Source organism: Bos javanicus, chromosome 26 (assembly GCF_032452875.1).
Source record: "Bos javanicus breed banteng chromosome 26, ARS-OSU_banteng_1.0, whole genome shotgun sequence".
Classification (NCBI taxonomy): Eukaryota; Metazoa; Chordata; class Mammalia; order Artiodactyla; family Bovidae; genus Bos; species Bos javanicus.
In genome coordinates, this window is record NC_083893.1 from 21,720,275 (window position 1) to 21,776,386 (window position 56,112).

Here is a 56,112-nt window from a genome sequence, read left to right on the forward strand (position 1 = left end):
TGAGCAGCCCCAACCTCAGAGGTGTGTGTGAGGAAGGGCTGGGTCTGTTTTGGTGAAATCCGAGCCTTCTTAGTCTGCTTCCCAGGGGTTTTCCCTGTGTCTGGGGAGTGGGCTGAGAGTGGACCAGGCTGGGCTCCCTACAGACCAGAGGATGGTGGCAGTAAAGCCCTATAGCCAACTTGGTTAGGGCAGCCAGGTAGCTTAGCTTAGCTGTGGCGCCACTGGCCCCTTCCTAGATCAAAAGCCGGTTCCAGAAGCTGCGAAGTCAGAAGTCCGAGGGGCAGTCTTGGGCCACCATCGCGACACTACTTGGCAGGGTACCAGATCTGCTGCTGAGGGGGTGCTGGGCAGACCACTCCCCTGCCTTGGTCGGGGGCGCGGCCTCAGCCGCCCCGCCCCCTCCACCAAGCCCGGGCGAGCGCGCTGGGGAGCCGGCGGATCTGCGGCCAGGACGTGCCGGCCCTGGGTCAGGAGCCCGGCGGGAGCTGGAACGGCGGTTCAGGTAGCGCTGGGTGAGTGAGTGGGGGCGCCGCGGCGGTGTAGGAACTCTCGCCTCCTGCACACCCCCGCCCCGGAGTGAACTTTCCCGATCCCGGGAAGCGGGGGATTGGGGTGAAGAGACAGGCCCCGCAGTCCAGGGGCCGCGGGCGAAGAGTCTGAACAGGGAACCTACACGAAAACTCACACCGACGGGCGCACACACGCGTGTACATAGACCCACGCGCGTGCTGGAGACACCCGAAAACACGTGCACTGCGGGGCGGACGCGCCTAGTGAGTTTCGCTTGCTGTCGGCGGATGAGCCCGGCTGGCCCGCGCGGACCCCCAGCGGGCAGTGTGTGCTGCCGTCGCGTACTTGACGAGGGTGGGAGAAAAGGGCCTCCCAGTGACCGCGGACGGGGGCGGGCCAGATGGGACGCCTCCGGAGGTTCCGGCTTCCCTGCTGCCCGCAGGTGAAGACTAAGACGTAAACAGGCGTTGAGCACGTGATCGCTTCGCAGACCCGTGGGCTGTACCGGGGGAGCCTCGCGGCGGGAACCTCCCTCCCCAGTACTAAGCGAGTTTGAAAGATACCTTGCCGGGCTGTATTCCATTCTCCACCTGGAGGGGATAAGCCCTTCCCCAGGAATGGGAGCACAACGCCCCCTGGAGTTGGCGTAGCGCAGGAGGACAAGAGACTGTTGGGCTGGTTACCTGGGCTCCTCACCTTCCTTCCCCGGAACATGTTGCCCCCATTCCTGAAGATACCCGAGGGGAGCGCAATTCTGGCAGTGTACAGCAGCCTCCTCCGGGACCTCCAGCCCCGGGGAGCAGCTGCGCGAGCGCCTGTGGGTCCCCTTTCTTACTACACTCCTCCTTGCGGAACTGGGAGCTCCTCCCCTCAAAGTAGGAGCAGAAAGCCCACTCATGCAAGAGTAGGAGTCCCCCTTCCCCAGAGAATGCATGACCGTACACATCCTCTCTATACCAGAGTGGGCCTATCTCCCTCTGATAGAAGGGAGCACGGCCCCCTCCCCTCAGCGAATGAGAGTGGGCAGCGGCCCTCGGCCTCCTTCTCCCCCCCTACCCCTCACCCCGCCCCCCCTACACACACGCTGAGCCCAGCTGCTGCCTGAGCTTCTGGGCAGGCTGCCAGAAAGGGGAGGAGGCTCCTGGTGCCCCAGGAGGCTGGGATCAGGGCAAGGCCAGAAGAGGGGGTCTCTATGGGGGTGGGGCTCAGTGTGTATTTGTGAGGCAAGAGGGTCTAGGGTGAGCCTGAGGGTGGCTGGGCTATGTTTCCCTTTCCAGGGAAAAAGAAAGAAAACAACTCTTTCCATGGAGCTAAAAATAGAACTGAGAGCCGGCCAGGCTGTGGCCTGGAAGGGTGGGGGTGCGGGGGGAATGCTCCTTCCTGGGGCAGAGGAGCTCTGGCAGGCCTTAGTTCTGGGGGGCGGGGTTAGGGGGCAGGAGGCTGTGCTTGCCCAGGGATGCGGGCGTCAGCTGACCTGGTTAGGTCACAGAGACCCCTATGGGAAAGTCTGTGTGATAAAATGTTTGTGAAATACGACGTGTATGTTTAAGAAGTTGTCTTTGTGACTGTGAAAAAGACTGTCATAGTGTGAAAAATGCTTGGGAGACAAGTATAGTCAAGATTGTGACTGGGTACAAAGGAACTTAAGCTGTGAAAGCTTGTGCACAACTAGCCGTGATACCGAGTGTATCTCTGTGAGTTGGCCTGATTATGGCAAGAAGGGACATGGAACCTTCTGATGGACCAGACAGACTGAGTGATTGTGTCTGAGACTGAGTGTGGGAAAGGTCGTGTGGGTGTTTAGATTGTGTTGTTTGCCAGAGGGTGAGAGTATCCCTGACCCTGAGAAGACTGGAACGTTGTCTGCTGTGAGGCTGGCGTAAGCTTGGCCTGTGGGTTTGGACCAGCTCACCCACTGGGGTGACTTTTGGGGGCCAGCGGACGTCTCTCTCTGAGCATTGACCTCTTAGCAAAGGAAGGTTTGGCGCAAAGGAGCCTGAAGGAAGGTTGGGGAGAAAAAAACCGCGCTCGAGGAAGGCCTGGGCTCTCCGGAGAGGGAGTACCGCACTGGGGAGACAAGGTTGGGGGTAGCTGGGTGTGTTCTCCGAACGGGCCGCCAGGTGGCGTCGCCTCCGCAAATCCTAGTGTGCCTTCTGCAAGCCGCTGGGGGTGGGGCAAGCACCCACCAAGCGTCGGCCCCTGACTTGTTCCGGGACGCAGGGCCCAGAGTTGGGGGTTAGGTTACCCCCAACCTCCCTCTCTGTACTCTGAAGCCGGAGAGTGTGCCTGGGGGTGAGGCATCGACTAGAGGAGCGGAGGGGGAAGGGCGGCTGCCGCGGCGCCTGTCCCTTTGTGCTCGAACAATGACCAGCTGCTGCTGGCCCCGCGGCCCAAGTAAGGGTAGAGGGTGACCCGCCGCCGCCTAGTCTTGAGCCGGCCGAGCCCCAGACATACAGCCATCGCGCCTCGGAGGGAGGGAATCTGAGCCCCGCTGCGTCGCTCCAGCGTGCGCCCCGCCGGACACGCGTGACGCCGGGTGCCTGCGCGTGTCCGCGCCCCGGGGGCGGGGTCACCCCTCGGACCCTCCCCCGCGCTGCACCGCCCACTTGGGCCGGGCGGGGGCCAGGCCGGGCCGGGGGCGCCGCGGAGGCGGGGCCGGGTCGTACCGGGCCGCTCCGAGTGGCCGCGCGCGGCAGGCTGGAGCCGGGCGGCGCGCCTGTGGAGCGCTGGGGGCGGCCCGGGGCTGAGCATGGAGCGGCGCGGTGGAGGTGAGGGGGGGTCGGGGCTGGGAGGCGACCTGGGGGCGCCCCCAACTTCTGCGCGGCGGAGGTCCCGTGGGGAGGCGGCATTCCACAGCTGCCCCCACTTTCTGGAAGAGGCGGAAGGAGGGGGGTGAACTCCGGAGGGCGGATTGGGGGCTCCGGCTTCCTGTCTCGTAATGGAAACTCGTGATCTCAGACTTGATCCCGCTGGATGGTCCTGGAGTTTGGTGAGGGGGAGACTTTCCCGAACTCTTCTGCCCCCAAAACAGGTCTGTGGGAAACTCGGACCTCGGCCAGACCTCCCTCGGGCCCCGGCTGCATCCAGCCCTCAACCGCCCCCGGCCCACCGAGCAGGGCAGTGTGTGCTGTACCGGAGCGGTTTCTCAAGGATGTTGGGGAGTGCGAGGGGTTCCCTTCCCACAGCCACAAACGCATTTCTCAAAATGGAGCCTCCACTTGCCCCTCCTTCTCTCGGGCTCCAAGAGCGGGAGCCAGGCTGGCTGGGCCTGGCTTTCCAGGCGCCTGGCTTTGGCTCCGTGGGTGTCTGGCGCTCAGGGCCCAGCTCAGCGTCTCTTGGTTTAGCGGCCCCTGGCTTCGCGGGGACCCCGGCTCACTGGGTCCGCCTGGCCCTGGAGCCGCTCTTCGTCTTTGTCTCCCGTCCTTTGGGCCCCTGTCTGAATCTCTCTGTCTCCTCCCCTCAGTTTCCACTTTCTCTGTGCTCACTGAAGTGGGGAAACACACCGAGATGCCAGCCTTCTTGGCGCCTTAGGGGAAGCCCCTTCCCGGCGGTTTCCTGCATGCCCTGGATGGTCTGGGAGAGGGCAGAGGAGGGGGTGTTCTATCGGCTTTGCTCAGGACTGGCACTTGTGGGGTGGACTCAATCCCCACCCCTGCTCCGAGGGCACCAGTCACCCCCACCCCTGGCTCCCAGCTCCTCCTCCCTCAGTCTGGACACCTCCAGATCTTTTGACTTGAGCGGGGAAGTGGGGGAGGGTGGACTTAATGGAACACAAGCAAGAATGAAGGAGAGCAGATCAAGCAAAGATAATGTGTCTCTCCTCTCCACACACTCCAGTGAGTGACAAAAACCGGGCTCCCACTCACCCATTTGGCCCTGCGTGCCACCCAGACTCTCACCCTCTCACATACACACACAACACTCTTTACACACTTGTGCACTATTTCCCATTCACACACTTGTGTCGGATACAGAAACTCATGTATATATGAATGGACATCAAACCATTCTCTGACATAGTCACACTCATACATCAAAGATTCACTGATGTATGCATTTATAATTTTCACATACTTTCTGAGAGCTGCACAGATTTTTGTAAGGTATGCCCATATGATTTCATGTATACATGCATGTATATATCTGAATGTATTGATATATCTATCCAAGCATACGTGTACTCACATACACTCATGTTTTCACACACAGTGCTCATGTTCTTGTGCACAGTTTCACACGCACAAATAAGTAAAATGCATACACTCCTACTCCTACGCAGTTCTCTGTCCACTTCTTGGCCCCCGCTCTGCATGATGACTTCAGCAGATGCCTGAGCCCTGGTCTTCATCCTCAGGACTAGGGAGGGAGTTCCGGGTGGAGGCTTGCTATCCCCTTCCAGGAAGGAGCAGGGCCTGGGGAGGTGGAGCCCTCTTCCCTGGAGCAGCTGCCAGAGGTGATGGTAGAGCCTCTATTCTCATCCCTTTGGAGTTACTCTGGGGAATGTCAAAAGCTAAAAGGTTTCATAGAGGTTGGCAGTGGGCCTGTAGAGGCTTCTTTAGGCCTGACTGATTGGGTGCTGTGAGGCTAGGAATTGTCATGGAAATAGGCATGAGCCTGCATCCACCTCTGGGAGGCAGGAGACCCCAGAGGGCACCTGTGGGCTTCCTAAGAGCTCTGGTTCTTGTTTGACCAGCTCCACCCTTGCCACCTCTCTGTCTGGGAGAAACTGAGGCCCAGCTGGGTGAGGCTGGGCACTGCCTGGCCTTAGCTCTTTGTTCCCTAATTACCATTTGAGTTGCTGCTGCACCCCTGAGTTTGCCCAGACTGCATCTAATGAGTCCACCTGTCCCAGGGAAACAGGGACCAGTGCCAGGAGCTGGTACAGAGGGCTCCCTCCCTGATTCCTGGCCTCTGTGGGACCCCCATCCCCTCATCATCCCTACTTGATAGATTCTGTCCTCAGCCCTATTCAGACCAGAATTGGGCAGTGGTCTGGGGCCCAGGGAGGATGGAAGTTCTTGCCAAGATGCAAGAGAGGGTGTGTTAGGGGGAGGATATCAGTGTTTTTCACTGATGTTGGGTGGACTGTTTGACCTGAGACTAAGGACCAGGAGGGACTCAGGACTTCATACAGGGAGGGAGCTCAAGATGGGGAGACTCTGATGCCACTTCCCTGCTCACAGGTTTCCCTGGAGGCCCTTGGCCAGGCCTGAGCCTCTGCTGCCATGGCCATTGTGCAGACACTGCCAGTGCCCCTGGAACCCGCTCCTGAGGCCGCTACTGCCCAACAAGCTCCAGCCATGGGCAGCGTGAGCAGCCTCATCTCAGGCCGGCCCTGCCCTGGGGGGCCGGCTCCTCCTCGCCACCATGGTCCCCCTGGACCCACCTTCTTCCGCCAGCAGGATGGGCTGCTGCGGGGTGGCTACGAGGCACAGGAGCCACTGTGCCCAGCTGTGCCCCCCAGGAAGGCTGTCCCTGGTACCAACTTTACCTACATCAACGAGGACTTCCGGACAGAGTCACCCCCCAGCCCAAGCAGTGACCTTGAAGATGCCCGAGAGCAGCGGGCACGCAATGCCCACCTCCGTGGTCCCCCACCAAAGCTCATCCCTGTCTCTGGAAAGCTAGAGAAGGTGAGGACCAGCCCTTCCTTTGAGGGTCTGGGTGGAACCAGAGGTCCCCTGGAGAAGCTGAAATTTGGAGATCTATTTATAGGAAGGAGTATGGGCTCCAGATTCACCAGACTTGGGTTCTCACCCCAGCTCTACCTCACTCAGGGAAGTCATTTAACCTTTCTGAGCCTCAGCTTCTGTGTTTGTAAAATGGAGGTAACAGGTCAACTCTCATAGGATTGTTGTGAGAATTAAATCTAATAATATGTGTAAAGTGTTTAGCCTAGTACCTGGCACATAATAGGTACTCAATAAATGTTAGCTTCTTAGAAATACTGTTTTATATAGCTGCTATGTGTTTGCATTGGAGCAAGGCCTGTAACTCCCTCAGCCTCCATTTCCTCATCTCTGTATGCAATACTGATAATATTTTGCTTGCATGGATTTTGTAATGACCTGAGAAGTACATTTTAAGTTGCCTGACGTAAGTAAAGCTGACACAGGAGGCCCTCAGCCAGTGGTAGCAATTGTTATTACTATATGGGGATTGGGGGCCCCAGATGGGAGGGCAGGGAGTGTGATAAGGGCTTTGAGAGATTGGGCGGCTCATCCCTATTGTCAAATGGCACCTCATTTCAGAACATGGAGAAAATTGTGATCCGCCCAACAGCCTTCAAGCCAGTGCTGCCCAAACCTCGAGGGGTACCATCCCTACCTAGCTTCCTGGGTCCTCGGGCCACCGGACCGTCGGGGAGCCAAGGCAGCCTAACGCAGCTGTTTGGGGGCCCGGCCTCCTCCTCCTCTTCCTCCTCCTCCTCGGCTGCTGACAAACCCCTGATACTGAGTGGCTGGGCCAGCGGCTGCCCGTCGGGGACTCTGTCTGACTCCGGCCGAAATTCATTGTCCAGCTTGCCCACTTACAGCACCGGGGGTGCCGAGCCGGCTACCAACTCCCCAGGCGGGCACCTGCCCTCCCACGGCCCTGGGCGGGGCGCCCTGCCGGGGCCAGCCCGAGGAGCTCCCACCGGGCCCTCCCACTCAGACAGCGGCCGATCTTCTTCCAGCAAGAGCACAGGCTCCCTGGGTGGTCGCTTGGCTGGGGGGCTCTTGGGCAGCGGTCCCCGGGCCTCCCCTGACAGCAGCTCTTGTGGGGAACGCTCCCCACCACCGCCCCCACCCCCTCCACCCCCTTCGGACGAGGCCCTGCTGCACTGTGTCCTGGAAGGAAAGCTCCGAGACCGGGAGGCAGAGCTGCAGCAGCTGCGGGACAGTCTGGACGAGAGTGAGGTGACCATGTGCCAGGTGTGGTCAGTGGCAGTGATGGGGGTGGCATGGCAGGACATCCACAGGTGCTGGGCATACAAGATGCATTTCTGTCTGCTAAGAGGCAGGTGTTGGGCTGGTGACCCCCATCCCCACCCAGCTGTCTGGCTTAAACTGTAGAGTGGTTGACACGGCACCACCATATACTGTCTTTCAGCCTTGATTGAGCACGTTACTCAGTTGTACTGAGCCTCAGTTTACTCACCATAAATGGGGATATTCCTGGCCTGAGGGTTATCATTGAGGATTAAGCAGGGTGAAGGGTGTAAAGTGCTTAGATCAATGCCTGGCACCTGGGAAGTGCCACACACATGCTTGCTATTGTTGTTGTCTTTCTTTTCATAAAAGTAGTTGTTGGTATCCTAATTATTGTCACTGTTGAATCCATCTTCCCTGAGCCCAGGACAGTGGGCCACCAGGGCAGTTGGTGACTGGGGCGCTGGGGGTGGCCAGGGTTCGAGGTGTGGGGAAGCCTCCAGGACCCAGGCCTGCCCTCTCGCCCACAGGTGTACGAGGAGCGGCAGCGGCACTGGCCCCGTGAGCGAGAGGCTCTGCGAGAGGATGGCGTGGCCCGGGCCCAGCGGGCCCAACAGCTGCTGCAGCTTCAGGTGTTCCAGCTGCAGCAGGAGAAGCGGCAGCTACAGGACGACTTTGCGCAGCTGCTGCAGGAACGTGAGCAGCTGGAGCGGCGCTGCGCGGCCTTCGAGCGGGAACAACGGGAGCTCGGGCCACGGCTAGAGGAGACCAAGTGGGAGGTGAGCTGTACCAGGAGGGGCAGGGAGCAGGGCCTTCAGTGAAGGGTAAGCCTTGAAAGGAGGGGCCCAGCCACATCCCCTCACCTGCCATCCCCAGAGGGCCTCTCCTTCCTCACCTTTGTGAGATGAGGCTCCCCACTCTGACCTCCCTTTCTGGGTATGGGTCTCCTTGGGGGCCTTCACATTTGGTCTCCTCATGGCTCTGCTCTAAGTGCTCAGGTAGCTAGTGACATTCCCATCCACTGCCTTCCCACCAGTAGTAAGAATGAGAATGTAGTGCTTACTCCTTGACAGGTACTGCTACTCAAGCAAGTAACATAGAGTATCATCTAATCCTTGTAATAACCCTGTGAGTTGGGTGCTGTTCACACCCTCATTTCATCGGTGAGGAAAATGAGACCCAGAAGGGATGGAGCCTGAGATCACACTCCACACACAGTGGCGGAGCTGAGATCTGAACCCAGGCAGTCTGGCTCCAGTGTCTATGCTTTTCATCAAGATACTGTAGTGCCTCCCAACTGGAAATGCAGGCACTGCCCTTTGCTGCTTCCACTCCTGCCAAACCTGCATGAAGCTGCTGCTTCATGATGGTTTAAAGACCCCAGCTTTGAAACCAGAAGATCTGGGTCTATATTCCACCTTAGCCAATGAATAGCTGCCTCAGTGTCTTCATCTGTAAAATAGGTACAGTGATCATACTGCCTCTCCCCAAATGCCCAGCTTGATGTCAGGGCCTGGCCACCTGGGAGAACCTTCTCACCGTCTTTTCCAACTGTCTCCTACCCCTAGGTGTGCCAGAAGTCAGGTGAGATCTCCCTGCTGAAGCAGCAACTGAAGGAATCTCAGTCAGAGCTGGTACAGAAGGGCAGCGAGCTGGTGGCCCTGCGAGTGGCACTGCGGGAGGCCCGGGCAGCGCTTCGGGTCAGTGAGGGCCGGGCACGGGGCCTCCAGGAGGCGGCCCGGACACGGGAGCTGGAGCTGGAGGCCTGTTCCCAGGAGCTGCAGCGGCACCGTCAAGAGGCTGAGCGGCTGCGGGAGAAAGCTGGGCAGTTGGACAGTGAGGCTGCCGGACTCCGGGAACCCCCTGTGCCACCTGCCACTGCTGACCCATTCCTCCTGGCAGAGAGTGATGAGGCCAAGGCACAGCGGGCCGCCGCCGGGGTCGGGGGCAGCCTGCGGGCCCAGGTGGAGCGGCTCCGGGCGGAGCTACAGCGGGAGCGGCGGCGAGGTGAGGAGCAGCGGGACAGCTTCGAGGGGGAGCGGCTGGCCTGGCAGGCAGAGAAGGAGCAGGTGATCCGCTACCAGAAGCAGCTGCAGCACAACTACATCCAGATGTACCGACGTAACCGGCAGCTGGAGCAGGAGCTGCAGCAGCTCAGTCTGGAGCTGGAGGCCCGGGAACTCGCGGACCTGGGCCTGGCAGAGCCAGCACCCTGCATCTGCCTGGAGGAGATCACTGCCACCGAAATCTAGGGCCTTAGCACCCCCTTCTGCACGGAGGTCTCCTGAAAGCAGGCAGTAGCCTCAGATCCACTGAGGGCCTCAAAGTCTGAGGGCCCAAGGGCCTTAGTCCCTGGGATACAGGTCTCTGGGCCTCTGCCAAGGACTCAAGGCTGCCCGATGACTTGGATCAGATTCCCTGAAGGTTCCTGTGTTCACTGTCACCCAAAGGCTCCTACTCACTTGACCTATTTCATTCACTCCCCAAATACTGCCATTGCTACTTTGCCAACCCCACACACCCCCAGCGCTCCCAGCCCACTCAGCCAGGGGTCTCGGAAAAGGAAGGGGCTCCCTCATCTCCACGTTCTCCCCACCATCCCAAAGCCAGAGCGAGCCAGATAGCGCCAGCTGCTCCAGATGTGCCTGCCCCCCAACCCTGCCCATTTTGGGGGACAGGGCTGGGACTGGGGTCTGATCTCCAGGTCCCAGCTCTGCACCCCCTCTCCTGGGGAGAGGGGGCTGTAGTCAGACCAAAGGAAGAACTCAGAAATGTTTATTTGTGTTTGTGACCAAGTGGCCCCTCCCCACACCCAGGTTTTTGGCCTCGTTTTTCACTTGTATATTTTTCACATTGTAAATTTCTTGTACAAACCCAAAGAAAAAAATTAAAAATTTTTTGTTTTTAAAAAAAGATGAGTGTGGTGGATAAAGATTAGGGGAACTTGCTTGACCTCCGTGCCCTTTTATTTGATGGCTATCCCCATACCCCTCACAGAGATCTTCGGTAGGGAAAGGGTGATGGGGAAGGGCAAATCCAGTAGAAAATCTGAGGTCCTAGTGGACTAAAACATGAAATGGGCTCTCAGGGTTTGAGAAACGAGAAAAGACCTTCCTCTCCCTTGAACAGAACACTGCTTGGGGCTGGGGGCTGGATGTGGTGACCCCGTGGAGGGCCATCTCTGAAAGTCCCTGTCCCTCACTGCTTCGGGGAATCATGAGAAAGTGCATACCAATCCCCAACTCCAGACCCTGGGTGTCCCCTTCCTGTCTTGGGAAGTTGGGGGCAGTGAGCTGGTGACACGACTACCCAGTAGCACCTTGTCCTTGACACTGAGTTTATCTGGAACAGGTAGAGCCTTAGTGACAACTGGGGAGGGAGACGCGAGGGAGGGGATCTGAGCCACCGGTGTGGAGAAAGCAAGGCAGGCAGGAGTGGGAGGTTCCTGAAGCCTAAAGAGATTAGTAGGTAAGGTCTGGGGGATGGCAGGAGGATTCTCCGAGGTCAGTGGGAAGAGTTACGGGATAACTGAAGAGAACCTGGGATTAGTATCAGGAGGCAGGAGGCTTGGAGAGAGGCCTGGGCTTGGGGTCAGCTGGAGAAGCCCGGCGTCAGCAGGAGGGGTCTGGGTTTGGGTGGGAAGGGCATTAATGGGAAGTTCTGGGAGGCAGCTGGAGTGCCATCAAGGGGTCAGTGGGCAGGGGAATGGTCAGCAGGAAGCCGCTGTTCATTGAGGGCTGACGAGTCAGAGGGCAAGGGCAGTGGGCCAGGCTTGGGGACCCTGACCACAAGCTCCATGGGCTCCCGAGCCTTGTTTCGATAAGCCCGGCGGATGGTATCTACTGCCCGCTGGTGCGTCACCTGCTCCAGGCTCTCTCCATCCACGGCCACAAGCTCGAAGCCAGCCTGGGATGGGGGTGGGAGAATCACAGACCTCCCTCCTCAGGTCAACCCCACCCCACCCCCAACCTCTCACCTCCACCAGCTGGGACACTCCTCCCCAACTGGGCGGAGGGGATGGACAATGGGACTTTTGTGCCCGGAGCCCGATGGGGGCAGGGTGGGGCACAGACAATGGCCTTTTGTCCCTTGGGGCTAGGGGTGGAACAGGATGGGCCACCCTCAGGCCCAGGCTGGCATAAGGGCACAGATTTTCCCCTAGGTCTGCTCAACCTGCAGGTTAACCCCCTGCTCCAAGCCTCCTCCCACGACCTAGTCTACACATGTCTGGCTGGAAGATGAGCATGCACTGGTCCTGCCCCCTGCCAGAATTCAGATCTGGGCCTAAAGAGTGGGTCTGGGTGCCCTTCACCCACCTGAAGGGCCCCACTGAGGAAGGCGGCGCCCCCGGGGAAGATCTTTTCTATCTTCACCATGGGCTGTACCTTGGACTCAATGCCCCCAGAAATGCTGATGCCTAGTGAGAGGGAGAAATGCTGGGTGACAGTGCAGCCACATGCCTAAAGCCTAGAGCTCCCTGGAGAACCCAGGACCCATCCCCAAATAGAGAGCCCCCCAAGCCAACCCCCAGATTCTACTACTACTCCATCCTCAACTCACTCTAACCCCAAGCCTCCCAAATTTAGACCTTCCCAACTATACCCTGATTCTTTCCCTTGTCCCAGGTCCCCAAGTCACACCCCAAAACCAAGCCCACCAACCTCACCCACACCTGAGCCCCCACTCCCCACCAGGCCCAGTCCTGCCGGGACTCACCCAAGGACTGTTTCATCTTGGACAGCGTGACCGTCCTCAGCTCCCCACTAGCGACCTTCGTGGCTGTCTCCTCAGCTGTCCTGCCAGTTCCATTCTCAGAGGGCCCTTGACCGCCCCCTGCCTTGGCCACCTGCCCATCCATAGGTCGTGGCAGAGGGGGCCTGGCTTTCCGAGGCTTGTGGTAATGCCCATTGGCTGTGCTGGGAGTGGGGATGGGTGCCGGGGATGGCGAACGCCTGCGGCCGGGGGACTTGCCTCGGCCCCGGCTGCGGCTCTGGGCTGGGCCCTGGCTCCGGCTCTGCCGAGGGTCCTCTAGGGTCAACGGTTCGGTCAGCAGCCAGTTAGGCCTTGGGGGCCGGGGAGCCACGGGAGGTGGCTGAGGAGGGGGTGTGCAGGCACCTCGGCATGGGGTAAAGGCATCTACTGGCACGTCTTGGAGAGGGGGGATCCCTTTATGAGGGTGGCAGGGGACAGAGGCACCCAGGGAGACCTGGAGGCCCCCCAGCCGCTCCCTCAGCTCCCCATCATCTTCCTCTTCTGAGAAGCCGTTCACAGGAAGCAGGTAGAAGCCACCACGACTGTCTGGGGAAGAGGGCCAAGGTCAGGCCGCCCTCTCCTCAACAGCCCAAACTGCCTGGCCAGAGCCCAGTCCTCACTGTGTGGGGGTAGGGAGACCTGGGGGTGCTCTTACAGCAGTGTTACAACACTGCCCCAGCTCTATTGCAAAAGTATTTTAATACTTTCTATTGGAATAGTTACAGTTTTATCTTATCATGTCTGAGTAAAAATATGACTCCCACACCAAGCTGGTAACTTCTCAGAGATTATTGCATAGAATGAGATGATTTAACAAGTGAGTGGGTTTTAAAACCAATTAGTAAGTAAATAATAGTACAGATGGTTAGTGGACGTGATAAAAATGGTCCTGGCAGACGAGGGATTCCCTTCAGGGAACCACACCACACGTATCTCTGAAGCCACGAAGTCCTATGTGGGAACAGGGATGGAACGCCCATTTTCCCTCCCCGAGTCCCCCTGGGGTGTGCCCCTCCCTGTGCTCTGGGACTCTGACTGACCAGGCACGGGGGTGATGAGGTGACGCTTGGGTCGTGTGTCTTGTCGGGTGGGTCTCAAGGCAGGAGGCCGAACTGGTTGGAGAGGAGAGCAGGTTAGGAACGAGGCTCCCTGAGGGACACAGCTGAAAGGGCCCAGGCATCTCTGCCCCTCTCCCCTGGGAGGCCCCCCACCCCCAGCCCCACTTGGGGCTCAGGAGCCTCAGTCCTGCCCCCTGGCTGCTGACCTGCCTGACTCTTGAGGGCCTCAAAAGCCTCCAGCTCCACAGGCATCACCATGCTGTCGAAGCGACCCAGGTCTGTGGGGGCCACCACACTCCTGGGGGAGGGTAAGAGATGAGGTGTGGGCAGGGCTCAGTTCCAGGGGGGTCTGGAGGGGCTTCCACCCTGGAGAGGTTAGGGTAGATATCGGGGGTCCCCTCCCTGCCCCCAAGCCCTCCCCACCTGATGTCCCTCAGCAGCAGCAGCTTTGCCGGCCTGTCCAGAATGGCCAGCAGGGGCCTCACTAGGTCCTCCACGCCGCCCTCATGCACGTACTGCAGAGAGAGGCACCACAGGTCAGGTAGCAGCAGGGACCTCCAGAGCCCGGTAAGGGGGCATGCCTGGACATGCGGGGGTCCCCATGTTTAGGAAAGGTTCTCCCCCAGACCTGGGCTGTCCACAGGATGGTCTTACTCGGTGACTGGGCGGAACGTGCAATAATAATGACAGAGCGGTAACAGCAACACCAGTAACAGCTTTAGGCCTTTTTCTAGGCCTTTTACACATGGTCTCCCACTTTGAGAGGTGACATCAGTTATTCCTGTTTTACAGATGAGGGAACTGAGGCTCAGAGAGGACTTTGCCCCAGGCCACACAGATGAGGAAGTGTGAAGAGAAATTGAAAATTGAGAAATGTGGCTCCTACCTACTACTGTACCGGAAAAGGATATGCAGGGAGTGGACTCTCCTCCCCACCCCCACCTCCCTGGCTGAAGGAAGGAATTTGAGCCAAAGGCTAGGCTGTGTGCCTGGCTGTCCCAGCTTGTGTCTGCATACAGACCGACAAATTAGGCTTTGTTCAAGGCTGGAATGGGGAGTTTGGGGAAGGAGTGGCCCTATAGAAAGTCTCTCCAGTCTTTAGCCAGGGCAGTGGAGGCATTTCTGCCTGGCACTGCCCGGATGCCTCCAGCCACACCCCGCCGTCGCAAACTGACAATCTGAATACTGGGAGTCACCCAACTTGGATAGCACACCGCCCCCTAGTGCCACGACGGACACACACAGAGCATCCCTGGCAAGCACAGGACACTGGGAAACAGCACACCCTGGTGGCCAGAGCAAGACATTCATAAATAGCTGGAAATTAACCACACACAAAGTTGCAGGGACTCACACATACACATACCGACAGTACACCCCCTTTTGTCTGGAGAGAGATGCAGGTAATGGCAAAGAACCAATGACATATGTGCACACACTTCAAGTCCACAATCCTGCATTCAGCATCCACTAAGTGCCGGGTCCTGTACCGGGCAGTAGGGGCACAAGGACAAAGAGCCACCAACCCCAGTAAAATACAAACCCCTGGCGACGGCACAGAGGGAGTCTCCGAGGGGGGTGGGAAGATCAGAGTAAGCTTCACGGAGGTGGTGGCATTTACACTGACTCTTACAGATAAATGAAAGAAATACAAGAAAGTTGAGAAGAAAGGGTGGTGTGGAGTAATGGGTTCATAGAAGTTTAACAGGGCTTCCCCTATGGCTCAGTGGGTAAAAAATCCGCCTGCAATGCAGAAAACGCAGGACAGAGGACACACACACACATGCACACAGGGTACATGAAGGGGCCTCCATATAGGCTGTGCGGGTTGGGACTACAGTGCAGGTGGTGCTCGTAGAGTTGCGCAGTCGTAACCTGTATAAATCATGTTACATGTTATACCCGGGGAAGATGATATGGTGACCATGGGAAAGCAGAGGTCAGTGAGCTGGGGAGTCAAATCAGGGAGCGCCTTGAATGTGAGGATAAGGAACTTGTACTCTATTCTGCCAAAGACAAGAGGCTGCAAGGGGGTTTGGGGAGTTTGTAAAGTGATCAGAGAGGTAGTTTATAATGCCTGGTCAGGAGATGGGGAGATGGCTCAGAGTGGGAGATAGAAGGGAGGCTTGGGGTTCAGGACCACACATTTAAGGGAGCTTTACTAATCATTCCAGCCAGGACACTACCCCAAAGGTCTGATCTCTTGGTATGGGTGGGGCTTGGGTCAGACTTGGGTGGTGGGCATTGCTCCCTAGGTGCTGCGGGGCTCTGGGAGAGGTCTTCCTGGTCTGGGCACGGTGGGAGGAGCAGAGGGATGGGGGAACAGCATCCAAAGAAACTGACACAGAGCTCCACCTGGTGGCCTGAGCCCAGAGTCACAGGCTTACAAAGACTTGGTACACTCCGCCCCACTTGGCAGTCTAAGCTGAGCATGACACTCAAGTGAATTTAGCCCAGAGGCCTTTAGCTGCCCCCAACATGCATTTCCATATGTAGCTCTGCTGTAAACCAAGCATTGGGAAAAGGATGAATGAATTACTGTGAATCAGTCTCTAGGTGACATGCACACAGATACGATCATACAGTGCTGTTGTTTAGTCCCTAAAGTCTCGACTCTGCGACCCCATGGATTGTAGCCCGCCATGCTCCTCTGTCCTGGGGATTTCCCAGCAAGAACACTGCAGTGGGTTGCCATTTCCTTCTCCAGGGGATCTTCCTGACCCAGGGATGGAACCTGTGTCTCCTGCATTGGCAGCTGGGTTCTTCACCACTGAGCCAACAGGGAAGCCCAAATTATGTAGTTAAGTCAACACAAACCCAGATAAACAAAAGTACACATCACACAGACATAACACAGCCCCACCCCGACCAAGGTGAGGGAGTGGGGGGGAACCACAAACAATTTCCTGAAACTCTTCCGTTTGCCCTGGTACAGAGGATCACGCATGCACTGATGCAGATGCAGATAAGGGAACCCATCACAGGAAACCTGGGGCTTCTTGAGACAGAAGGATAGGAGAGGGACTTCCAGTTCTCCTGGAGGGGGTGACCTGTGCCTCCTACAGTCTCCCCAACATTCAGGCTACAAAGACTCCCTCAAATCTACCCTTGACCCTACGGTGGGAACTTCTGCTTCTGTCTGAAGTGGAAAGGAACAGTGAGAAACAGTGTAGATATTGAGGGAGGCTTGGGGTATGTTGGGAGAAGAAAAGATTACTTATTTGGGTAACAGGGGAGAGGCCAGGCCTGATGGCTGACCCAGAAGTGGAAGGAGCCATGAGCTGGGGAAGGCTGAGGTTTCGAAGAGAACAGAAAACAAAGCAGGTGACTGCAGGGACTGAGGTCCCAAACTCATCACCTGTCTGGTCTGGCTTCTTCTCTCCTCAGCTTAAATATTACCTCCTCTGGGAGGCCCTCCCAGACCACACCGTCTAGTTTGTGCCTCAGGTTATTTTCTCATGTCCTTTTCCTTCATAATACTTCACATGATTTGTCTCTATGGGTGCTTAGGTTCTAGTTACTATCTATCTTTCCTTCCTGACCGTGAACTCAGTGTGTGTGTCCATGTGTCTGTGTGCACTCCTGAGCAACCATGTCACAGGGGTGACTTCTGCTTTACTTACCACTGGGCTCACAGTGTTAAACCCAGATACTGGCCAGCAGATAGTGGCCTGAATGAGTGAGGGGTTGGGTGACTGAGTGACCAAGTACTGGGGCTGAGAGTGGGCTGGTGGCTCACCCGGGAGCAGTGGCGGGTGACAGCCAGCACCTCATCATCGGTCAGCAATCGCCGCGCCAGGTCCTGAATCAGGGGCCGACGGCTCTCCCAGGCCTGCACCCGCTCATCCACATTGGGCAGGTGGCTGGAGGGGCTCCCAGACCTGGCAGAGAGCAGAGCCCGACCCCTCTCCCGGTCTGCAGGGCGGGAGCAAAAGGATACAATGAAGGAGACAGGAGCCATCAGAAGCCAAGGCAGGGACTCCCCTCAGTGGGGTCAGACTCCAGAATAGACTGGCTAAGGGTCCCAGGTTCCCCAGGTGGAATCCCAGCCTAACCCGGATGTTCCCCACCATGGTCTCCCACAGCAATCTGCCCATCACTGGAGTTCCAATTCAGGCCTTTCAGCCCCCATCCTAGACCCCTAGCCCAGTATGCTCCTTAGTTGAGCCCTGGCCCAGAGCCCCTGGGCCCCCTGAATATGTACTGTCATACTAGTCTGTCCCCATTGGAGTTCTAGAAAGGCCCCCTCCCTCATCTCCCCAAAAATCTGTCTTTGGGAGTCCCAGCTTAAGCTCCAAGTCCTCAAAAAATGCACCCTAATATCTATGTGTAACCCTATATTTCTAGAAAGCATAGTCCAATTGTTTTAGTTGCCCCTAATGTGCACCTCTCAATCTGTCTGATACCCCATGCTTAACCATGAGTTTAGCCCAAAGTCCCTTGGCACCCCCAACATGCACCCCATCTGCAGCTCTATTGTAGACCAGGCTCAGAGGGGGGAAGCAAGCATTACCACGTCTCAGCCTCCAGGTGACAAACTTCTGCACGGGCCCCACTCCCCCTGCTAAGAAGAAGAAAGAGGCTCAGTTGTAGCCCTGGTCTCCCATCTGAAAATGGGGGTTGGGGACTCAGAACTGGCTGGATCGTGGGCTGGAATGGAGAGTTCAAGGCTGCAATGTGGTATGACTGGGAAGCAAGAGGCCAGGCTATTGAGGTGGGTCCTGAAGGCCAAGGTCAGGCCAGGAGCTTCATTCACAGGCAGTGGGGAGTTAGTAAAGGCTTTGGATCAAGAGGGGGCACAGTGTGTGCCCTGCTCGTAGAGGTCCATTGGAAAGCATATGAATGGATGGAAGAACCCCAAGGGCAAATCACCTACCTTCAGGGCACAGAGAGAAAAAGAGGAGCCTCTGAAGGAGGGAGAGGAGTAGCCAGAGAACTGGGAAGAGAACCAGGAGAGAGAAGGGCCTTGGGGGCTGTGAAGAGAGAGATGAGTTTAGGGAGGGGGTTAGACTGCCGATTTGAAGGGATTGTCTCTCTCATGAGACCCAGGCAGGGGCAGGGCCCAGCCCCTTTTTGCCTACCCAACATTCACTCTCCCTTCTAGAAAAAGCACCCTGATTTCACCAGGGGATCCATCCCATCCCCCACCCCCAGCATTCTCAGTCCCTGTACTCCAGGGTGGACATATGACCCAGGCTGGCCAATGAAAGCACCCTCTCTCTCTCCCAGGTCACAAGTGATGTGTTGGGCATGTGATCCCAGCTGGGCCAACCAGAGCCTGGGACATCATCTGGAACTATTTAAGGAGAGGCTCTTTCCCCCGGGTTGCTAAGCGACAGTGGCCTTCTTACCTTCAAATGGCAAAGCCAGCAAGATGATGAAGACAAACCAGGGGAAAGAGGAACCAAAGGATGAAGAGTGCAGGTGGCTGAGGAGACTGTTTAAACCTTTAGACCCAGTTTACATCCATAGCTGAACCAAGAAGTGCTTTTTAAAGCTAGCTTCGATTAAGTTTTTCTCACAGACAACCCCAAGAGTCTCAACTTATTCACTTTTGGTCCAGCCTTTGAATCTCACCAGAGAGAAGAGATTCTTTCTGGAAGAGTCCTCAGGAAGCCTTTAACATGAGTGAAGCCTGTCTAGGCCCTCCTGCCTGGGCCTTGATTTAGAAATGGCCTTGCTCTAACTGGCTAAAGCCAGTTCAGGTTCGATCCATGATACAGGGTACTCGGGGCTGGTGCACTGGGATGACCCAGAGGGATGGGATGGGAAGGGAGGTGGGAGGGGGTTCAGGATGGGGAACACATGTACACCCATGGCAGATTCACGTCAATGTATGGCAAAACCAATACAATATTGTAAAGTAAAATAAATAAATAAAAATAAAATAAAAAAATAGAACTGGCTAGAGCCTGTGGAGCTCTGGCCAGGGGAGATGAAGCCAAATGCCCTAGGAAAGGAGTGCCCTGACTCCCAAGAGCACCAAGAGCATGGGCATCTGACCCAAGGTCTTCTTGTCTGTGCTGACTCTTATCAGTTTTCCCGTCTGAAAATGGGAAGATGAGGCAGTACAACAAAGACCACTACATATTCTGAGCACCTACTGTATGTCAGACCATGTACTAAGTGATTAACATACACTGATTCACTGATTCATCATTATTCCTAAAGAAATAGTATTGCGTGTGTGTATGCTAAGTTGCTTCAGTCGTGTCAGATTCTTTGCAACCCTGTGGACCGTAGACCACCAGGCTCCTCTGTCAATGGGATTTCCCAGGCAAGAATACTGGAGTGGGTTGCCATTTTCTTTCCCAGGGGATCTTCCCGACCCAGGGATCTAACCCATATCTCCTGCATTGGCAGGCAGGTTCTTTACCACTAGCACCAACAGGTATTATTACTCCTATTTTACTATTGTGGCTTGCAGGGCAAGGTGGTGGCTCACAGCTAGGATGAGGCAGTGTGGGATTTAGACTCAGAGCTGTGGAATAGCAAGTCGACTTTTCCTCTGTCCTCCCATCTGACCCGTGTACCTACCTTTCTCCAGGTCCAGGCGAGGGCGGGGCTTGGCTGGGCTCCTGCTGTCCAGCGTCCAGGCCTCTCTGTGCCCATCCCCTGCCAGCCGCCCCTGCCGCCCTCCCTTGAAGAAGAGGTTCATCAGGGTCTTGGAGCGCTGCAGGGCCCCCTTCTCCCCAGGGGACCCTGACTTCTCCTTCCTCCGCTGCTTCTTCTCCTCTACAGACAGGAGGGAGGGGTGGGCAGAAGGGAAGGACTAGGGGCAGGGGTGTGGAGAGGGGCAGAGAGAAGGGAGAGTCGGGGGCAGACAGGATCTGCAGCCGTGTGGGGAGGTGGGGATGAAGATGGGGATGGGGTTCCTCTTCCAACTTCCCACCCCTTCCCCACCCACAGCTCCAACTATGTGAGGACTGTGTGTGTGTGTGTGTGTGTGTGTGTGGACAGGTCTGGGAACCTAAGAATGGAGGGTCTGGGTTAGGGCTGGTTTGGGTCCCAAGACTAGTTTAAAATGGAACCCAAAGCAGGATCTAAGTGTGTTCTGGAGCTGTGGCTGGGCAAAGCCTGGTGCAAAGGAAAGTTTGGGGCCCAGGACAGGGTGCAAGACAGATTTTGGACCCAGAGCTTTTGGGGGGAGCAGCAGCAACCTGTCCCCCACGTACCCCACAAGGTCAGGTGGCTCTGGGAGCGGGTGATGGGGGGCCGGGGTCGGCTGAGGGCCAGCAACAGAGCAGTCTTGGGGGACTCAGAGAGTGCAGAGTCAAGGTGGCGGGTGGGTGGCGGGTCGTCGGAACGGATGGCGGTGTCCCTGAGGATGACTGTGGGCCGCACGCTGCACCAGGTCTCCACGAGGCTCCCCGCATCGGGCTCCGTCTGCATGGCTGTGTCCGCCCGCCCCCAGCCCGGGCCCCAGCTGCCGGGCTCCTCAGGCCCCAGGCAGACATCCATGCGGTCCGAGGGCAGGGAGCCCTCGGCCGAGCTGTAGGGGGCACTGGAGGTGAAGGAGGAGACGCTGGAGCTGCTCTCCGAGGTGGGGGACAGCTGCTGCAGCACCCCGTTGCTCACTGCAGGCAGTGGGGAGGGCAGGGACATCTCAGAGGTCTGGCCGGGTGGCTTTGAGGCCCTGCTGGGGCTGCAGACTACTCGTGGGCTTGGAGTGGAAGTGCTGGGCAGCAGCAAGGTTGTGAGCATGGGGTCTCGGGAACCAGCCACTACTCAGCAGTCCTGCTAACTGGTTGCGGGACCTTAGGCAAGGCACTTCTCCAACCACCCCGGACTTGCCCCCAGGAGAGCCTGGATCAGAACCTGCAACTTCTTAGAGAGGAGCCCAGAGACAGGAGTCCTGAGGAGATTTTGGTGCCCCTCCCACTTATTCTTCAGAGAACCCAGTTCCACTTTAGGGCCCTTTCCCTCCAACCTAGGGGAGCTGGTCACTTACGTCGGTCCAGCCAACAGTACTCAGAGACCATCTCCTTGTACGCAGGGTACCGGCCGGTCTCCTGGGGAGGGTATGGTGAGGATAGGAGGGCAGAGGGGAGTGAGTGAGCAGGGAGTGGGAAGGGAGGGTAAGAACACGGGAGCAATAGGATAGGAGTCAACTTTTCAACCCAATTACTCTGCTCTGAGCTTATCATACTCCAGCGACACCACCCGCTTCATTTCTGAATGTGCCAACTTCCTCTACACTTAAGGGCTTTGCACGTGCTGTGTCTTCTGCCTGAATTCTCTTCCTTCAGCTCATCTTATGGCCAGCTCTTCAGGTGTCTCCTCCTTAGATCCCCCTGGCTAAAAGGGCCTTCCCAGATTAACCCATCCCACCTCTCCATCAATTTCCTTACAACAGCCGTCACAATCCACGTGTATCTAGTCTGTCTGTTTCCCTCCAGCAGCAGAGACCTTGTCTATCTTTTTCACTGTTGTCACCCAGTACCTGGCATAATGGCTGTCATATAGTAGGTGCTCAAAAGTATTGAGTGAATGAATGAGGGCAGAGTGGGAGAAGGGGAATGTTTGGGATAATTTGAGAGGAAGGAAGGGGACAAATGGGATGTAGGCGAGGTGGGAAATAGAGGTGGTGGGGGGATGGCAGAGGAGGCACTGAATGGTGAGAAGGATGAAGGCTCAGAAAGGAGAGGACCAGGGCAGGGGCCAGGGTTGGGGCCTGGGGAGAGGAAGACATCACCTCCTGTGGGAGCCAGGGTGAGAAGGACTTGATCCTTAGGCAAGTGTGAGACCCACATGAATAATGAATTCAGGTACCTCCCCTGAAATCCAATCTCTGTCCTGCCCTGTGCCCTAGGACACCCACCATCCAGGTCCTGGTCCTACCACGTCACCTTCTGGGCAGGATATTTTCTCCTTACCCTCCAAGACCGCCACTCATACAAAAGGGCACTGGCCACTGCACCTGGGGTGGGGGGGGGGCAGGCTGAAACCAGGTCCTGCTACTGATCAGCTGTGTAAATGACTGATTCCTGAGTTTCTTTGCCTTTCTGAGCCTCAGTTCCTTCTTCTGTGAAGAGAGATGAGGACAATGTCTGCCTTGCCTCTCAGGAGGCTGTGGAAATTCACAAGTTGCACAGCAATGGGTAGCATTAAGTGCTAGACTGGTCTGGGAAGTCCTTCCTAGAGTCTGTCCTCTCCCTGACTCCCACAGTCCTGCCCACCTTGACGGTCAGCATGATGTGTGTCTGACCCTTCAGCACCTCCACGGCCTGGCTGTGGCTGATGTCGTCGAACCTGACACCGTTGGCCGCCAGGACCTGGTCTCCCACCTTGATGCCGTTCTCCTCGGCCAGTCCACCGTGGTCCACTCTGGGGTCAGGAAAGAGGTAATCTGATGCCTTCCTTCATTCCCCGTTCCAGACTCTTCACTTGAACACAGGGATGACCTGGTCAAACTCCTTGACCCTCCTCCTGGGGAGCCCCGGCCCCTCTCCAGATCCTATCCCTAACCTAGGTCACCGGGACATGTCTTTGGCCAGGATCCACTTGCTGATGCACCCCCAGGTCCCAGCCTGACTCCGTTTCATCCCCTGCCCCAGTCTCACTTGGACACATAGATGCCCAGGCCAAACTCCTTGCCCCCACGGATGTTGAAGCCCAGGCAGAAGTCATCGGAGGTTGTATAGAGGTGGACGATGCGCCGTGCACCGTCCTCTGAGCTGCTTTCGGAGGGTGTTGAGCTGCACTTTTCTACCACCAGTCGCCGATTGACCACATCCACCCTGGACAATCACAGGGGGCCCTCAGCCTGGGCCCTCATCTACCACCACCCACCCCTCTCCTCCCAGCAGCCAAGACAATTACACAGGAAAGGAGGAACTGCTTTGGGGGGCCTGAGATCTTCACTGGGACATAGATTTCATCAAATTAGGGAAACCATGGAAATCTTTCTTTATTGAGCAGTTCTAACTGCCAAGCCCCATTTTAAATCCTCCCCAGGCCCAGGAGGGAGGACACTATATTTTCCTCAGGCCCAAGGCAGCAACAGCTTGGGCTTCCCAGGTGGCACTTGTGGTAAAGAACCCGCCTGCCAATGCAGAAGATGTAAGAGATGCAGGTTTGAACCCTGGATCGGGAAGATCCCCTGGAGGAGGGCATGGCAACCCACTCCAGTATTCTTGCCTGGAGAATCCCATGGACAGAGAAGCCTGGCAAGCTGTGGTCCATGGGGTGGCAAAGAGTCAGACACCACTGAAGTGACTTAGCAGGCACACACGAAACTGCCAGGCTCCATTTTAAATCCTCTCTGGGCCGGGGAGAGAGATACTGCCCTGTCTCCAGGTCTGCGGCAGCTACAGCATAGAGGGGCAGGGTCACTGGGGTCTGAGACAGTAGCGTTGGGAGGAGGGCTGGGGGAAAGACACAGCCTTTTCTCATTTCAAGGTCAGACCATTAGATCCCTGTGTTTCCAGTACCAGGGGATGGGAAGAGCAGAAGCCCTGGACTCTAGGTCTCTCCCACCATGGCTCTGGGTGGTGGTGCTGGGCTGGGGGTTGAGGCCAGGCCTGCTCACCATGTGGTCTTCTCCTTGGAGAACTTGATGCCCGGCACTCGGCCCATGCGTCTCACCATCATGTGCAGGCGGCTGCTGCCAGTCAGCACCTTCACAGCGCTGCCCATTGTGGTGCTCTCCAGGCTCAGCCCATTCACCTCGGTGATCTTGTCTCCCACGCACAAGCCAGCCCGCTCTGTATCAGGGGAGGGGGTGGTGGGCAGGGGCCCCTGGGGAGAAGTCCCCCGGGTTGAGGCTGAGCCTCTCCCATCCCTGAAGCTCCCTGGGATACAGTTTCTTCGATGAGATTGGGATCCCTAGGTAGGGTCTGAGTATTAGCCCATCGGACCAAGGACCTATTCATTAGCCCCTTTCATCTCCCCACTGGATCAGCCCCTCCAAAACTGAGGGTCCTCTCCTCTCATCCCTGCCAACAGCTCCGCATACCACCAAAGTGGGGGGGTCACATCCTAAGCCAGGATTTCACCCATGGGGTCCCGCTCACCTGCACTGCTCCCCTCCTCCACTTTGCTGACGAAGATGCCCAGGCCGTGCTCAGAGCCGCCCCGCACACTGAACCCCAGTCTCCCAGCTGGACTCTTCTCCACTCGAACTGCATGGATGATGTCACTTTCATCGCTGTTGGCTGATGGCGGTGGGGACACAGGCATGACTCCCCTGCCCATTCTGGGCACAGAGGGTCCCTGAGTACCCTAACTTGGGGCCTGCAAAGGCTGGGTTGCTGGGCACAGCCACCCAGGACCCTAAATGTGGGCTGCTGCTGCTCCTAAGTCGCGTCAGTCGTGTCCAACTCTGTGCGACCCCATAGATGGCAGCCCACCAGGCTCCCCTGTTCCTGGGATTCTCCAGGCAAGAACACTGGAGTGGGTTGCCATTTCCTTCTCCAATGCATGAAAGTGAAAAGTGAAAGTGAAGTCGCTCAGTCGTGTCCAACTCTTAGCGGCCCCATGGACTGTAGCCTACCAGGCTCCTCCGTCCATGGGATTTCCCAGGCAAGAGTACTGGAGTGGGGTGCCATTAGGCAGCTAATTTCTGAGTCCTCTCTGGGTGATTTTGAGATCATGGCAGGAAGGCTGTGGGAGCAGGCAGAACAGAACTCCATGCTAGAAGACACTGTTTTCTTTCCTTTATAATGTAGGGTGTGTGTGTGTGTGTGTGTGTGTGTGATCCTTACTAAGTTTCCCATACTCTCTGGGACAGGCCAAATTCTAAAAAACCCTGCCACTCAGAGTCAGATGGATGAAAAAGATTCCATTCTATGAGGCACAGTCGAGGGAATCTGGGCTCTCTGGCTTACAGCAGAGACAAGCCTATCTTCAAATAGTTGAAGAACTATTCTATAAAAGGCATTAGATATTTTTGTCTGTGTAACCCCTAGGGCAGAACCAAGCCCACACACTGGAGTTATACGGAGGAGATTTAATAAGGGAAAACTTTCTTTAAAACCTTTAGCTGGCAGACAATGGAATGAATTTTCCATGAAAGATAGTGAATTCCTCATTATTTGGAGGCATAGAAGCTGATAGTAAATCCCTGTCTGGGATGTTGTGGAAGGATCCCTGAGGCTCCTTTTACCTTGTAGACTCTGTGATTCTCGAGGTGAGGGTACTAGGAGCTCTTTGGCTACATGAGGAGAGAAACCCAAAACACCACCATGCGCCTAGAGCACAGAAGTGGTTCTCTCCATCAGTGACAGGGAAAGTCAGAGGAGGGGAACTTTAGGGACCAGAACTATTGGGGAAGGCTTCTTGGAAGGTGGGATTTGGGTGGGTGGAGGGGAAGGGAAAGGCACTGATGAAGGGATGGAGTGAGCAAAGGCTCAGAGGTGGTCTTCTGGTTAGAGAAGAGTGAGGGGACTGGAGGGGTAACTTGGGTCCCAGGTGGGAAGGTGAGAGTTCTTGGGTGAGGCTTACTCAGAGGTGTTTGAGAGGGGAAATCACACACACACACACACACACACACACACACACACACACACACTCGATCTAAGAGAAATCAAGTTACAGTGCATGAGCAGAGTGTCTCTGGAAGAAATCCCCAAGGGCAGCCTGCAGTCAGGGACAGTGCAGGACAGAGGCATGAGAGGCACTGGGGCTTCCTAGCTGATTCTATCTGCACAGGTCCCAGGACCTTCTCAGCCCAGACAAGGAGACTTTTGCTCTCCTGCCCTCCGATTCTCTTTCTCCTCATTCCCTCCCGGAGAGCCAGCTTCCTGGGCCAGGGGGATGTCAAAATCTGGGTTTCGAGCCTAGGAGCTTGGGGCCCCTGAGGAGGGAAGTTTCTCTACCTCCAGTGCCCTAGCCCTGCCACCAGGCATCTCTCCAGATACCCAGCAGCCTCACTATCTCCTCACTTTCACCTCTGTCTCCTTTAATCCATTCTATACACAGTCATGCCTTTGCCCTGATTAAAAACCTCAATGCCTGCCCCTGCTTCTAGAAGGAGCTGCACATTCCTTCCATGCCCAATAAGGCCCTCCCTGGTTTCCTTCTGCCCACCTCTCAACACTCACCCCTGGCCACCCTCCCTGGCCTCATGACCTTGGGCCACACTGACCTCCTCCCTGTTCCTCTCACCAGCCAGTCCTTTCTGTGTGCCCTCTGCCTGGGGTGCTCTTGCCCAGGCCTTCGTAAAGCCACCTCCTATTTCCAGTTCTCCTGGCTTGGGTGCCACTTTCTGAGAGAAGACTTCCTGGGCAATCCTGCTGAAGAACGGCCCCTCCCCCTCCTCCCAGGGAGTCTCAAAATTGGTCTCAAAGCGAGCTCTCCAGATCAGCATCAGCAGCCCCTGGAAAATTATCACACATGTGAATTTGGAGTTTTACCACAAACCCACTGAATCAGATGCTCTGAGTGCAGGATCCAGTAATCTTTTCACGAGCCCCCAGGCAATTCTGATGTATTCTGAAGTTTGATAACCACTACTCTATCCTATCATCCAAATTAATACCTTTAAGATTATTACCATCCTTTCTCATTATTTGTTCATTTGTAATATTATTTATTCTCACTCTCTTTTCACTGGACTATAAGCTCAATTATGGTAAAGTGAAAAACTGAAGTCTCTCAGTCATGTCCTACTCTTTGCGACCTCATGGACTGTAGCCTAAGATGCTCCTCTGTCCATGGGATTTTCCAGGCAAGAGTGCTGGAGTGGATTGCCATTTCCTTCTCCAGAGGATATTCCCGACTCAGGGATTGAACCCGGGTCCCCTGCATTGTAGGCAGACACTTTACCATCTGAGCCACGAGGGAAGTCAATCATGGTAGGGACTTAGTAATTCTTTCCACCAAGGTATTCCCCGTATGTTGCACAGTGCTTCATATTTGCTAAGTCTTTAAAAAAAAATTTTTTTTTGGCCACACTGCACAGCATGTAGGATCTTATTTCCTCAACTAGGGGTCAAACCCGTGCCCTCTGCAGTGGCAACATGGAGTCTTAACCACTGGATCTCCAGAGAAGTCCCTGCTAAGTCTTTTTTTTGATGAATGAAATAATAACCAGAATAATGAATAAATGAATGAGTTAGGAGAGCAAGAAGAAGGGGCTGGTTGGGATTAAAGACAATGCCATTTCTCTGGGACCCAGCGAGTTTGAGGAGCTGGTGGGAACTCTCGAGGACAATGTGGGTAGCAGTGTTCCCCTTTCTACTGTGTCTCCCTCATCAGTTATGTTAGGCCTCTGGAAGGGTCTAAAGAATAACATATAAAATAACATGGGAGAGGGGCTCCAGCCTGTGGTGAGTTGGGGGATGTTTGTGCTCAGGTAGAGGGGACAATTCTGAGCTCACATGCTCCCAACCCAGACAGACCAATTGGTTGGACTGATGCCCTAGTCCTTCCATCATTGCTAAGGGAGGCTGCTCTCCTGACTGCACTGGGGCATGGGGTGAGGGAGAGAGCACTCATGGAACTGCTGGAAAAGGCTCTTCAGAGGGACAGTGTGCATCATAGTCGAGCATGGAGTGTGCGGGGGGAGGTACAGGTGTATAGGTTTAGGTGTAATTCTAATACGATGGGATTTGCAGGAGCTGTACTGCAGTGCCTCCCTTCTGCTCCTCCGTGTCTCCTAGTTCATCTGGGGACTCCAGCTCCATGTCCAGAATGACATACTGCCTTGCTGCTCACCTGAAAGTGAGGCCAGAGTGGCGGACGACGGGGGTGAGTGTGCTGGGCCACTGGCGTGGGAAAGCCTGCTCTCTGAGCAGCATATTCCACTCCTGCCCTTGTGGCCGGGCAGGGGACAGAGGGGCCCAGTGAGGTCAGAGGGAACAGCAGGGTCTGAAAGGTCCAGTCTGAGAGCCAGCCAGGGGAACTCTGCTGGCTGAGAGAGGAGGGCAGCTGGAGATACTTATCTGGTTCTGCCCAGGGAGGCCCCCTCCCCTGCTGGTAGGCAAGGTCCTGCCTGGTTCACCGGCTTTTTGTCGCCTCACATCTGTCACTGCACCACGCTGTCTCCTAAGTGCCCACCTGCCATATTCCACACTTTTCATTTCAACCTTGCCTGTGATATCTCTACCCCACTACCAGCTGCTACCATGGCTCCATCTCCAAGCCCTGCTACACTGGAAATTTCTGGAAGGTGAAAATTGAGACTTAGTTCCCTGTAAGTTCCCCTCAGGACCTAATGAGAGCTGGTATAAGATAGGTGTGCCATGAAACGGCACTAAGCAACTGCATAAGATTAGGTGTCCCTCTCCCTCGGGGCCCAGACCTGGGACTCCGTGCTGACCCTCGACCCCTCCCCGTTCTTGCTAAGGGAGCATCTTCCAGTCTACCTTTGTCTCCATCCTCTGCACCTGAAGCCTTTAATTCTGTCTGTCCATCTGGACACTGACTCCCACAGCCCAGCAGAGAGCTGGGCACACAAAGGGCGGGTTGATGAAGAATGTCTTTCTCCATGCTGTCCCATCCCCCAAAAGTCATACTCAGATGAGCCTGGAGAAAGGAAGAATCCACAGGAGGGAGGGGGCCAATTTAATATTTGGCCTTGCTTACTTGGGGGCTAGCATACCACACACCCCTTCTTCGGCTCCATGCCCAGACCTCCCAGCTCTGACCTCTCCACTATCTTGCAACACTGAAAAACCGGTCTGAAGATGAGAAAAGGATAGACGAGGAAGAATCTATGGGTTACCAGAGGCCCTCTCTCTCCCTGCATCCCTAGGACTCCCCACCCACGCTGGCTCTCCCTTCACCTACTTAAGCCTGCTGTCCCCTACCCACCCTGGTAGTTCCCAGCCCTGCCCCCACCTTCGATAGGGGAGTTGATGAGGATGACTCGGCCCATGGGCGATGAGGCTCGGATTCCACGGTGGGGCCCATTCAGCAGCCGTTGCTTTCTCAGCAGATATCGTGTTGCGGAGCCCGACTCGCTGCCCAGGTGGCCTCGGGAGGAGAGGGAGCTCAGAGAGCTGGAGCTTAGGTCTCCAAGACCCAGCGGGTTGAAGCCCACTGCAAAACCATGTGCCATGCTGGCTAGATTGGAGTGGTGCCCTGCAGGTCCGGAAGGAACCTGCTGACCCTCGAGAGGAGGGCCCCCCACGCCTGGGGCTCCATGAGCCTTCTGTGCCAACCGGGGTCTCAAGGACTGGGAGCCCCCAACCTCTGCTTCTCCTCAGGAGTGTGTGCTCCAGGCCTGCACAGGAAGAGCAGGGATTGGGAAAGGGGTGTAAATGCTGCCCCTGCTGCCCCCCAGGACCTCCACCCCCTCTCCCCATGGCTTGAGCATCCTGCTCAACCCTTAGGTCTCTCACCTCTCCCACCCCTGGATAGAGAACTGCCCATTTCAGGCACCATTGTGGACTTTGAAGCCATTTATACAACAAGGTGGGTGAGAACCTCTTTTACCCCTAGTTCCTGCTCTCAGCTGAGTCATCTACTCAGGTAGGTCTCCAGTCCTCAGTAGAGGGTGAGAGAGTGGGGATGGGATTATTGCCGGCCCTAGGGCTGCAAGCACTGTGAGAGATTTGGGCCAGGACAGTTCACTGCACCACCTCTCCTGTGTATGTGGGCTGGGGGCCAGTCCCAGGGGCTGAGGCCCCCAGGGACTTCAGAACCTGGGACAGCTGCAGCCAAGGGCCCCAGAGATCTCCAAGCCCCAGGCTGCAGTCTCCTCTGTCCCCCCTTCTCTTGGGTCTAAAGAGGTGCATGAACCTCTCCCAGACTTGGGGACGGGACCTGCTGCTGAGAATCCCACCCACAACACCCCACGCAAAACCTCGGGCCAAATCCCGCAGAGCAGTTCCAGAATCCAGAATGCAGCAGCCCACCCTCGGGCTCCATCCTTCCCGTCCCCCCTCACCTTCTCGCGCTTGCGGCAGCCGCCGGCCTCGCCCGCCTGCAGGCGCGAAAAGACAGCAGCGGCCCGGGAATCCCCGCCCACGCCCCGCCAAGTCTGCAGGAATAGGGCTGGCCCGCTCAGCCTCGGGCTTCCATTGGCTGGGAAGGCCGCCAGTCACTCCCTCCCACCACCTCTCCTGGGTGCCTGGGGCTGCCGTCTGTAAACTGGGCTGGGGCCGGTGGTTTCTACCCGCTCCAGTTCGAGTTCTGATACCCCATCTTGCACTATGAACTTAAAGCCTGGATCTCGGCTCACCCGGCTCCCGCTACCGGTTCGGTGCAGGCGAGCCTAGAACCACGTCGTTTCCAGGCCGAACCAGCTACTTACTAGGGCTCATGGAATTGCCACCTCTCTGCGGTCACCCCTGAGGCTTCAGCGAGGGAATGTCACCTGGGCAGAGAGAGGCGTGAACGTGCAGTGGGCAGGAGCTCGAGCTGGAGCCTCAGTTTGCGGCATGGATGTTCTGTATGATGACTGAGGGGTGTGTGTGTGTGTGTGTGTGTGTGTGTGTGTGTGTGTTTGAACGTTGCCTTCACATGCATCCTCCTTCTATGTCAGAAAGTGTCTCTCTGGCCTTCCAGTTCTGGAAAGGACGCATAGCAGGGAAGCTGGTTTCGGGCCACCAGAAGTAGGAAGAATGTCTGATCCACTTGCTTGATGCAGACAGAGGTATCTTGAGCTCTCTGCCCCTTCACCTCCGGGACAGGGCCAGGGGCCAGGGTCTGTGATGCAGGGATAGGGACTGGAGTCATAAGGAAACTGGGGACCCAGCGGAGCTAGAGGTTACAGAGGGGAGGATAGAAGATACAGAGGAGGAAAGGTGCGGGCACTGAAAGGACACAGGCGCGAGCAGAACTGATCTGTGAGGGGATAAGAATGTCTAGATGCTGCGAGAGGACCTCATGGGAACCGGGGTAGGAGCCCAGAGGACCAAGTAGGCAAAGGCCTCGGCCAAGGTAGCCATCATGTAAACAAGCCTGGAGGTAACACGAGTCCCTCTGGGCGCACCGTCAGAGGATGCCCCTCCGCGTCTCCTGCCTTCTCGGGGGGCACCTAGACCCCTTGGGCAGAGGCCGGGTGCCTCCCGAGGCCAGCCAAGGGAATGCAAGTAAACGGGGCAGCTCCTCCCCTCCTCTCTCGCGCTGGGGACGCGGCCAGAACTGATTCCCGAGCCCTGATTGGCTCTGGGAGGCTGTGGAGGGCTGGGTCTCGGTAGCCAGGGCCGGGGGCGTCGCCTTTAATGACACTCATCGCCCCCAGGCCCTGCCAATCCCTGGCCTCGTCGGGCGGAGCCCCCGCCTCGCAAGCCCGTGAGCGTCACGCGTGACGTTTCGCGTGATGGATGTGAAGGCGGGGGCGGGGAGGCGGGGGAAGCGCGGAGAGGAAGGCGAGTTTGAGGGCTGCAGAACCGCGGAGCCCAGGAGCCTAGGAAAGCGTGAGTGCTCGCTGTGCCGGGTGGGGCTTGGGGGTCAGGGGAGTAGAGGGTTGAGGGCTGGGAGTCAGAAAGGGAAGCTGCCCCTGTCCTATAGGATTCAGTATCTTCGGCTCACGGGGCACAGGGGAGTTGGTTAGGGAGGGAATGTTAGGGTGGGGCTCTGTGTGGTCACACATTCAAGTGTCTGCAGCTGATGGATGTAGGCTGTGCATGTGTGTGTATGTAAGTAAGTAAGTAACGGTCTTGGTGTGCAGGGTGTGTCCACCCTGTCTCCAGGTCTGTGTAGGGCGAGTATGCTGGTGTCTCTGTGTGTGGGTATGTGAATGTGAGTGTGCGAGAGGGGAGGGTGTGCCTGCCTGTGAGGAAGTGTGGTTGGAGAGGATTAGTCATTTTGTAGGATTTTGCCCAACGTGGCCAGATGGCTGCTTCAGGCTTTCCTCTCTATGCCGAGTGAAGGGGTCACTTACTGAATCCTGCTCCTTTAGAGGCAGGTGGCTCAGGAAGAGGTGAGTGGGTGTCTCTGCCAGCCCTGCCCACCTGGGGAACAAGGAGAACTTTGGGCAATTCAGTGTGGGTTGGGCAGTTCAGTGTGGTTGAGGGAGATGGGTCTGGAGAGGCAACTTGTGGATGCCTGCGAGCACACTGGCTGGCTGGCATCAGTCCCCTGTTTGAGACCGGAATAGGTAAGCCCTGGAGCTGTTGAGCCCTTGCTCTCCTCCATTTAGGGCCTGGAGTGTGGTACAGCTTATGCCATTTTTCCAAACAGCCTCGGGTGTTTGCATGTAGATCTCAAAGCAACTGGGGCCTAAAGCTGACATGAATGTGGATGTGTGATGCATATAATCTGCATTTTTGTGCATACAGAGCACAAGAGTAGCTGCATGGGATTAGTTGCCGCTCATGCGTCAACCACACACATGTAAATCCTCACTCATGAAAATCTGCAGCAGGCCAGAGCACAAGGACATCTGCTTTCCTGGCCCTGTTCTCTCCTGTCCCCTCCTCCAGTGGCTGTAGGTCCCTGGGCTGGAACATTGCCTAGAGAGCAGCTCCTCCCCCACTTGCTTACCTATCTGGAGTTACCTTGAGCTCCAGAAGGATTGGCAATAGTTCCAGGGACCAGGGCAGCACCACCGAAGTTTCCCCCATGTGGAGCCCTTGGACCCCTTCTTGGAGTCCTCTGACTTTGGTCCCTGCCCTGCAGAAAATGGGTGAGTTGCCCTTAGATATCAATATCCAGGAACCTCGCTGGGACCAAAGAACTTTCCTAGGCAGAGCCCGGCACTTCTTCACCGTGACGGACCCCCGAAATCTGCTGCTGTCTGGGGCACAGCTGGAAGCTTCCCGGAACATCGTGCAGAACTACAGGTGACCCCTGACCCCATCTGACCCAGGGGCTCATTCCCTGCTATTCATACAGTACTTTTTGTACCTACCTCCCCTCACTTGAGCATGACCCTGTTCTACTCCTCCACCCCCTCACTCCTTGACTCTATCTGTCGGAATCACTGACAACTAAGACACAGAACTTCAGCCCAAAGGATTTCAGGGTATTTGGGTAGAGGAGGTGGTGTTGATATTTATGGATAGGGGGCTGTTCTGTGCTTCACAAACCCTCTACAGGACCTGTCCCTCTGCTGGGCCACCCTCTGCAAGGATGGAGGGGCTCAAAGTTGAGTCCCAAGAAATTAGGAGGGCAGCCTCCTTGTTTCCAGGAGGAAAAACCCTCAGAGCACCCCAGCCATTTTTGACCCATTGGAAACCACCATGACCCATGACCTAGCATTAGACAGAAACAGAAGGGCACCCCTCTTTGTGTGGCCAGAAGGGAAATAGAAATAGGAGCACTCTTTCTGGAAGATTTGATTCTTCCCCAGAGACAAAAAGCTCATTTGTTCTGAGATTGGGAGCCAGAGTGTCTGGTCCTCTGTCCAGATCACCCCTAAGCTGGGTGGGCAGGGCTTGGGAGGGTGGATCTGCCCCCTAGAATTGCCTGTCAGCTCCTTCCCAACTTCTGCAGGGCTGGCATAGTAACGCCAGGGCTCACCGAGGACCAGCTGTGGAGGGCCAAGTACGTGTACGACTCTGCCTTCCATCCAGACACAGGAGAGAAGGTGGTCCTGATTGGCCGCATGTCGGCCCAGGTGCCCATGAACATGACCATCACCGGCTGCATGCTCATCTTCTACAGGCAGGTCCTATCTTGTGTGTCTCCTCCCTGGTACTCTGTTCAGGCTAGATGATTAGGCATGTCCTCAGGGCCAGTTTGGGCAGAAAATAGTGGGTGGCTGAGAGCTTGTATTAGAATCGCTTCCATTTCTCAAAATTCAGGTGTGTTTGTGTAAGGAGGGTCATGCACAGGTCATCAGAGCAGGTTCTGGGGTCATCACCAGGGCCTCTCTTGAGGGTTTGGGGATAACCTTTGGGGTTTTATTGTCAGTGTCCAAGGATGTGGGACACTGTGGACATAAGGGCCTTTGTTCCCTCAGGAAGACCCCAACTGTGGTGTTCTGGCAGTGGCTGAATCAGTCCTTCAATGCCGTCGTGAACTACTCCAACCGCAGTGGCGATGCTCCCATCACTGTGAGGTGAGAGCTCACCCCAGGGGCTCTCCTCCCGGCCCTCCATTTCTGTCCCTTGTCCCCCCGGGCCTGTGCAGCCCGTGGCTCAATGCCCTCCTCTCAGCCAGTCCCCTGCTCACTTTCCTGGCCTGACTGATGGTGCGAGGTCTTCTTGTGTATGCTTTGGGGGACCCTCTTCAAGTGGAGGGATTGGGGCTTCCAGACAGGTCTACACTGGAGCAGGGGAGACGTTTCTCTGCAGTGAGGCCAGCCTCCCACGCCTCAGTTACTGAGGATTTGGCGTGTCCCTGGAGCAAAGAGCCACATGCTGGGTTGTTCATTTCCACCTCATTTCCTGGCTCTTCCACCCACAGGCAGCTGGGAATGGCATACGTGAGTGCCACCACTGGGGCTGTGGCCACGGCCCTGGGACTCAAATCCCTGACCAAGGTAAATGCCCCCCCATTCGCTCTTTACTTACCTCCTTCTTCCCTTTCCCCTCCTCCACCCAACCTATAGGCTCCTGGTGACTCTCCTCAGAGTTCCCCACCACCCCATGGCCCTTAGGGCCACTCAGTGACACCTTTCCTCCCCCAGCATCTTCCCCCACTGGTTGGCAGATTTGTGCCCTTTGCAGCTGTTGCAGCTGCCAACTGCATCAACATCCCCCTGATGAGGCAACGGTGAGTGGCCCCTGCTTCTGGCGTGTGCATGCACAGAGTGCTTGTAGGCATACCAGCTGGCCATGCAAACTGCTGGGCCTAGTCTCCATCTGGTGCTGGGGGGATGGTGGAGTGGGAGAACCAGCCTTTGAATGTAGGCTGTCTGAGGGACCCCAGGGACCAGTTGCCTGTGATCTGATCCCCACCCCTTTCCCTTCTCAGGGAGCTTCAGGTGGGCATCCCAGTGACCAATGAACAGGGTCAGAGGCTTGGCCATTCCGTGGCTGCAGCCAAGAAAGGAATCTTCCAGGTGGTGATATCAAGAATCTGCATGGCGATTCCTGCCATGGGTGAGGCAGGGGTGGCTCCGTGGGGCACGGGAGGCCCTAAGAGAAGGGATGCCATTATCCAGGGGGTGTGAGAATTCTGGGAGCTGTAAGATTCTGGGGAGAGTGGGAGGAGCTGCTAAGGGGGAATCACCCCTTCCTGAGGGTCCTGACTTTCACTCCATTCATTCCCTCCCTCCCTGCCCTGCTCTTCCCTCAGCTATTCCCCCGGTGATCATGGACACCCTGGAGAAGAAAGACTTCCTGAAGGTAGGTCACCTTCTCCTTTCCCATCCTGGAAGTAGTGGTGCCTGGGGGCAGAAGTGACCAGTCCCCAACCTCCTCTGCAGCCTGACCTAAGTCTAAGACTTGCCACCTGTCTGCACCCCTGTGCTGCCCCTCCCTCTTCATTAATTCATTCAGCAAGACTAAATTGAACTGGAGTGAAGGAGCACTGAGGGTGCAGGAGGAGAAGGGCAGGAAAGGATGGAAAGGGTTTCTGTCCTGAAGGAAGCTGGTGTCACTCCAGAGACACACATAGGGAGGGACCATCACAGTCACACCTGGTATCATGCTCGTGCTGTCAGCTGTGAAAAGCATTGAGACACATGCACACACACACAGGCTCACACATGTGTAAACAGGACAGAACATGCTGTAGTTTACAATATAAGCTCTGACTCATTTGATGAATCCTTTATTCACAAATATTTATTGAGTGCCAGCTACACACACACACACACACACACATACACACACACACACGGAGCAACAGATTGGTGGTCTGTATGGCTGGAGCAAATCAAGAAGGGTGTGCAGAGCAGGAGGTGTGTTTGGAAATGGACAGATTGATGCAGTGAGATGGGAGGGAGGGAGTGGAGGGTTAGAGAAGGCTTCCTGGAGAAATGCTCCTGGAGGAACTGTAGGAAGTGATTCTGAGAGGTAAGGGTTAGGATGGTATGCTAGGAAGGGTGTTGGCAAGCATGCCTGGCTGGAGTGGAAGGCGGCCAATCGCTGTTATGGGATTAGGGGAAAGAAAAGGGCCATATTTCAGAGGCTTAAAGGTAGAGCTGATGGGATAGAACCGCTGCCATGGTATGGGTTTACGGGTGAGGGGGGCAGGGGACACACACTGTTATATTCTCTCTCTACCCGTAGCGCCGCCCCTGGCTGGGGGCCCCACTGCAGATGGGCCTGGTGGGCTTCTGGTAAGTATGCAGGAAGACAGCTAGAGTGTGTGTGAGTGTCCTTTCTGTGGTGAATGTGGGTGGGTATTATTGCTTTTAAGATGTTTGTATATGTCACTCATTCATACAGTCAGCTGGTAGGGGCCTTGGACACCTGTAAAGCATACTGTGTGTGTTAAGGGGTGAGGTCTGTTCTTGAAGGTCAAGAGTCTAGTCAAAGGGGTCCCGCATCCACCATGGAAATAAGCCTTTTGGTGCCATCTCAGAGTTTGATGCACATTTAATTCCTGGTTCTGTCACTGGCTGTGGCGCTCCGGATCACTGCTCTGGAGGCTTTTTCCTCAGCCAGAACGTACTGTCATCTGTCATCGTTGGCTTTAATCAGTTTCCACCCGTAGGGGCTGTCTCCAGAGATAGGGTGGGGGACTGGGAGGGAACACTCTTAGATCAGCGCTTCACAAACCTCTCTAACACTCTTCTCCCTCAGCCTGGTATTTGCCACCCCCCTGTGCTGTGCCCTGTTCCCCCAGAGAAGGTAAGTGCTGTCTCTGGGCTTGGCTGGGGGCTTTGGACAGGTCCATAGGGTCGCAAAGAGTTGGACACAACTGAGGGACTAACACTTTCACTTCCACTTTTCCACACCTGTGGTAGCAGCTGACCTTAGGTCCCATCAATGTGTTCCAGGAAGGGGCCTGATGGACATTCACCTTATCCTGGGGGTGAGGGAATGACTGTGATCTGGGCCTCTGGCAGTCGGAGCAGAAGATTCTGCAGCCTGGGAGGATGAGGGATGGTGGTCCCTGAGCGTGAGGGGTGGGCTCAGGGGACACTCAGCCAGCCTGCTCTTCTGTTACAGCTCCATACACGTGAGCAGGCTGGAGCCGGAGCTGAGAGCTCAGATTCAGGAGCAAAACCCCAGCATCGAAGTGGTTTACTACAACAAGGGGCTCTGAGGCAGGGTCAGCCCGTGGCCTCCTTCCTCGCCTCCTTGGGCTGCTGCTTAGTGGAGCCTTGCCGTCTTTGCTGCTTTCCATCTGCCTGGTGCTGGGCAGAGGGCTTGATGGGGGAGCAGCCATTGAGACCAGCAATCCATTAGGCTGAGAGGTGCCCCCACAAGCCTTTTTCTCTCCTCTGATTTCAAAAGGCAGGGTCACATAATCCCTTTCTCCTACGCTAGTACATCTGTGTATGTACATAAGTGATAACGTGTGTGTGTGCGGCTGTCCTGGGATGTTCTCATGTCTGGCTTCCCTTCTTGGCTATCTGCCAGCCAGAGTACAGGGCTTTCTTGCCTAAACAGTTTCACCAGCCAAGTCATTTCTGATGGGACCTTGCCCCTTCTGGACATAGGAGCCCCAGGATCTCACGACAGAGATTGAAGGACATTTAGCAGGCCAAACTGGGCTGAATCCTTCAGAATTCTGCTTTCCGGCTCCCAAAGCTGACTCGAGAACTGAGCTGGCAAGAACTGAGCTGGCGGAGGAGGACATGGGGGGATAAGGGAGGCAGGGGGCTTGTCCCATCCCCCACATCCCGGAATGGGTCATTTCCTCTCCTCTATAGAACAAAGGAGTGTCAGCATCCTGTACTGCTCTTGCCAGCTTCCCATTCTCCCTGCCTCCCACTACAATAAGGCCATCTTAGGGCACAATCCCAGGAGTTTCGGTCCACTCTGACATCATAACCTCAAGCTAAACTTAAAATCCCAGCACCCTCCCACAACCAAAAAGCCTTGAAGGCATGGCAAAGCATTCCTTTTTAAGAGCCCCCACAGCACCCTCTGACAGAGGGAAGCAGCTGTGGGAATGGTGCTTACACTCCACAGGTGTCTGAGTGGCTGTAAGACACCTCAGGGCAACGAAGCCTGAGTGTACAATCTTAAGACAGGGGATTTTGTGTTCCACTGATCTTGTTAGACATTCCGCAGCATCCTGATCCTAGTTCCTTCTCTTTCTTGAGGGCTGGTTCTGCTCCCACCCCCACCCCCATCTCCAAGAGGCAGAAGGGCCCAGATGTCAATGGCTGGTCCAAAGGGGAGGTGGGCTTGGGGATGGAATATGTGCTGGTGAATTCACAGAGTGAAGAGTTGGACCTTGCCTCCAACTCCTGTGACATCTGGCTGAAGTGGGGTGAAGGCCCCAGTGAGATCCTCTAAGAGCACCTTCCTGCTTCCCGCAACCAACCGCCACCAGTAATAAAAGCTATGGTGCCATTGTTACTCAGTAAACTGAACACCTGTCTGTTTCTTCTTTGTCACTCAATTCCACGTCCTGAGTGCCAGGGAAGAGCCTCCTTTCTGCAGTCTTCTGTAGGGAGCCTTCTCTCCCTACAAAATTCGAATCTTAGTCTCTTCCCTCCCCATTTGTAGGGAGCCTCAGATGCCAGCAGAGGGCGCTCTGAGATTAGAAAAATCAATCTTCCATCCACACCCAGAGTACTAAAGTAGGAAGGATGCAGGTAGATGATGACTCCACCTCCTATTCCCTCGGAGGAGAGGGGAGCTGGGGCGGGGGACGGGGGTGGCAAGGGGCTGATCACACACCTACAAATCAGCTCAGGCTTCTTGGTTGTTTTCAGGCATTTGGCATGGGATGGTGTGGTGATCTCTAAGAGAGAAAGGCTAGAGGGCTAAGGACTGCCTAGCTCCATCAGAGAAGTTGTTAGGGTGCCACACACCTCTACGCACTCATCTCCTTTTTTTCCCAGCCTAAAGCTCTCACAATAGGTTGTCAAGAGAAATCTTTAGGAATCTTTAGGACTGAATAGTCCCACAACAGCCTCAAGTGACCTGTTACCCCAGCCTGAGCTCACCCATTCCTTGTGGAAAGTAGTTTACTTGATGGACAGCAAGGGGTGACCCTGCTGCTGCTGCCAAGTCATTTCAGTCGTGTCCAACGCTGTGTGACCCCATGGACTGCAGCCTACCAGGCTTCTCCGTCCATGGGATTCTCCAGGCAAGAACACTGGAGTGACGCTAGCTACTGCTAATTGAATCCTTCCAGTCATGCCAGGCAGGCTTAATGAAACTAAGTGCTGTTAAGTCCATTGTGTCTTTTGAGCTCCACAAACACCCTTGTGAGGCCAGACATATTATGTCCATTCATAGCAAGAAAAATGCAGGAAACCCATGGTTCAATCCCTGGGTTGGGAAGATCCTCTGGAGAAGGGAATGGATACCCACTCCAGTATTCTTGCCTGGAGAATTCCATGGAGAGAGGAGGCTGGCAGGTGACAGTTCATGGGTCGCAAAGAATTGGACACGACTAAGTGGCTATCACTTTCACTATAGCAAGAAAACAGACTTATTTAAGACATTAAGAAAATTGCTTACAGCTACACAACTATCTGGTGGTGGAATCAGGATTCAAGCCAAGTTGAGTGACTCTGAAGCCTGTGCTATGGTTTTTCCTCACCCGCCAGTTAAACTTGAGGTCGTTCTTCTAGTCCTTTTGACATTCCAGGGCATCTCCTCCCGGGCCCAATTTGTTTATAGGACAGAAAAAATTGACAGACCTTTTACCAAAGCCACTGAAGAGTTTCCAAGCTTGAGGGTTTTATAACAAGGAGTATAAGCAAAGATTCCCATTCTTGATTAACTATGGGATGACAGTTAGATAACCAGTTTCAATTGCATCCTGCCAGGGAACAGTGTCTCCCACCAAGCCCAGCTGGCACCCTGGGTCAAATCTCGAAACCTCTTTCTATAGTTATAGCTTTGACCATTGGCAATCCCCTTGAAAAGAGGCCTTGCACTTTACTGGAAAATCTAGGCAAAAGAAATCTACTTAGGAAGTGAGGTGCAGGAATATTTGTAAAACAAAATCATTAAGAATATTTAGTAACAATTATTGTACTCCGCAAATAATACTAAACCGTGTTAGAGAGAAGACTGGACAGGGCACCAGAGGGCCAGTTAGTAGGAAGGCTTTTCTGCCACCAAAATTCCTAGTTTCACACCAGGTTCTCAAAAGAAAAAAAGTTTGGTTAAGGTTAACTTCACAGGTTCTTTAGGGGCAAATCCTAGTGAGGTATGCTTTCCAAACTGCTTCCACATGCTTGGAATTTTCTTTGGAAGCTAGCATTTGCGCAGAGATAGCACTTTACTCACTGGAAAGTAATCTGCCCCATTCTTGGGCCTCCTGTCTTCCTCCCAGTGCTCAGACTCCGGGAACCTTCTCTGGGAACTTGTATCAGCATCCTTGGCCTTCCTACCCAGCCTTCTTCCTCTCTCCTGGTCCATGTTCTAAGGGGGGAAAATGGCTTGGATCTGGAGGCCTGGCTTACCCTGGCTATAAGGAGGGAGCCAGGAGCTGTTTTCCTTGGCCATTGGGGCTAATGAGTTTGACATCTTTTTTTTTTTTTTTTTAATGTATATATTTCCAATGGAGGCCAACATCTTTTTTTCTTCTTCTTTCTTTTTTTAAATTAGAGGATTATTACTTCACAGTATTGTTATGGTTTTTGCTACCCATCAATGTGAATCAGCATTAGGTATGCATACGTCCCTTCCCTCTTGAACTCCCCTCCCACCTCCCTCCCTATCCCAACCCCTTGAGGTTGTCACAAAACCCTGGCTTTGGGTTCCCTGCCTCATATATCTAACTCCCGCTGGCTATTTTACATATGGTAATATATATATATGTTGGAAACAGTGGCAGACTTTATTTTTGGGGGCTCCAAAGTCACTGCAGATGGTGACTGCAGCCATGAAAGATGCTTACTCCTTGGAAGAAAATTTATGACAACCTAGACAGCATATTAAAAAGCAGAGACTTTACTTTGCCAACATAGGTCCGTCTAATCAAGACTATGGTTTTTCCAGTAGTCATATATGGATGTGAGAGTTGGACTATAAAGAAAGCTGAGTGCCAAAGAATTGATGCTTATTAACTGTGGTGTTGGAGAAGACTCTTGAGAGTTCCTTGGACTGCAAGGAGATCCAACCAGTCCATCCTAAAAGAAATCAGTCCTGAATATTCATTGGAAGGACTGATGTTGAAGCTGAAACTCCAATACTTTGGCCACCTGATGCGAAGAGCTGACTCATTTGAAAAGACCCTGATGCTGGGAAAGATTGAAGGCAAGGCGGGTGGAGAAGGGGATGACAGAGGATGAGATGGCTGGATGGCATCACTGACCCAATGGGCATGAGTTTGAGTAAATTCCGGGAGCTGGTTGATGGACAGGGAGGCCTGGCCTGCTGCAGTCCATGGGGTCTCAAAGAGTCGGACACGACAGAGCGACTGAACTGAACTGAACTGAATATAAATGTTTCACTGCTATTCTCCCAAATCACCTCACCATGTCCTTCCCCTGACTGTGTCTAAAATGCCTGCGTAGGACAGGTGGTTCGTGCTAGCTTTAGCTCCTGCCCTATGGACTTATGCCATTCAGACTATCCTAGTCCCGCCCTGGCTGGTGCCCTACTTGTTAAAACCAAGTCTCATTTCCTCCCCAGTCAAGCTTGTCAGTCTCAAGCCAACCCGCCCCTGCGGCCGCTTGGTCACAAGCGAGCACGCCCCTCGCGAGGAACATAACCAGTTAGAAGCAGAGTCCCGCCCCTGCTGTGGCTCCGGTCAGTCCAAGTTCGGTTGGCTCCGCCTCCTCCCCATTTCCCGGGCAACGGCTTTAGCGCCGCAGGCTGAGGATACAGTTCTCTACGCCTACCTGAGCCTGGAACCTGCGTCACAGGTCACAGATCCGCTTCGTTGATCATCTGGGTCCTGGGCCGTTAAATCCGCCAAATCCCCTCCCTAGTTTCCACTTTCGAAACCCACAAGTGCCCCAGCGTCCGCCTTTTGACTTCCCGCCCAGAAATACGCGAGGTTTTCGAGGAATCACGCGAGGCCCTTCCTGGGTTCCAAGGCCTGTTTGTTTGTTTGTTTGTTTTTCCCCCGCAGCGGCCTATGAGGCTGTTGACTCTGCATCTTGCGCCTTCCGCGGTCTCTCCGTCTCTCTACCCTTGCATGCCACAGTTCAGTAAACTCTGCTAAGTGTGGCTCTGTGCCCAGCGCTGAGTAGAAATGGACTGTTGGGTGAAGAGTCCCATCCCACCTGCTGGCACACAGCCAGTGCTCGGCAGGCGGTCCCCTTAGTCAGTCTCCCTGCGTGTTGCACTGATCTCGGGTCCTGAAGCCGAACAATCTTTTGCTAGAACTTGTGGAGGAACCTCAAACCAGTTGTATCATTTTCCCAAAGAGAGCCTCTGAAGCTGCCCCCTTCACTCTTCTGTTTTTCCCTCACTGGCAGCCCCAGCCCAGGCTGCCAGAAGGACCATAGCAGCCACAACTTCAGGCCACGGCCTCCTCAAGCTTTCTCCTTCCAGTCTTCCCAGCAACATTTTGCAACTGAATAACAAGGATGAGGAGAATCGGAGAGGGACTGTGAATAATTTAGGCTATTCACACAACTCTGTCCTCCCCACCATCCCCTCACATCCACTAGGAAAATAACTCCATCTGTAACAAGCAACACTGCAGCTCCTTCCAGGTAAAATGCTTATGAAACAAGAATTTGCTATTTCAATCTGTAAATTAACTACCTATGCTATTTTCTGACTGAAGACCTCCCCTCCTCTGTCACCAGCAAATCCTCAACTTTTATTTCCCAGAAGGAGCACTACTGCTTTGGGTTATAGTTGAAGTTATTGGTGGAGAGCAGTAGAGAATGATTGTGGATAGCTTCATTAAATTGAAAGGATTCTGCCATAGCTCTCAGAACCAGAGATGGAGCTAATCAACCAGGCCTTAGAAAGGGCAAGAAGCTGAGCAGTTCCGGAGGTCTCAGCGATGGCAGTACTCAGACACTGTCATAAAGGTAACAGCTTCAGTCTCTCTGTTTAAGTTTCAAAAATTGGTGCAGCTTAGATCAGTTGTCTGCCCCTAGGAGGTAGCCAGAGGTCAGGGTCAAGTTGCAAGGGCATTGTGCATCATTACTTCAGGTCCCTCTCTGTGGTTGGGGCTGTTCTCAAAGAAGGGCAATTATCGTGAGCTGGGAATTAACCTGAGTGGTATTTGCTACAGTATGTTTTCCTATTGATCCTATACAAAGGATTCTTGCCAGTTTAAATAAAAAAGCTGAGGGCAGGCATCATATCTTCACTATTTTTTTTATTGTGATTAAAAAAACATGTAAGATAAACCTTACCACCTTAACCATGTTTAAGTGTACAGTTCAGTAGTATTAAGTATATTCACATCATTGTGGAGTAGATCTTCATAACTTTTTCATCTTGCACGTCTGAAACTCTATACCCATTAAGCAACCACTCATATCTTCACTTTCGTGTGCATGCCCACTGCACCTGTAATAGTGCCCGATCCACGGTAGGTACACGATACATGTTTCCTGAATAAATGAATGTGGAATCCAAAAGTGCTCTAAACCCCACTCAGATATTTGTCCAAGGTTAGTTTACTGACACAGTGGCTCTCAATCTATTTTACTCCTCAACAAACTTAAAAGACATAACATATTCACAACAGAAACAGTGGCTCACAGCTTCAGGGATTTTCACCTTACCCTCCCAGGGAGGTATGTCAGAATCTTGGGGGTAATGTGACTTGATAAGTCCCCTAGGCAAAGTGAAGCTTGTTCCTAGAGATCTTCCAACATGTGATAGCCAGCAAGGGAAGGAACTCAGCCCTCCCTCTCTGTGTCTCTCTAGGAGTCCTAAATGCAGGGAGGTGGGGACAGAATATCTAACATGTAATCAGAGCCACTGTCTCCAACTCTGCTGTCTATCTGCTTCCTTCTACACGTCAATGCCTTTTCCTCTTGGCAGTTTCTGTGGTGCTGACCTGCCAGTTCTTGGGGCTGGCTCTGAGCTGCCATCTTTTTTTTTTTTTTTTGAGCTGCCATCTTTTAAGGTATGCTGGGAAAGAGACATCACCTCATTCTTGTTCGGTTTCCCATAGCAGAGTTACTGGTCTCTGGTGATATACTTTCATTGTCATGACCTCCTTTCCAGGGTATCATGGCACAGTAGGATCAGGGGTGGTGGTGGGTAGTGGTGATATAAGATTAAGGAACTGCTTTTTATGATAATCAAGGCTTCTGTGTCTGGTTCATCCTGCTAGACTTGATCATCACTGCTAGTGATTTTCTTTCAGAGCCACATTCTGCATGCTGGCTTCTAACACCTGAACCCCCAGGCTATCAGACTCCCCTGTTTATATCTGACCCATAAGCTGTGGATAAGATTTTAGTTCTTTTCCTTTGGCTAAATCAGATGACTTCTTACCAGTCCATCCTAAAGGAAATCAGTCCTGAATATTCATTGGAAGGACTGATGTTGAAGCTGAAGCTCCAATACTTTGGCCACCTGATGCGATGAACTGACTCATTTGTAAAGATCCTGATGCTGGGAAAGATTGAAGGCAGGAGAAGGGGATGACAGAGGATGAGATGGTTGGATGGCATCACTGACTCAATGGGCATGAGTAAACTCTGGGAGCTGGTGATGCACAAGGAGGCCTGGTGTGCTGCAGTCCATGGCGTCTCAAAGAGTTGGACATGACTGAGTGACTGAACTGAACTGAACTGCACTTTTCTAAGACCACTGAGAAGGCTTGTTGCTTAAGGAAAACAGGTAGACTCTCTAAGTCTGTGGTTTCCACACAGTATACTGAGGCTCCTCAGAGTGCCATAGTAGACTCAGGACTTCCAGGGAAACCCCAGAATAATCAACATTTCTGGGACACTGCAAAAACTACTAGCTCGAGGTAGTTCACAGTTCCAAAATTAGATTGTGCTACCTTACTTTTAAAGATGTCTTTGCAAAACTGGGTTTTTGATGGTTGCTATCACAAAAAGCAAGAACTATACAAAAGTCACTGTGGAATAGGAGATGATGGCAGTATCCAAGCTGATTCCAAGGTTTGAGAAGTTATGCAGAGCCCAACAGGCACACACGTTCCATCTATTGGTAAGAATAATGTAAAACCATTCTATTTTTCTTCCAATTTATGTGTGTTAGGTTTTCAAACAGCTGCATAAAGAAGTTAGGATGTAAATATTAAGTTGTTTTGGAACTAAGTATTTAAAGGGAATTGTTAGATTTTTTTTTTGGCCTAGAGTACTGTGAAAAAATTCCTGAAAAACTAAGGGCTCCATTAATGTAGAAAATTTGGTAACTCCTGCCCTAGATGAATGAAGGAAGAAGTGAAGGAATATCACTGGGTTGCACTTGGGTCTCAGACTTGCCCTCTCTAAGCTCCCCAAGTACTTGCGCCTTTGTGGGAAAATTTTCTCTTACTGAATTCCTTTTTGAAAATTAAATTAAATTTAATTTTTAAAAATTAATTTGTTTTTTAATAGTAAAACTCTTTTTTTAAAAAAAATTTTCTTGTGTAGACTTTCTCTGGTCATGGTGAGTGGTGGCTACACTCTAGTTGCAGTGCACGGGCATCTCATTGCAGAGGCTTCTCTTGTTGCACAGCACAGATTCTAGGCCTGCAGGCTTTAGTAGCCGGTGTGGAGCTTAGCTGAACAAGACATGTAGAATCTTCCCAGACCAGGGATCGAACCCATGCCCCCTGAATTAGCAAGTTCCCACCACTGGACCGATAGGGAAGTCCTCCTACTGAATTCTTAATAATTCCTTCTGGGGAGTTCTAATCTTGTTTCAGTGATCCAGTTGTTCACACTGATCAGAAGGTGGTAGAGTGTCCCTAGGGACTGGGGATGGTGCTGCTAAATTGGAAGCCAGAGCTGCATTGATGAAGTCAGCTCAGATCAGAAGCAAAGGAGAGAATGGAGGCTGAAGACAGCGCTGCTCTGTACCTTCAGCTAAGCTGCATCAGGTAGCCCAGCCTCCTTGGTAAAATCCCCAGAGACCTGCCCCACACTAAGCCCCCTGGAGGCCACGCAGGATCCGTTGGAAGAATGGACGCGCTATCTAGAGGCCACTCAAATCTGCTGGCCTTTGATCCGCCTCTATCCCTGGGGACGGAGCGGGTGGGTGCTGGTGAGGCCCAGTGCTGGTCTACTCTTCTTTCTCCTTCCCAGTCCGCATCCTTAGGTGACTGGTGGGCGCCTTCCCGGCGCGAAGACTGCAGAACCCGCTGGTCCCTAACTCCCGGTTCATACATTAAAGATGCGGAGGCGCCGGGACTGCGGTGCCACAAACATGAAGACAAATTTTTAATCCCGAGCAAGAAGATGCAGGGAGATGGGGGGCGCAGGAGAAAAATGAATTAGGTTTTTATTATGTGTTTTATTATGCTGTAATTGAACGGGATTAGGCGAGAATACAATATATTTCTGATGCGGCTGGAAGAGGGAGGGGGCGGGAAAGAGGCTGACAGCGAGTGAGAGACAGTGAATCCCGAAGAGAAGCACGGCGGGCCCCTGGGGAGGGCGGAGGAGAGGCGCCGACCCGGAGGCAAGGGGGCACCTCCCCCCCACACCCCCGCCCCGCTTCTCTTCCACGGGCAGTTTGGACTAGGATGGGGCGGGCGTGAGGAGGGCTGCGTTGGAAGGATTGGGTTAAATCCAGATCCCGCTCGCAGGTGCTGGTGGAAGAGAGGGGCTTGAGAGCTGGAGGACTGGGAGCTTACCAACCCTCCCCAGAAGGGAAAGTGAGTCACCAAGGGGTGAGGGGCACAACTATGAAAAGACCGGGCGCTCTGGAGTCATGGGGTCCCAGAGGCCTGCGAATTCACACTTGTTCCTAACATCTACTTACCTGCACACGTAGGGCCTAGGCCTCGTAGGTCAACACATATCAGAGTGCCCACTTCGTGCCCAGCCCTTGCTTACGGTAGGGGAGCTTGGGCTTTCAGACACTCCTCCTCCCTGTGTAGCCTACCCAGCTCCTGTCACCTCTGATAATATTCCTATCTGGGCAAGGCTAACTCAGCACCTTCACCCCCAGCACTGAGCCCCCAGGAAGTCTCCTCAGATAAAGTGTGCCCAGGTGAGCTCCGGAGCTGGGCTGCCGGGCGGGAATGTGCGACCTCTCCACTCACCTCCGGAACAGCCTCCCTCTCCAGCTCCCTCACGGTCCGCCGCCGCTCGGGCAGCTTCATTAAGGGTCGCTGCCAGCTCCGCGTCTCACCTGCTGAAGCGCCCCTAGCTCTCCGCCAGGGACTCGCTCCTGGCGGTGATGAAGAGGCCCATTAGCTGCTTCTACCTTTAGGGCGGACTGGGCCGCTCTCCCCACCTCCCAATTAGGACATTAGAAACCGTCAACCAAGATTAATAGTTCCCGGACTCCGGGGCAGGGAGATGAGCCCAGATATCGCTGCAGCGCCGCTCGCTCGGCGCTGGCCAACCTGGTGCCGGCCGCACCACCCGCCGCCATCCCTCTCTCCACCTCCTTTCCATCAGGTGAGCCCCATAAAAGGGTCAGGAGTGCCAGAGACCGCAATTCTATTTCCTTCTCCGTCTCCGACCTGGGCAGAGGTCTGAGGCTAGGCCAGTAGGGGAGGAAGGTGAGCCCTCTCCCTTCCCCCCACGGGTTTGACTGAAGGACTTTTGATTTTATTTTTTTTATTTTTTTTAGGACTTTTGATTTTAAATGATAGACTGAACTTCGCTTTCTCGGAGAGGTTCCCTTGACCCCCTCTCCTAAGTAAATTCCTTTTCTTATTCTCACTCATATCCCCATGTCATATTTTTCAGTATACGGACCATGTGTATGCTTTTACCTTCATCTGTTTATTATGTCATTGTCTCTCTCCCCTACTTGATACCAGTCTCCAGGTGGAAGGGACCATCACTTTACTCACCATGGGCTCTGGAGCACCTTCAGTAATTTTGTGGTCAGTGGATGAGTGGGCAACAGGCTTGTTCCCTGTGTTTTTGTTTTTGTTTTTTAATGGAAATACCTGTTTCCTATGTAAATTCCACCACCCTCTTCTTAAACACCCTCACAGCATCTGTACTCTTCTAATTAATAATTGTGAATTACTATTTCTGTGATTATCAGTTTGATATCTTCTCTCCATTGAGGTCATAACTCGTGGAGTGTGGGCAGAAGCTGGGCACTCAGCTGCCTCCCTAGCATCTACCTGCTGGGTTCTCGTTGTTTAGTCACTGTCATGTCCAACTCCACTGTGACCGCATGAACTGTAGCCCACCAGGCTCCTCTGTCCATGGGATTTCCAAGGCAAGAATACTGGAGTGGTTGCCATGTCTTCTATGGGGGATCTTCCCAACCCAGGGATTGAACCTGAGTCTCCTGCATTGGCAAGTGGATTCTTTACCACTGAGTCACCTGGGAAGCCCCTACCAGGCAGGAGCTCAGCAGTTAGTCGGTCAGATTATGGTGTCTGAGGACTCAAGAGCCATAGAGCTCTTTCGACTCCATTCTTTAGAGGATTCTGTGGCCCGGAGAAGCAAAGTGACTTGTCCAAGGTCACACAACCAAACTAGAAGCAAAGCTGGGATGAAAAAAACTCATCTCCAACACACTGTGATTTTTCTCCAAATGTCACATCATCTGGGATCCTGAGGAAACGTCTTCTGAATTCTGAGGTTACTAAGCATTGGGAAATCTGTGGGGTGGTCCCAGGTGTCTCTGCCTTTGGTGATGGTGGTCAACCAGACGAAGCCTTTCCCCCTCCCTCCAGGGGCTTGGGGTCCGGAGGTGCCCTATGCGCTGTGTCAGCTGGGGCAAATTCTTTCCATTAAATCTCAACTCTAGTTTCTCTTCTTTGGATGTAAAACTAGGGGAGTCTCATCTCTCCAGGCCTGGAGGGTTGTGAACTACCTCTGACCTTCCTCTCCAGTCCCTACACCTACAGCCCCACCCCTGGCCAGCACCAGGGTGTGAAATGATTTGGGAGCAAGAAAGGAAGGCAGCTACAGAGAACAGCTAAGACAGAGAGAGTGGGGGGCCCGAGTTCTTCCTCCACCTTGTCACACCCCTAGTGTCACCTCTTAGAACCCTTACTCTAGGGGGAAGGGGCGGGACTGGGTTTGGGACCAGATCGATACTTCACTAGGTGTTGATGACCGCAGGCTTTCACCTTGCAGATAATGGGGTGAGCCGCAGTAAACTCTCGCCGACAGACAGGGCTCCCCCGGCCTTAATGAGATAATCAATACTTGTTCTCGGCTTAATTTCCATCTAATTGCTCTTTAACGACGCCGGATAATGGGCCGCCTCCTGTGAGGACAGAGCTGGCTGGGAATCCGACCCGCCTCGGACTCCCGAGCCTCCTCCCGCGGGCTAGGTGCCCTCGCGCAGGTGGGACGCGGACGCACCCCGGGCTCCGGCGGGGCTGGAGAGCTCCCTCCGTCGGCTTTCTCTCCCGGCGCTGCCACCTGCCTGCGGCGTTCTCGGCTCTCGCAGGGGCCGCTCCCCAGCCAAGCCACCGGGCTCAGGGCTCCGGGTCACCCGCCTGACCGGGCCGCGGAACCGCTTGGTGCCCTCAGCCCCAGACAGCGCCTCTTCCTGCCTGCTCCCCGCCGGGCCAGGTGTGTGGCGTCCCAGCGCCCTGGGCCGAGCTTAGGCGCCTCAGGACGTGACCTTTCCTCCCTTCCCCTCCCACTTCCATGTATTACTGCACGTGGCCGTGGTCCGGAGGCCTTGGGTAAATTGCTGTGTTTCTGCACCTAAGGAGGGCTCCAATGCTATTTTTTTTCTTGTGAGGGAGCTGGGCTGCCTCCTACAAAGGAGCCTCCTGGTCACGACAGACCAACCACTCAAGCAAGGAGGGTAGAGAGGCCCTGAAGCCCCACGGCTCTGAGGCTCACACTGCCCCCCAGCTCAGGAAACCACCTCATTTTCATTCACCAGGCCCTCCAGCCCAACCACACATACGCAGGATGGTTCCTGCCGACACCAGCAGTTCAGGTATCAGCCATCTGTAAATGCTTTCACCTTCCACTTGCCTGTCCCAGCACTAGGAGCAGCTGGGGGTTCTCTCCAAGGCCTCTAACAGGGGACTAGCCTGCCTTTCCCCTATTGCCTCCCCAGAAACCCAAGCTCATCTCTCTTGTCATCTCTGTTTTGAAAAAAAATTTTTTTGACTGTGCTGAGTCTTAGTTGCAACATGTGGGACCTTTAGTTGCCGCGTGTGGAATCTAGTTCCCTGACCAGTGATTGAACCTGGGCCCCCAGCATTGGGAGCAGGGAGTCTAAAAGACTGCCCCTGGGAAGTCCCCTCTCTTCATGCCAGCTCTGAAGCACTTTGGTCTCAGGCGCTTAGATGCTGTGACCAACGAGGTTCCCCATCATCTCCCCATCTCCTGATCTGGGCACACGCTCACCTGCATTTCTGCAGCTTGGCTCCTGAATATGGGGTATTTAAATGATAAGACACCAGCTGCAGTTCCAACTCTAGCTGCACTAGAGCTAGGCTGACAAAGATACAGTGATACTGTCAGGATAATGTGATGGTTAGAATCAGGCCTTGGATGTTGTTAGCCCCAGGTTCAAGTCTTGGCTCTGTTGCTTACTGGTGAGTGTGATAGTGGGCAACTTTACCTCCAGGTCTGTACCTCAGTCCTCTCATTTAAAAAGTAAGGTTAATAATACCACCTTTGTAAGTCTGAAACTAGCTGATGTATGTATATTGCTAGCCACAGTGCCTAAAACGCTGGAATGGTTTGATAAGCGGTAACTATTGTCATTGTTATTACTGCATGTTAGAGCTGAAGGAACCAGCTAGTTCGAGGATCATAAACTCAAAGGCCAGATGGACCAGCAGGAATCTTAAGTGAGGGAGGTAAGCCTGGTCAGGACTGTGGTGAGCTGGGTAGGACCAGCCCCACTCCAACAGCAGCCAATGCTGATCTTCAGTGGTTGCAGGGTGGATCAGATTCCCTGGGTTTTCTTCTCTTTCCAAAAAATCTGGCAGTATTCGGAGCTTAGATACTAGGTCCAACTTTTCTCACTTCCTAATCTTAGCATTAGGAACAGCACTAGGAGCCCTTAGGCCTCTCTGAACATCCTGGCCTGATGACTCTGGCCCCTAAATTTATACAAAATTTCTCATTATTTAAATATTGGCAATTAAGAAGAAAACCCACTATGCCAAATACAACATGTTTGAAGGCTGAATTCCTTGTTTCTTAGAATAAACTGCGGTTCAGATGGGTCACAGCTGCTGGCCAAGCTGACTGAAAGCCTGGATTCTATGGTAAAGTAAGAACTTCTCAGAGGCCCCTCCTAGATTATGGGGCCTTTTAAGCTGCCTCCCACTGCAGCTGCTGCCTGCTTTGCAGACAGCACTCAGCAGCTGGGAGCTTGACAGTTCCCAAAGCACAAGACTGATATACAGCAGCCTTCTCTCTTGTGATAAATCTAGATTCTAGATTCTTTTAAAATGTTGTAGAAGGGGCTTCCCTAGTGGTTCAGTGGTAAAGAATCTGCTTGCCAATGCAGGGGGACACGGGTTCGATCTGTGGTGAGGTTAAGATCCCACATGCTGCAGAGCAACTCAGCCTGTGCACCACAGCTACTGAGCCCATGTGCCTACAGCCCGTGCCCCGCCACGAGAGACCACTGCAATGAGAGAAGCTTGGCCACCGCAACTAGAGAGTAGTCCTGGCTTGCCGCAACTGGCGAAGGCCCTTGCACAGCAATGAAAACCCTGCATAGCCATAATATAAATAAATCAATCTTAAAAAAAAAAAATGTTGTAGAGGGCAGTGTGGCAGCAAATCAAGTCCCAGGGCCCCAAAGATCTCAATTCCTTAATTTAAAGCGCCATATTTCTACATAATTCTTGAGTTCAACTTCAGTGTGAATCTACTCAACACATTCCCCTTGAGGTGTCCCCCAGTTAGGGGACAGAGCCAGCAGGAGGTTTGTGAGACAGAGTTTGCCTGATTGTCATCTTTAGGTGCTGCTCTTCCTGTATTTTATTCCTGGGGAAAACGGTGGAAAATACATGAAGGAATTGGGGATTTGTAAGGCTGTTTCACACTGACATGTAAGGTTTATGGACTCATGAACATGCTCTAAGGTTTATGCTGACCCTCATGTTTCTTCTTTCTAGCCCATGTTCTAACATGTTTGTTCTGTTAGTACCAAATTGTCCACACTGAACAGAGGTGGCAATTGTTCTCTGCTCAGCATTATATATACCATATTGTGATGCTCTCTGAGTCCAGGATTCTCTGTGATTTGGTTACCTAAAAGCCAAGTAGTTCCTGGCTTACTGTTAGGTCCTCTCCATTTTCCATCAGCCCGTGAAAAAGCCTCCCACCAGTTTTTCCTTGGTTCTAGTGTACATTTCTCAGCTTCTTCCTTGGCTTCAGGAAAACAACCAGCTCAGGAAAATCTTGGATACTAACCTATTGTCTAACTTGCCACAGAAGCCAATGCTAAGCTCTATTTTGTCTTAAGAGTAAAGGTTGAAAGTGGGATGTAAGCAAGGCTATTGCCACTAACAAATGTAGTTTGGGGTCCAAGAACTTTTCCTGGTCCATATGATCTTGATGGGACTGTTCAGTTGGCCTCCTCCATCTACAGAACTTATCTTAATTTTGGTTCCCCAGAAAGCAGAATCTGACGTAAGGACTGTTTGGGAGGTTATCCATGAGAACAGTGAGGGAAAGAGGAAGTGAGAGAAGTGAGGGAAAGCAAATAAAGGGTGCATCAGTGAGGGAGAACCCTTCTACAAGCCTGGACAGAATACAGCACAGAATTATCCCACTGAAAGGAAAGGAAGCAGGGGTATTTATCCTCCAACTCTTGCTTCACTGGCTACAGCTTGCTCCTGAGTTAACCCTGGCATTTTTAGCCTGCCCTGCTAGCTGAGCTGTCTAAGGGCCAGAGGACTCAACAGGTAGAGAGACCCATGAGACGGTACAGGAACCATCTGCAGGTAATCTTTGGGATGGTCAGTGGTAAATGAGTGGGGCATCGACTGCATCTGATGCAGAGGAGACAAGCTCCAGGCTGGTCAGGCCTCGGCCATGTGACTAATTCCTTTTGAGCACATCACCCCAGCAGAGTCAATAACATAGTTCCTTGCAATTTGATGTTGTTGTTGTCGTTCAGTCTCTCAGTTGTGTCTGTTTGTGACCCCATGGACCTCAGCACACCAGGCTTCCCTGTCCTTCACCATTTCCCGGAGCTTGCTCAAACTCATGTCCATTGAGTCTGTGATGCTATCTGACCATCTCGTCCTGTCATCCCCTTCTCCTCCTGCCTTCAATCTTTCCCAGCACCAGGGCCTTTTCTGATGAGTCAGCTCTTCGCATCAGGTGGCCAAAGTATCAGAGCAATTTGATGTACTAATGCTTTTTCTGGGGGCCGGAAGTATAATGTAGGCTGGAGTCGCTTATGGCCTTCTTCCTTGGCTGCTTGGAAGAAAATATGAGAAATAGATTCATCAGTTTGGATATACTGGTGTGACTTTTAGTATAAAGGTCTGCGCCAGAGATAGTTTGGTAATCATTTGGGTGTTATATAAAATAAAGGTGGAAGAAATGAGGAATCACTCTAGAGGTGTCAGCAGGAAGGTATCTCACTGGCCTCACACAAAATCATTAAGTAAAAAGTCAGGCGGGACTGAAGAGCCTGCTGCTTTGGAGGACATCATTTGTTATCACCAGATCTTCCGTTCTGAGTGTGCCATAACAACATGTAGTCTTCAGTTAGTGTACCTGGGACTCATCCTAGCAGGTAGATGTGGAGTGTGAATGTGTGAGAGTATCTAGCTTTCCTGACAATTAGCCTCCCTTCCCTCCAATGACTCTGGGTAATGGAAAAGCAACTTATATATTAAAGGACATTTTGTCTAGTATTGCAGATTTTACTGGCTTTTCCCTTAGCATGAACTTTACCTCTCAAACACCAGAAGACCCACTGCTGCTGCTGCTGCTAAGTTGCTTCAGTCGTGTCTGAGTCTGTGTGACCCCATAGACGGCAGCCCACTAGGCTCCTCTGTCCCTAGGATTCTCCAGGCAAGAACGCTGGAGTGGGTTGCCATTTCCTTCTCCAGTGCATGAAAGTGAAAAGTGAAAGTGAAGTCGCTTAGTTGTGTCGGACTCTTAGCAACCCCATGGACTTCAGCCCACCAGGCTCCTCCGTCCGAAGACCCATTCAGTTCACTTCAGTCACTCAGTCGTGTCCAACTCTTTGTGACCCCATGAACCACAGCACACCAGGCCTCCCTGTCCATTACCAACTTCCAGAGTCCACCCAAACCCATGTCCATTGAGTCGGTGACGCCATCCAACCATCTCATCCTCTGTCGTCCGTTTCTCCTCCTGCCCTCCATCTTTCCCAGCATCAGGGTCCTTTCAAGACCCATTAACTCACCTTAAAATTTCAATTATATACACACACATACATGTATGTAAAAACAGGTAAAATGTGAATTAAGGCCGTAGTTCGTAATATTGTAGCAATATCAATGTCCTGGTTCTGATAGTTATATCATGGTCATATAAGATTTATCATTGGGACAGGGTGAGTGAAAAGTACATTGGAACCTTCTGTGCTATTTTTGTAATTTCTATGCAAGTCTAAACATTTTTCAAAATAAAGGGGAGGATTTCCTTGTGGAACTGGTCATCTTAGAATCATAATCTCTAATGTATTTAATGGCTAAGATGAAAAAGACTGATGATACCAAGTGTTGGCAAGGATGTGGCACAATGGGAAGAAATTTTGGAAAAACAGTTTGGTGGTAACTAGTGTTGAATGCAAGCGTATCACATGCAGCAGCAATTCTATTCCTAGGCGTGTCCTGGTTTATATAAAAGTCAAAACCAGGCAAAATTGAAACACAGAGTTTAGAAGTGGTTATCTAGGAGGAAAAGGGGGGACTAGTCATGACGGGAGCTTCTGGGGGTGTAAACCATGTTGTATTTCTTGACCTGGAAGATGATCACGTGAGTGTTCATTTTGTATTAATTAACTGAACTCTACTTTGTGCACTTTTCCTCTTGTCTGTTATACTTTGAAATGAAATAAAAGGTTAAAAACAAAGTGAACAGAAATGTAGAAAGATTCAATGATTTTAACATTTTCTCTAAGTTTACTAACACAAAAATGTGGCCAAGTTATTAGGTTTAGATGGAACTATGATTTCCATCTCAAAGGTGCATGGAAAATGGGAGCCTGGGGGAGGAGTTGCCTCCCCTGACATAAGAAAAGTACACTGAAGAAAATTTTCACCTGATTTCTTTCTGCATGTCTTAAAGCTCATTCAAGTTGCCTTAATGCTTCTGTTTTACAGAGGGCTAGTCTGCTGGATAGCAGCTTTCATTTGGTACCATTTTTTGCAGCTAACTTATAATGCCTACCTTCTCACCTGGTTATCCCAACATTTTACATTTATCTCACCATCCTAATTTACCTATAAAAACAGCTTCTACTTTATTATAAAAAATAATTTTACAAAATAAAGGATTATAAGCATTACACTCAACCATATGCCTCATTCTAAATTCTCTTAGGGTGTTTGTTGATGGTATGTGTAATAAATATTTACACAGCTGAAATTAGTATTCATACACTTCTCCTTTTCACTTAACCCTATTTTCCTACACATACTTTTTATTTTGACTGAGTTCACCTATTTGTCATAGTAGGTAGCTACCAGGTGCATGCATGCATGCTAAGTCACTTCAGTCAAGTCCGACTCTTTGCGACCCTATGAGCTGTAGCCCACCAGTCTCCTCTGTCCAAGAGTTCTCCAGGCAAGAATACTGAGGTGGGCTGCCATGCCCTCCTCCAAGGAATCTTCCCGACCCAGGGATTGAACCTGTGTCTCTACATCTCCTGCATTAGCAGGCAGGTTCTTTACCACTAGGTGCCACCTGGAAAGGCTCAGCTAGCTACAAGGTATTCTGTCTTAATTATCTACGCCGAGCCTTTTTTGACTTAACTGATTCTAATGTTCACGGGAAGCACAATTCCTCTGTA

The 56,112-nt window shown here is 53.5% G+C and overlaps 3 protein-coding genes across 11 annotated transcripts; 2 read left to right on the top strand and 1 right to left on the bottom strand.

The window, feature by feature from the left end:
• The first annotated feature begins 402 nt into the window (after positions 1–402).
• Positions 403–10,334, top strand: LZTS2 (leucine zipper tumor suppressor 2). 7 transcript variants are annotated; one of them, XM_061403162.1, is made up of 5 exons: positions 403–502; positions 5,694–6,143; positions 6,762–7,424; positions 7,952–8,200; positions 8,990–10,334. In XM_061403162.1, exons 2-5 carry the CDS (start codon positions 5,736–5,738, stop codon positions 9,671–9,673), a joined length of 2,004 nt encoding a protein of 667 aa, XP_061259146.1. In that variant the 5' UTR covers positions 403–502; positions 5,694–5,735; the 3' UTR covers positions 9,674–10,334. The 7 variants fall into 7 exon arrangements, with proteins under 7 accessions (XP_061259146.1, XP_061259150.1, XP_061259147.1 ...); XM_061403166.1 differs by having other exon boundaries at positions 408–512; positions 6,762–7,409; XM_061403163.1 differs by having other exon boundaries at positions 409–512.
• PDZD7 (PDZ domain containing 7) lies at positions 10,183–31,313 on the bottom strand. Its single transcript, XM_061403155.1, has 18 exons — positions 30,066–31,313; positions 29,015–29,399; positions 24,247–24,387; positions 23,763–23,937; positions 22,795–22,971; positions 22,411–22,558; positions 21,183–21,243; positions 20,407–20,808; positions 19,769–19,966; positions 18,108–18,167; positions 17,745–17,795; positions 16,971–17,146; positions 13,655–13,746; positions 13,438–13,529; positions 13,214–13,285; positions 12,138–12,719; positions 11,738–11,838; positions 10,183–11,327 (listed from the first exon to the last, which is right to left on the bottom strand). Exons 2-18 carry the CDS (start codon positions 29,232–29,234, stop codon positions 11,112–11,114), a joined length of 2,964 nt encoding a protein of 987 aa, XP_061259139.1. The 5' UTR covers positions 29,235–29,399; positions 30,066–31,313; the 3' UTR covers positions 10,183–11,111.
• A 94-nt stretch (positions 31,314–31,407) lies between these two features.
• Positions 31,408–45,578, top strand: SFXN3 (sideroflexin 3). 3 transcript variants are annotated; one of them, XM_061403170.1, is made up of 11 exons: positions 31,408–31,539; positions 32,404–32,907; positions 33,560–33,734; positions 34,033–34,127; positions 34,475–34,550; positions 34,698–34,783; positions 34,985–35,112; positions 35,309–35,358; positions 36,247–36,296; positions 36,763–36,810; positions 41,098–45,578. In XM_061403170.1, the coding sequence occupies exons 2-11, from the start codon at positions 32,687–32,689 to the stop codon at positions 41,114–41,116; spliced, it is 948 nt and encodes a 315-aa protein (XP_061259154.1). In that variant the 5' UTR covers positions 31,408–31,539; positions 32,404–32,686; the 3' UTR covers positions 41,117–45,578. The 3 variants fall into 3 exon arrangements, with proteins under 3 accessions (XP_061259154.1, XP_061259152.1, XP_061259153.1); XM_061403168.1 differs by lacking the exon at positions 41,098–45,578 and adding an exon at positions 37,132–38,507; XM_061403169.1 differs by lacking the exon at positions 41,098–45,578 and adding an exon at positions 37,132–38,507 and having other exon boundaries at positions 31,442–31,539; positions 32,744–32,907.
• The last annotated feature ends 10,534 nt before the right edge of the window (positions 45,579–56,112 follow it).

Excerpts from the sequence above, each read along its gene's own strand:
- LZTS2 (XM_061403162.1), top strand. The coding sequence starts at position 5,736 with ATGGCCATTGTGCAGACACTGCCAGTGCCCCTGGAACCCGCTCCTGAG. Across the intron at positions 7,425-7,951 it reads GTGAGGTGACCATGTGCCAG|GTGTACGAGGAGCGGCAGCG; the intron begins GTGTGGTCAGTG and ends TCTCGCCCACAG. Across the intron at positions 8,201-8,989 it reads TAGAGGAGACCAAGTGGGAG|GTGTGCCAGAAGTCAGGTGA; the intron begins GTGAGCTGTACC and ends TCCTACCCCTAG.
- PDZD7 (XM_061403155.1), bottom strand. The coding sequence starts at position 29,234 with ATGGCACATGGTTTTGCAGTGGGCTTCAACCCGCTGGGTCTTGGAGAC. Across the intron at positions 22,972-23,762 it reads TCCAAGGAGAAGACCACATG|GGTGGATGTGGTCAATCGGC; the intron begins GTGAGCAGGCCT and ends GTGATTGTCCAG. Across the intron at positions 13,747-16,970 it reads TCACCCGCCACTGCTCCCGG|TACGTGCATGAGGGCGGCGT; the intron begins GTGAGCCACCAG and ends CTCTCTCTGCAG.
- SFXN3 (XM_061403168.1), top strand. The coding sequence starts at position 32,687 with ATGTGGAGCCCTTGGACCCCTTCTTGGAGTCCTCTGACTTTGGTCCCT. Across the intron at positions 34,551-34,697 it reads GACTCAAATCCCTGACCAAG|CATCTTCCCCCACTGGTTGG; the intron begins GTAAATGCCCCC and ends TTCCTCCCCCAG. Across the intron at positions 35,113-35,308 it reads CATGGCGATTCCTGCCATGG|CTATTCCCCCGGTGATCATG; the intron begins GTGAGGCAGGGG and ends CTCTTCCCTCAG.